At 34.1% G+C, this 72,089-nt stretch overlaps 5 protein-coding genes across 5 annotated transcripts; 4 read left to right on the forward strand and 1 right to left on the reverse strand.

Annotated features, from left to right (window-relative positions):
• Positions 1 to 21,641: 21,641 nt before the first annotated feature.
• Positions 21,642 to 24,492, forward strand: LOC127091239 (beta-fructofuranosidase, insoluble isoenzyme CWINV1). The gene is made up of 7 exons (XM_051029819.1): positions 21,642 to 21,885; positions 22,002 to 22,010; positions 22,249 to 23,114; positions 23,243 to 23,401; positions 23,511 to 23,749; positions 23,986 to 24,076; positions 24,170 to 24,492. Exons 1-7 carry the CDS (start codon positions 21,783 to 21,785, stop codon positions 24,362 to 24,364), a joined length of 1,662 nt encoding a protein of 553 aa, XP_050885776.1. The 5' UTR covers positions 21,642 to 21,782; the 3' UTR covers positions 24,365 to 24,492.
• Positions 24,493 to 43,046: 18,554 nt separating this feature from the next.
• Positions 43,047 to 44,473, forward strand: LOC127091240 (uncharacterized). The gene has a single exon (XM_051029820.1). It carries the CDS (start codon positions 43,112 to 43,114, stop codon positions 44,276 to 44,278), a length of 1,167 nt encoding a protein of 388 aa, XP_050885777.1. The 5' UTR covers positions 43,047 to 43,111; the 3' UTR covers positions 44,279 to 44,473.
• Positions 44,474 to 47,691: 3,218 nt separating this feature from the next.
• LOC127091241 (beta-fructofuranosidase, insoluble isoenzyme CWINV3) lies at positions 47,692 to 51,504 on the forward strand. The gene is made up of 7 exons (XM_051029821.1): positions 47,692 to 48,145; positions 48,266 to 48,308; positions 49,117 to 49,976; positions 50,102 to 50,260; positions 50,358 to 50,599; positions 50,856 to 50,946; positions 51,019 to 51,504. The coding sequence occupies exons 3-7, from the start codon at positions 49,122 to 49,124 to the stop codon at positions 51,220 to 51,222; spliced, it is 1,551 nt and encodes a 516-aa protein (XP_050885778.1). The 5' UTR covers positions 47,692 to 48,145; positions 48,266 to 48,308; positions 49,117 to 49,121; the 3' UTR covers positions 51,223 to 51,504.
• A 7,464-nt stretch (positions 51,505 to 58,968) lies between these two features.
• On the reverse strand, positions 58,969 to 59,640 carry LOC127096905 (glutaredoxin-C6). Its single transcript, XM_051035437.1, has one exon. It carries the CDS (start codon positions 59,551 to 59,553, stop codon positions 59,101 to 59,103), a length of 453 nt encoding a protein of 150 aa, XP_050891394.1. The 5' UTR covers positions 59,554 to 59,640; the 3' UTR covers positions 58,969 to 59,100.
• A 4,652-nt stretch (positions 59,641 to 64,292) lies between these two features.
• On the forward strand, positions 64,293 to 65,114 carry LOC127093749 (phosphopantothenoylcysteine decarboxylase subunit VHS3). The gene is made up of 3 exons (XM_051032655.1): positions 64,293 to 64,490; positions 64,710 to 64,712; positions 64,917 to 65,114. The coding sequence occupies exons 1-3, from the start codon at positions 64,293 to 64,295 to the stop codon at positions 65,112 to 65,114; spliced, it is 399 nt and encodes a 132-aa protein (XP_050888612.1).
• The last annotated feature ends 6,975 nt before the right edge of the window (positions 65,115 to 72,089 follow it).

Below are 72,089 nucleotides of genomic sequence, written 5' to 3' on the forward strand. Positions count from 1 at the left end.
AGAAAAAATTACAACATGTTGAAATTTCCAAACTTCCACCTCAAAATTCACCATGATCAAAAATCTAAATGGAAAAGTGTTAAACATCAAACTTGTTCCCATTGATCTAATATTTCCAAAGAACCCAAGTTCATGCATTTTGGATGAAGTTTGCTAGGTCTGCGCATGGCTTTAATAGAGCTGCATCATTGGAGAAAATCAAATGTCCAAAACTCAACATATCATTGCCTTGCCACTCAAGCCTCATTTGAACTTCAGAATAGTTGGATATGGATCAAATTGAATTGCTTCATGGGCCTGTACACGCCCATGCAAGCTTGTGCATGAAGTGACCAAATTTAGCAATTTTTCAAGTGTGCAATTATAAATCCCAAATGCTATAAATACAAGGCCTCTGAGCTCAATTCAAACACACCTTGCGCGCCAGCTTTTCCCCCCAATTGAAACCCTCACATTTCAAAGGAAAACCTGAGAATTATCAACTTGAAAATTGAGTTTGAATCTCACTATTTGGAGATTTAAGAATTCAAGGATCCAAAGCTTTGTACCATTGCTAAACCTCTCCTGCAAGCTTCTGAAGTGTGATCAGATCAAGGTTGAAGCAAGCAACATCAAGTTTTGCACAACATTGAAGGTAAATTTCAGAAAACTTTATCTCTTTGATTCTCACTTAATTCTACTCAATTCTCTTGGATCTTTGGTTGTCTGAAGTCTTACCAATGTAGGCAAGAAGATTGAGTTGCTTAGAGGTTAAATCGAAGTAACTCAGTTGACACACCTCAAAATTCAACTCCTCATATATTTTTATATATTTGGAGTTAGTTGAAGTTGAGGTCAGATTCGTGCTCTACGCCATTTATTCTTTCAGATCATTTCCTCCTTTTTCATTTTGGTGATGGTTGAGGGTGGACCAGTCCGGTGAGATCCACCGGAGAAGAAGACCGGAGCTCTGGCTCCGGCGGTGTGTTGGCACATATCCCAGCCATAGGATCCATTCAAAATGTTTTAATCCTGAGCGTACATGTTGATTACCACACGTGTGATCAGTTGACTTAAGTGTATGGTGGATTGCATGCGCTCAGCCACTTGATCTGCCACCTCAATTAATGAGGGAGATCAAGTGGCTCACGTTTTTTCTGATTATTTGAATTTCATTTAATTTGTTTTATTTTCATTAATTCATATTAATTTTAATATTGATCCAAAAAATATGAGAGTTTCACCAAGTTTTTAAAAATAAATTCCTCTTTCATATCCTGAATTAAAATTATATTTTGGATCATTATTAACACTTTTCATGATTTAATTGATTTTGTGATTATTTTTAATTGTTTAAAAATATTTTTAAGTCTTTAAAAATTTTGAAATTTTTTCTCCAAGGTCCTTTGACCTTGTTTGACCTATGATAAATCTCATTGCCATTTCTTTGGTGTTTTGATGAGGTTTTAGGAATTTGGCATACCATATTTAATTTAAATGCCTTATTTTAGTATTTTTAATTTGAATAAATGTCAAATAATTGTGTTGACCTCTTGTGATGGTTTGTGTAAGTTTGACTTGTGTTGTTGGGTCTTGGTCAAGGTTGATTTGACTTTGTTAAGTTAATATCATTGGATTTAGGGGATTGATGGAATGTACTTTCCATATCCCAAAATGAATGAATGATATTAATTTGGTAAAAGTCCTCCTTTGACCAATTTGAGTTTTGTTCCATTCCCCTCCCTCTTCATCTATTTCCCATTCTTTATGCATTCATCTCATTTGGCCTATCATATCTCCAAGTCCTAAGGCTAGTTGATTGCAAAATCAACATAAGTATGGATGAGATTAGGCCACCTCATTTGCATATTCTTTTTGTGTGTGGTATGTTTCATGAGCATAGTCCATTACACTATGTCTCTAACATACATTAACACCAAAATTCTATTGCCCAACCTCAAATAGTTGTGACTTCTACATAAGTCCAATTACGATTGCTTAACATAGCGCTAAATTTTTGACACAAAAGGAATAACATTCTAGTTAGTGAGATTGTAAGTCTCCCCTCTTTCATGGTATTGTGTGGAAACTTGGCGTTTTTTTCCTTCCTTTGGGAGATGTCTTGGCTCAAGGATCCATGCTTGTGATAAGTGGGTTGAGTGTTCTCCAAAGAATGACTTAAAATGAAAAGCAAAAGCAAGACAATACTAACTTCTAACTCATTAACAACTAACATTTAATTTCAAGTCCTTTATTTTAATACACTTTAATTATTAAGTTCTATTCATTTGCCATTATTCAGACCATGCTAATTTTTTATGTTAATGCAATTTTCACTTTTGTCCATTTGGACCATATTGTGTGATATATCTTGTTTGTGTATATTTTGTTTGTTTGTATGGTCTTGGACCATTAATGTACATAATAAAAACAAAAACCCTAAAAAACTTTTGTGTGGATTGTTGACTTGATCTTGGACAAATTGGACTTAGAAGTTAGGCAACATTCCTATGCTAAAGGACTTGGCCAATGCCAACATTTGTGTAACCAAGTGCTTGCAATTTGAAACTTCATCTAATACATCTTTGAAGATCCCTTTGAGTTCGCCTGCAACATGATCATTGTGAAGCTGTTATTTTGAACCTGTGACTTGAGAAATTCATCTTCTACATGGGCTATTTTGAAGAAGATCATGGAGTGACTAAGCTTGGATGTGGCTATCTTTATTTGATGCCTTGCTCTTCAAGATTGATATAATTGTGCATTGTATGTTGCTTGATTCAAAATGTCCAAGGGAATTTGGGTTTCTATAAGACATTCTTGTCTAGTGGATTGCTACCCATTGGTCAGATCTTTTCAACTCTTAACTGTTAATTTTGTGCATAGGATTAGTCTCTTCATCTCCTCCCCATCTCTTTAATTTCAAAATCTCTCCCTCCTTTTAAAAAAAAATCTTTGTTTGAACTAGTTTTGTTCTAAACTTTGACCACTTTACAAAAATTAGAAACTTTGGCCTTATGCCATTGCATTTTCAAACTTCTTTTCTTAATCAAACTTGTAAATAAACTTAACTATACTTGACTTAAAATTTTCAAAAAAAAGCCAAAAATAACTAACTCATTCAAACCATTTTCTAGGCCCTTGTGCCTTTCAAACTTAATTTTTGATTAAAAGCACTGCATCCACTTTGAAATTTGTATCACGAACTACGAGGTTTTGATCCCTCATTTTTATGTTGGTAGGTAAGCACAAGTCCGAACGTCTTGTCAAACACAAAAATTTAATTAATAAATTCTTTTCTCATCCCCCCATTCTATTTATTTGTAAACATCACTTTGTCCAAAATACATATGCATACAAAAAAGGGCTCCCTAGGAGTACCTATGACACTTTGGGTGCTAACACCTTCCCTCTGTGTAACCAACCCCCTTACCTGTAATCTCTGACATTTTATTAGTTTTGATTTGAAAACTTCTTACTTTTTGGGTTTTGTTCGTACTTTTTCCCCTTTCCCTTGGAAACAACAAAAGCGTGGTGGCAACTCTTGTTATTTGATGTCTAGCTTACCCATAACTTGATGATCATGAATTTACCGCTACAAATGTTTTCTGTCGATTGACACAAAATAGCTTTCTCTAAAATCGACCAATAAAAATATATTTTTTCTATCCATAACTACGTATGCCTTGAGTTTTCCATCACACTCGGAGATACGTAGGAGCGAGACCCGCAATCTCTTCAGGCACATTATTAAAAAAAATTGCGACCCCTTTTATTTTCTATTTTATCTTTTAATAGTTCGAAGAAAATCAATGACATAAGCTAACTTTCAAATCACATTTTTAACTAAAAGGTTCCCGTTGAGTACAATGGACGTGAGGGGTGCTAATACTTTCCCCTTGTGTAATCGAATCCCGAACCCAAATATGATTGCGAAGACCATATTCTTTTCAAAGGTTTTATAGATATTTTCCTATTCCTTCATTGGGATAAATAAAGTTCGGTAGTGACTCTATTCGAACATTTTTCTACGAGCGTGCAATGCGCTTCACAAAGGATCGTATTTTTCGAGGTACGACAGGTAGAGTTCCCCCAAACTTTGTTATGGTTTCACTGAACTGGGTTACCAATTTCTTGTGTTCTCTTTATTCCTTTTCTGCTTCACTATCTTGTATAAGTAAATATATTATACACTATTGTCATACTGATATATCATGTTGGACGAGTTGTCCCAACATTGTGTCTGATATCTATCCCCTCAAGAACAAAATTTCAGTACCAAACATCCTTATATTTAAATTGGATAAGTTCTTATTGCATAGCAAGTAACCATCTCTCATCAAGTAAAGAACCGAATATCAATTTAGGTTTAATATGAGAAATGAAAGCATAATACTTACATAAATTATTAACTTGTGACCTAATACTTACACCTCTTTTGATGTCTCCTTAATATTTGATCTAACAAATAATGTTTTCGATTGTCAAATCATGAGGTAGCTTGTTTGAAGTATCTTGTTTTTCATCCTCTTTTAAGCTTTCCTCTTTATCTTCCTTAATATCCTCATCTTTTGGTGAAGGAGGAAGATCCTCTTTGGAACTTTCGTCGTTGATCAACTTCTTTGTTATCACACCTGAAACATCAGAACAAATACCCTTCCCTGTCTTTGGGGTGATGACTAATCAAATTCAACATGAATAGATACTTCTAATGCAAAAAAAACTTAATGGGAAAAATGTTTAATGCAAGATAAATTTAATGAAAAAGATTTTAATGCAACTAAAACATTTCTTTAATGCAGATGAAAAGTAGTCTTGATGCAAAGGAGAAATAATATTTGATGCATATGAAAAATGGTTGAATGATCATGATGTAATGAAAATCATTAGAATAAAATAAGATAAATAAAGTGAAACTACACAAAGATAAAGGAGAATGAAATGATCATACAAATTACGATGATCTGGGACTAAACTTTCTGCACAAGTAATGTTAGCAAATAACAACACTAATACAGCAAAAAGAATATAATATGATAAAAAATATGATTGGATACATCTTCCTTCACTTTTCTATAGAATCCATACATATTCCTAGATATTATTACACAAAACAACAATAAATAGAACTAGGTACCCAATTTTAGTTGGAGAACATGTCATTTTTCCATTAGTAACTTGAATGTTCCTAATATAACAAAGATGGCTAACATGATCCTTATCTCCACAATAATTAGATGAAATGCTTTTTCCTATTTCTTCTAGTGGCATGATGATTTTTCTTGAAAATCGCCCCTCTATCACTTGAAAAACTAGAACAAGTACAAGATAGTGAAGTAACACAAGTTAGTTGTCCTTTGATAATTTCAATTTCAAGTTTTAAAGTTGGACACATAACACATTCTACTTTTTCTATACTTTTAACTAAAGTATCAGAAATGTTATATCGCTCATCAACTAGAGATGTATGCGCTTCCTTAAGAGATTCTAAAGCATGATTAGGATGATTTATCTCCTCTTCAAGTTTTAAAATCATTTATTTTTGGATATAAATTTTCTTAAAAGATTTTATAGAATCCACATACATATCATTGAACGCTTTCGATAGTTAACTATATGAATATTCATTATCGATATCATAAGTATATACCTTTTAAGTTTCACCTTTCTTACGTGCCATCAAACATAATTTGACACACTCATCAATTGAACTTGAGAAAGAATCAGAGTACGAGCTCTTATCCCTTTATTCCAACATGATATAGGCTCTACGACCTTTTAAGCTTTTTCCTTTCGTCTTGTAGATTTCCTTATCTTTCTTTCTATGATTTTTGGTGAGACTTGGACAAGTGGTTCTAAAATGTTCTGGCTTTCCACACTTGTAACATGTGATAACATCATACTTTTTCTTGTGTTCTTTCTTAGACGAAGGAGTATTTCTGAAAGTTACTAGTCCTTTGTCATTACTCTTAAGCTTGTTTCTCTTTAAGTATCTATTGTAGCACCTGACGAATAAACCCATCACCTCTTGTTTAGAAGCTTATTCGTTAGAGTTATCACTTTCTTACTTTGACTTCTTCCCTTTAGATGATGGAGATTTCAAAGAAATATTATATTTCTCTTCTTTATCTTTCTCTTTATTTTTTGACTTTACTTCGCTATCAGAGAGTCATTTCAGTTTATTTTAATGCTCGACTAACTTTCCATACAATATTGTAATATCTAAAGTACTAAGATCATTAGATTCTTTTATAGTGATAACCTTTGGTTTCCACTCCTTGCATTTTGATCTCAATATTTTGTTAGTACAATATTTGTTAGAAAAGCTTTACCCAAGTTGTTTAGTTTGTTGATTAAGTGGAGGAATCTAGTTTACATGGAATCCACGGATTCTCTGGGTTCCATATAAAATAGTTCAAGCTCCTCTATAAACATGTTGATTTTAGAATCATTGACATCATTTGTTCCCTCGTAGAGAGTTTGCAGAGTGTATCACATACCTTTAACACTCATATGATGTGAAATTGAGTAGAATACTTTCACTCTGAAAGTGAAGATAAGTATGTTCCTTGCTTCCAATTCATATGAAGACTCTTTGGTCACTTCATCCATCTAATCATTAGGATGTTTAATAACATAATCATCACCCATAGAGATAAATGTTCCCTCGGTGATGAAACACCATAGGTTTTTTTCAACTAATAGTAAGTGTACGCACATGTCCATTTTCCAATAAATATAATTTTTTCATTTGAAAGAAGATGCTCTACTATACAAATACTTAGGATCGTCATCGTCCTCGATATTCACAACTTTTGGATGTCGATTAGACATAATCAAAGGGTTAGCTCTTGATGAAAATTGTTGGGTGAGAGTATGGAAGTAGACAAGCAGTCTAGAGGGGGGGTGAATAGACCCTTATTAAAAATTCAACCGATTTTCCAAAAATAGAATATCAGAGGTTTATGAAAAGTGTGTGCAGAAGGTTTGAAACAAGAATATGAAGATTATACTTTTATTAGAACTTGATCACGTTAACGCTTATTCAATTTAGAAATACCAATTGATGGTTTTATGATGATACACAAAAGTATTCAATTGATTCGATTGTATATTCCACAATGTGTATTTATACAATGATTCAATATCAATGAATTCTAACCTAGATTGTTTCTTAGAAATTAATCACCAATGAAGGTCGATTAGGCACCAATTCTAACAAAACCTAACCTTACGTAATAAATTGCGATCAATGAATAAATGATAAGCTACACTAGAATTCAAATACCTAAGCATGCAAAATCCTATGAAAACTAAATGCAAGAGTAAGGGAGAGAGAGTGCATCAGGATTTATAGTGCCTCGGCGTTCTTCCTTGCTTTTCCTACATGCATTCTTCAATGGTTTTCCATTGGAACCTGCATTGTTCCTTTTTATTTTGACAAATATTGCAAGAGTTCTTACAATAAATAATCCAAAATAATGCTGAGAAAAATAAATCTCATATATGGATCTTGAGTTGTATACAACTTAATACCAAACTCTTCTGTGTAATCTTTACTCGATTGACGCTTCTTGAATCTTACAATATCACCAATCTGCTCCAAGCATTCGTGTGTAGTAATCTCCCCTAGATCCTACCAATTCCTTGAGTGATGAATTGTCTAAAGATTTGAGAAGAACTCTGCCTTTTTCATAGCTTTCTACACATTCACTACCAAGGAAATATGGAAAGAAGAACCTCCTCCTTTTCACTGGGATTTGTCAGCACCAATGACAACAACCCGAATCTTGCAAGCTACCTAAAAATCTCAACCAAATCTTCAAGAATGATTAGTTTCAAGACATCGTCTCCCTCAATCAATTACAAATCCCTCATGACCAAGATCTGAAATTAAACTTGAGGTTGAAGATGCAAGAATTTTGTTGCAAGAGTTTGTTTCTTAGAAATTAATCACCAATGAAGCTCGATTAGGCACCAATTCTAACAAAACCTAACCTTACGTAATAAATTACGATCAATGAATAAATGATATGCTATACTAGAATTAAAATACCTAAGCATGCAAAATCCTACGAAAACTAAATGCAAGAGTAAGGGAGAGAGGGTGCATCGGGATTTATAGTGCCTCGACATGCTTCCTTGCTTTTCCTACATGCATTTTTCAATGGTTCCCTATTGGAACCTGCATTGTTCCTTTTTATTTTGAAAAATATTGCAAGAGTTCGTACAATCAATAATCCAAAATAATGTTGAAAAAAATAAATCTCATGTATGGATCTTGAGTTGTATACATCTTAATGCCAAACTCTTATGTGTAATCTTTACTCAATTGACGCTTCTTGAATCTTCCAATATCATCAATCTGCTCCAAGCATTCGTGTGTAGCAATATCCTCGTGATCCTACCAATTCCTTGAGCGATGAATTGTCTGAAGATTTGAGAAGAACTCTGCCTTGTCCTTAGCTTTCTACACATTCACTACCAAGGAAATATGGAGAGAAGAACCTCCTCCTTTTCACTAGAATTTGTCAGCACCAATGACAACAACCTCAATCTTGCAAGCTACCTAAAAATCTCAACCAAATCTTCAAGAATTATTAGTTTCAAGACATCGTCTCCCTCAATCAATTACAAATCCCTCATGACCAAGATTTGAAATTAAACTTGAGGTTGAAGATGCAAGAATTTCGTTGCAAGAGTTTTGAACTTTAAAAAATAGAGGATGTTGGTTTGACAGAAAATCACAATGTTGATTATGATATTCACTCATAAAAAATGATGACAAAAAGATTCTATATGTGCTTGAGATTAAGCATACAAATGAATGGAAAAAGTTAGTTAGATTCGAATCAAGAGAATTCCATGATTTGAGTCAAATGAGAAAGTGAAGGGGAATAAGAAGGAAAACTAATTTTGACCCATTTCTTAATTAATTTGAATTAAGTGTATTGTGCGATTTGAATCAAAAGGTCAGTGATTTGAATCAAGTGAAAAATCTAATTCAAATTAATTGAAATAGAGCCAAATGAGAAATAAGGAAAAACTTGTCTGATTCGAATAAGGTGCAAAGTCTTATTTAAATCAAATGAACCAGGGGTGATCCAGATCGATATGATTCGAATCAAGTGCAACAAGTGATTTGAATCACAAATCTTCCTGATTCGAATCAAGTTAAAAATTTGATTTGAGTCAGAAAGTTTGAAAAAAAATGAATTTGCCTTTGTTCAATTTGATTCGAGTCAGGATATGTACTTGATTCGAATCAAGTGCACAAAATCTCAATTTATCATGGTTTTCAAAATAATTTATGATTTTTCTTTCCATTGAACCAGAATCAATAGAACACATGGTTCTTATTCCAATGACTCATGCAATTGACTAAAAGTATCATAATCAGGTTCAAACATAACTATTGGTTTGTGCATGCTAAAAGCAAATCGTTTCAAAAACTTGATTCAGAGAGGATGTGCAATTATGAAGGAGACTCAATAAACAAAAGCAAATGAAAACGAACGCGATAAGATAAGCAACAAAACCTTTGTATTAAGGTGCTTCCCCTGAATGTGTTAGGGGCATGCAACTACAATGACATGGTTAGTCAATTCCATGACTTAAGAGATAAGTGCAAACTATCTCTATTATGCTACTACATAAGATCTTTGGGATATTGTCTCTCAGATGTACTCTGATTTTGACAAAAAATTCCGAATTTATGAATTAACTCCCATCTTGGAGAAATTCGACAAGTTGAAGATTTTCTCATAAAATACTTTAATTTTCTCAAGCATATTTGGCAAGAACTTGATCTGTTAAATGTATATGAGTGGAAGTCACCCAAGGAGTGCAATCATTACAAGAAATTGGTAGATGTTATTTGTGTCTTCAAGTTTCTTGCAGGTCTAAATATTGAGTTTGATGAGGTTCGTGGCCAGATTCTTGGCAGGAATCTTATCCCTCCAATTAGTGAAGTATTTGTTGAAGTGCATCGTGAAGAGAGTCGTAGGCAAGTGTTGCTTGGAAAAAAAGAAATCATTGTACCTCCACCAATTAAAGGATCTTCCTTGGTTATTCCTCAAGTGAAGTGCAAATCTTTCCCTAATCCATGAGGTGGTGACACGAACCATTTAGTTTGCGACTATTATGGTCAAAATCTTCACACTCGACGGGTTTGTTTCAAACTACATGGTAGACCAAACAATATAAAGGTTGGTAGGTTTGTTGACCACCCTACGTCTACAACCAATGAGGTTGACTCGCCTCCATTTACCAAGGAGCATATGGATCACCTTTTTAAAATTCTAAAGTTCAATTCATCACCTAATGTTCCTGTTGGAACTGTTGCACAAACAAGTAAGAATTATTGGGAACTATTTGTACAAAACCACTCAAACCCTTGGATAATAGATTCAGAGGCATATGAATATATGACTAATTGCTCTCATTTATTCAGTCCCTTTTCCCCTAGTTTCGGGTTTAAAAAAGTAAGGATGGATGATGGTAGTTATTCCAATATTACAGGCAAATGCAACATAAAATTCTATAGAAAATTCCATTGCAATATATTTTACATGTTCCTAAATTTGCTTGCAATCTTCTATTTGTTCATAAATTGTATAAGGATACCAATTATTATGTAATTTTTCGTTCTTCCACTTGTGTTTTTCAGAACTAGAACTCAGGGAAGATGATTAGAATTGCTAGAGAGATGGATTGTACTATTTTGATGAAACTCCTCATGGAAATATAATGGTTTCGGGTTTAAACAGTGCAAGTTCACCTCATGTTTCATATCAAGTCATGTAAGGCCTAAAAGAGTAGGTCATCCTAGTTTCCCTTATCTTAAGTATTTGTTTCCTAAATTTGCCAAAGAAATAAATTCCTTGCAATTTCATTGTGGAGCTTGCCACTTGGCTAAAGATCAGCGTGTGTCTTTTACTTCAAAAGTTAAAACTATGTCTAGAGAAAATGGTTTGTAACATTTATTTATGACCATACATGTGTGTGTTGGATTTATCTCTTGAAAAAAAATTGAAATGGAGCAAAGATATAAAGATTTTTTTCAAATGATTGAAAACCAATTTCAAACTAAGATTTTCATTCTATGGTCGGACAATGGCATTGAATATTTCAACAAATATCTAAGTACATTCCTAGTAACTAAGAGGATAATTCATCAATCAATTTGTCGTGATACTCCATAACAAAACGGTATTGCTGAAAGAAAAAATAGACATCTTCTCAGAGTTACTATAGCTATTGTGTTTTCTATTAATGTATCTAAACATCTTTGGGGAAATTCCTTATTAACTGCTTGTTACCTCATCAATAGAATGTCATCTCGTGTTTAAAAATATGAGACCATTGTGCAAGTTTTACAACATTATTTTCCCATGTTCCATAACATTGCAGATCTTCCCCTTAAAGTTTTTGGTTATGTCTGTTATGTCTACATCCCAAATATTTTCCATGCAAAATTGGATACTAGAGCTAAAAAATGTCTTTTTCTTGGATATGCTTCAAATAAAAAGGGTTACAAATGTTTTAACCCAATAACAAATAGTTTTTTTTTAAAGTATGGATGTCAATATTGAAAATCATCGTACTAAAAGAAGATAATTTTTGGGAAACCTTACATGCACTAGATGATATTGTGACTACAAATCATCTGGATACAAAGATAACCTAGAATGCTTAATCTTGAATTATCGGATAATATAGTGTATGAAATAGAGGGACAAACACTTATTGAGGATCATAATCCTCAACTTCAAGTGTATTATCGAAAAAGGTCTCACTAAGGTATTACAAATCCAATTGTCTCTCCCCGAAAAAGGTTTCACAGAGATATTACAGATTCAATCGACTCTCCGGAAAATCTGATTTACCAAGTGAAGGTCTTATTGAAATTTCGCCTTCTAGTCCTTCATCTGGCAATGCATCTTACCTTCCAATGATTTATCGAATTTGTCTTTTCCTAATATTAATCTTCCAATTTCTTTGAGAGAAAAATTACAGACCTTAATATCCCAATTGTTGATAGGAAACATACTCGAGCATGTACAAAACACCCCATGTCTAATTACTTGTCATATGACAAGTTATCACACACTCATTAGGCATATGTGTCTATGATTTTGAATTTGTTTATTCCCTTAACTATTCAAGAAGCATTAGGTGATCCGCGTTGGAAATTAGCAGAGAAATAAGAGATGGATGCTCTGAGGAAAAATAATACTTGGAGTATCACTGATCTACCTCATGATAAAAGGGAAGTTGGATGTAAATGGGTCATTACATTGAAATAAAGGCTGGTGGAAATGTGGAAATGTACAAATTAAGGCTAGTAACAAAATGTTTTACTCACACTCATGGTATAAGACTACCAAGAGACTTTTGCCCCGGTTGCTAAAATTAATTCCATCAGAATTCTTCTCTCTCTCTCTCTCTCTCTCTCTCTCTCTCTCTCTCCCTCTTGTAGTATATTTCAACTAGACACTACATCACCTTGATGTTAAAAATGATTTTTTGAATGGAGAATTATATGAAGAAGTATATATGAGTTTACCTTATGGATTTGAAGAAAATATTAGAAGAGGCAGAGTTTGCAGATTGAAAAAAAAATCCTTATATGGATTAAAACATCCACCAAGGACTTGGTTTGAAAGATTTGAAAGTGTTGTTAAGAAACATGGTTTCACCAAAAGTCAAGCAAATCACACATTATTCTTTAAACATTCACATGAAGGTAATATTTCTATTTTAATAGTGTATGTTGATGACATTATCATGATAGGATATGATGTTAACGAGATAAGTGATCTAAAGAGAAGACTTGAAGTTGAATTTGATATCAAGGACCTTGGAAAATTAAAGTATTTTCTTGGGATGAAGTTCGCAAGGTCTAAAGAGGGAATATTTCTCAACCAATGTAAATATATACTTGATTTACTCACATAAAGAGGGATGGCATGGTTTAAGGCAGTAGAAACACCAATGAATCCCAATGTAAAACTGAAGGAAACATCTGAAGATGAAGTGGTAGATAGAGAATGCTACCAACGACTTACCGGTACACTAATTTATTTGTCTCATATAAGGTCTGATATAGCCTTTGCAGTAAGTGTGATAAGTCAATTTATGCATGCATTATGACTTACTCACTTTGAAGCTATTTTCATAATATTTAGGTATTTGAAATGAACTCCAGGGAATGGGTTGTTGTTCAAAAGCATAGGGCATATACAAGTGGAAACTTACATAAGTAATGATTGGGCAGGTAATATAAATAATAGGAGGTTTACTTCAGGGTATTGTACCTTTGTAGTTGGAAACTTAGTTACATCGAAAGAAGAACCGTTGGAGAAATCTCCCTCATTCGGAGAGCCGTTTCTCGGAGTCAGAATCATCTGTTATAGATATGACCTTGTGGGATGACTGATCACCGACTAAGGGAGAACGGCTTGGACTTGAAGATACTCCTACTCTAACTAAGGGAGAAGAACTATCACTCCCATAATGATTAGGCAAGATTATAGAGGTATCATGCATGTTGGCTACGATAAAGGAAATACTAATGATATGGAAAAGTTTAAGGTAAATAGGGTACCTAGTAGAAGTAGAATCTGACGAGAATGGTGAAGTTCAAATGAGAGAGTAAAATCTTTGTTCAAAGAACAACAATCACTCTAAGAAATACTCTTGGAAAGAAGAAGGAAAAACATTCTCAATTAGAAACAAAATCTCTAGAGTAGTGAAAAGTTCCCTCAAAACTCAAAAACTCTTATATATAGACGAAGGCAACCAACAAAGCAAATTAGCGAGAGCGAGAGGATACAAGATCAACGATTGGATTTATCCTAGGAAATATAGACAAACTCAAGTGCACTATGAGGAAGTGCCATACCCTAAGCTGGTTACCTAAAGTCGTGCGTAGGGAAAAATTGGCGAAACGTTTCAATGATGAGAGAGTAGTTAATGCGCTTGTTTCCAACTAATTTTGTAACAAATCCAAAATGTTTCTAATTCATTCCAATTTTGTACATCATGCTCGAGGGTGGCCGTGACTTTAAAGACTTCCCCGAGTGGTTTTCATCCGGCAAAGCCTTGGGGCATCTGTTTTGGGCCAATCAAAGGTCCAAAGCAAATGTCCAATTATATGTAGCCCCAATCTAAATAATTCACCGTATAAAGTCAGCACACATGAGATTCAAGATATACTTTTTTTATCTCCTATTTTCACTATACTTATCTTGGACTCTGAATTGACTTGAACATTAAAGTGATAACCTTGCATGTCCATCTCGCGTCAGTGTATCAGAGATCCACACCATCAATTCAAAACTCTCAATCATCAATCAACATCAATTTTAATTCTAGAACGAAACACAAATAAATAGAACAAATATGAACTCCTTAATAAAGAAATGGCTAGACACAATTCATGAGTGAAAAAAAAGAAAAAGAGGTGAAGTGTTTGACATAAAACTTTTTTTCTCAAATTTTATTTTAAAACAAAAAAATGTACCTAACTTAATTGTTTCAAACTATTTGATTTTTCTAATAACTATATATATTTGATATTTTAAAAAATATATTATTTAAAATTATATAAACATTATTGAGATTAATTATTATACACTGTCAGTGTAAAAAGTTTTACACCGTCGGTTCATCACCATCACCCGTTTGTATTACTTTATAGATTTTTAAAATAAAAGTCAAACTTCTTTTAATATCCAACGTCTATAATTAAGTGATGGTGTAAAACCCTTTTACACTGACAGTGTATTTCAATTAATCTCAACATTATTTTATATAATTTTTCAGCTAATTATAAGTTAGTATAGTTTTGTCAACCAAAAAAACTAGCATATTTTTTGTAGAGTATAAAAGTAAACCATTTTAGATTTAGAAGTCCATCTTCTACGGATCAGCAATATTGAAGTTGCAAGTTGGGAGAATCAACTACAACATTTGTTAAAGAATGACCAAGACTTTTTAATAAATAATTATGCAAATAAGGCTTCAATTTCCCTTATTGTTTAGTAAAAGTCCGTTTACTTTTTGTTTAATTTATCAAATAGATAATCTCTCTTCCTATTCAACCGTCGTTTTCAAAACTTTTGCTTATTTTAAATCTTCTATAATTTCTTAAATATATTTATTAATGTTGTTTTGATAAATGAAAAAAAAATCATATATATATATATATATATATATATATATATATATATATATATATATATATATATATATATATATATATAGAGAGAGAGAGAGAGAGAGAGAGAGAGAGAGAGAGAGAGAGAGAGAGAGAGAGAGAGAGAGAGAGAGAGAGAGAGAGAGAGAGAGAGAGAGAGAGAGAGAGAGAGAGAGAGAGAGAGAGAGAGAGAGAGAGAGAGAGAGAGAGAGAGAGAGAGAGAGAGAGAGAGAGAGAGAGAGAGAGAGAGAGAGAGAGAGAGAGAGAGAGAGAGAGAGAGAGAGAACAAATTAGTTATTTGTTCGTTGTTCTTTGCGGATGACCGTTGGATGTGCTTTACAATTGGGATCTCTTGGGACCGTAAAAGTTACTCTATCCATTGATTAATAAGATTTTTGATGGAGTAGAACCTTTATTAGATTTCAGGTTGAGCCAGTATGACTGACTTAGGTCGATTGAGGTCATTCTGATCGGCCCATAACAAGATCCTTGAATTGAACAATAATTTAATTTCACCAATCTTCTTTAGAAATACAACTCAGAGTCGGTCCTTGTGGAAGATTATAGTTTATTTCTGTTATGGAGCTCAAGTGTGTGTTATCCATATGTGTGGTTGCATGGCTGGTTTTAGGAAGACTTCCTATTATTGGAGAGTGGTCTATCTTCAGGGCTCCACTTCTAATCGGTAGGTAGTCTGGTTTGGTTCTTCTTGTTCTAAAGTGGTTGGGTATGAGTTGAAAACCAGGTTTTGGCACGGTGTATGGGATGAGCATAGTCCATTGTGTGTTTCTTTTGAGAGGTTGTTCCTCATCTTAGAGCAAAAGACTCATTTGGAGGGTTTAATGGGAAATTGGGTATGTGATGTTTGGTGTTGGGATTTTAGGTAGAGGTGGTCTCTCTTTGTATGGGAGGAAGAGCTCTTGGTAGAATTTTTGAGTTTGTTAGAGGGGTGGTTAAGCAAGATCATCAGGATGCCTGGGTTTGGAACCCTGATTCCTCATAAGTTTTTTGGTGAGGTCTGCTTATGTTAGCCTTTCTTCTTTTGCAGTGGATAAGGAAAGTAGATTTAACCGGTTGATCCGTAGTTTGGCTAGAGTTTGGAAGCGTTACGAGCCTTCAAAAAAAGTGGTGGTCTATCCTTGGCAAATGTTATAAGATAAACTACCCACAATGTATAATTTTTTAATCGGAAAATTGTGTCCGATGGGATTGGAGAGTGGTGTGAGGTTTGTTTAGGTCATGTAGAATATGCGGTTCACTTGTTTGTTCATTGTGTTGTTTCCTGCCTACCCCGCTTCCGCACTCAATCTTTGAGGTTTTTTGAGGTTGTCATGATTTCAGTCAAGGTAAGAAGTCTCGTTTTGGTTAGGTTTTGATCTGGCATGCAATAGTCAAGACTATTTGGAAGATGCGTGATAAAGTTTTTTTTACCGGGAAAGAATGACAACAAATCATTAGATAACTTCGATTATTAGTTTGACTTGAAAGTTGGTTCATGCTCATGATTCACTTGCAAATTTTTCTCTGCTTGATTGGGATTGAGACCCGCTTTGGTGCCTTCATTTTAAAGGGTGTGTTGTGAGGCCAACTGTCATCTTATTTTTTTTCACGTGGTCATGCTTACCTCTCTTCAAGCGATTTTTTTGAAGTGAAGTGTCAGTGTCTTGATACAGTCTTCTCAAAGAGGATATTTTCTTAGGAAGATTCTCCACCCAAACAATATTATATTTTCATAAATTTCAGTTATCTTGAGATATTTCTACTATATTAATTTTTAATGATATTATTTTATTTATTAATATACTCATAATTATTTAACACTTTGTTGAAATTTGGAGGTTTAGGAAACATAAGAAAGGGGGATTGAATTGGGTTTTAAATATGACAATTTTTTGCAATTCAAAAACAATCACAACAATGATAAAAATGACAAGGTATTTTTATCCTGGTTCACTGTTACCTAGGTTAGTCCAGTCCACTCGTCAGAGTGATTTTGCCTTTTCAACTAGACTTAATCCAATAATCAAACTGATTACAATCTCAAAAACTACCCGTCAATGATTTCTCAAGGATTCTGACTAAACTTAGTCCCTTAAGGAATTATAAATTAAAGACTACACATCAATGACTTCTTGGGGCTTCTGACTAAAATCTAGTCCTTTAAGGAATTTAATAACTGGTAAATACAAGGTTTGTGTTTACAAAATTGCTTCTAAATAAGCAGATACACAAAGTGATAAACAAAATTTATACTTAAGAATATATGAAATAAAGTGCTAAGTGTTTCTCTATATTTTCTCTTTCTCGATATTGATTTTCTCTATTGAAATTCTTTCAGCGTGAAGTTCTTCGTGTGTTGATCGTTCTACTTTTTATTTTTATTCGTTATCTTTTAATAATTCCTTTGTCCACTTTATAGATGACGAATAATACCTTTGAAGAATAGAATTTGAAACTTCATCAGTTCCAGAGCTGTAATAGTGGTACGAGATTGAGCCGTAAATTATGGATAGTGGCGAGAAAATCTTTGGCAGTCGTTGGTAGTACAATATTTGAGAATATCAACGTATCTGTCTTTTTGATTTCGCCGCTCAAATTGTACTATCTTCTAGAATATTCATTCAGTCATTTTCTCTAAATCACTGGCTTCGTATTAGAGATGATTTGAAGCTTAATCAGAGTTTAGATCTTTGAAGATTAGACTTCAGAGTCTAGTGAATATGAGACTTGAGTTTATCAGAGTACACCTGAGTTGATTACTTCAGAAGTGTTAACTGGAATATCCAGAAGTTCACTTTAAGTTTAGCACTTCTTCATATTCTATCTTTGGTTTAGAATCTGATGGTGTTAAGAGTCCACAATCTCTATATCCAGGGTCTTTATATCCAGAGTCCATAGTCTCTCTCTATCCAGAGTTCAGATTCTCTCTATCCATAATCTAGAGTCTCTTTGCCCAGAGTCCATAGTCTTTCTATCTAGAGTCTAGAGTTTGTTTTGTTCAGCGCCTGACTTGTTCACAATCTACTTTATCCAGTATTTGGCTTGTTCATGTTCTACTTTATCCAACATCTGGTTTGTTCAGATTCTGCTTTATCCAACATCTGTCTTTTTCAAATTCTGCTTTATCCAGCATCTGGCTTGTTCAGATTCTGATTTATCTAGCATCTGCCTTATTTAGATTCTGCACACTCAACAAACTATTAGAGTATAAAATTATTCTTTATACTTTGTTATCATCAAAACTTAAGGATTGTAGATGTATAACCAAACGTGTTCCAACAGAATCAACAATAAATATTATGATAAAATATAAATTGTTTTTTAAAAGATAAATTTATAAAAATAATAAAAATAAAATAAATTAATTTAATATTATTACTAACTCATCTCTTAATCATTTATGATTTGGTCGTAGATGTCCTTTATTTTAAGATGGAGGTAGAATATATAATATTTAAGTGTACATAAATACTTCCCCTTTTACACTACTACAAAATAGATTTTTTGTAATATCATATTCCAACGACCGTCCTGTTAACGGTAGTAATAGCTCATTTTTTTTGCCTTTTTTATGCTATTTACTAAAAGATATTTCACTACGGTCAATGTTAACAACCATGTTGAAATGTATCTGGAGCGTAAGGATTCAAATCTCAGCACCAACAATTTTCTATTTTTTCGCTACAAAATGGATTTGTCCTTATATTTCATCACGGCTCATATTATCAACCATGATGAAAGGTATATTATATATATATATATATATATATATATATATATATATATATATATATATATATATATATATATATATATATATATATATATATATATATATATATATATATATATATATATATATATATATATATATATATATATATATATATATATTAACGAAGTTATCTCGCTTTATAATATATACCAATTGTCTCTCTAAAAAAAATCCTAACACTTCTCTTATATATCCTAATTTCTATTAATGTTTCGATTATCTTTTTTCACAAACATGCAAATTGGAAACACCAAACTCATGCAGTGAACTCGTCTTCTTTGAAGGGTTAGCTTTGTTGCGTCAAAGCTTACGAAATGTGATTTAACTTCATCAAATCTTAGGAAATGGCTACGTTACATGTTAGTCTTCACAATCTATAATATAACTTCTTTCATGGTTCAATATATAGTTTATGTTTCCAAATTTGTTTAACTTAAGAAGTGAATGTATAACCTAACTATGTGATTTTATTGATCAAATTTGTTTCAAAATCTTTTTTTTATGTTACCAAATTAGTTTAACTTAAGATGAGTGAATGTATAACCTAAGAAGTGAACATAAGAAGTGGATGTATAACCAAATATGTTTCCAAATTTGCGATTTCATAAACATGTATAATATGGCTTCTTTCATGTTGTTTGTAGGATAATATGACTTAAGACGTGAACTTAAGATGAGTATGATATCTTTAGAAGTTAACTTAATATGAGCGAATGTATAACCTAATAAATGTATTATGTTGTTTATATTTCAATAGCTTTTTTCATGTCGTTTGTAGGATAAAATGACATGTATAACTTAAGATGAGTGAACTTTCTGTTAGTTTATGGATTATAGAAGTGTATGGATTATAGAAGTGAGCTTTCTACATCTGTTATAATTACAATGTCATGCTAATATATTTTGACTTGTAGGGAAGATGAATGAAAAAAATATAAATGGTTTGTGTTGCTATGAAGAAAAAATACAAGGAGAGGATGAAGCGAAAGTGAAAGCTGCAAACTTGTGTGAAGGATGCAAAATAATATTCATTCAAATTTAGAACAAATTTGCAGCTTTCACTTCAAGTTCATCCTCCTTTGATTATGGATTCCATTCTGAGACAAGTAGATCGTTTCTTTGTCTTCATTCTCCACGAATCTTTCTTTTCAATTAAAGGTACGTTCGTGAAACATTTTATGAGTTGATATATTGTTGTTTTTTAAAATCTTTGCCTTGTTGATTTTTTTATTGATAAATGTTGTTGTTTGTGTTATTGTTAATGTCCTAGAATATGAGTTTATTATGTCCTAGAACAAACTTGTTTTGTGCAGCTAGATGTGAATTTATTATATCGTACGTTGATTACTTGTTTCACTAATCCCTCATTGAGCATGCATTCATTTGAATTGATTTAGAAAATAACAATCTAAAAATTAAGTTATATTTGAAAACCGACTTATATCAATCAATATTTTTTGAATTGCATGAATCTTATAATTCATCTCTCGCTCTTTAACATATAGAATTTGATTCAATGCCCCAATTTCTTCAAAGCAACTTTTCTTCTATTCTAATTTATTTTGCAAAGCATCAAGTTTATTGAGAAATTCTGATTCATCGTCATCACTATCATCATAATCATCATCATAATCATCATCATCATCATCCTTTAAGATAAGATGATGATAGTGATGACGATGAATCCTAATTAGTCAACAAATTATTGTTTTTCAAAATAAACTAAAAGAGAATGAACCGTTGCTTTGAAGAATTTAGGACATTGAACTAAATTCTATATGTTAATGAGTAGAGATGATTTACAAGATGTATGTAATTCGAAAAACTAATAATTTGAATGGTTGTATATGTTCATTGAGAGGTAAGGAAAAACAAACAATTCACATATTTTATAATAAACTCATGTATACATACCACCATGGTTGAAAATTATAACTGTGGTGAAATGTTAATTTTATAGACGCTTTAATTAAATAATTGTTGCTGAGTTTCGAACTCATGATATATATATATCATGAGTTCGAAACTCAGCAACAATTATTTAATTAAAGCGTCTATAAAATTAACATTTTACCACAGTTACAATCATATATATATATATATATATATATATATATATATATATATATATATATATATATATATATATATATATATATATATATATATATATATGATTGTTTAAGATAACAGTTGTGATCGATAGCACGCTATCTAGTCTATCAATACAGTTTTAAATCTGTGCTGAAAAACAATATACTTACAACCACATCCTACCTAATCACGATTGATCAACCGTGATGGTATACTTTTATCGACCGTAGTGAAATGGTCTTTGCATAGTGATGCTAATATTTTTTGATTGTAGAATATTTTTCTAAGACAAGTTAACTTATATATTTTATTATTTTTTAGTATTAATTCAGACCAATGACAAAAATTTTGTGATAAAATATTATACAAATGTTTTTATTTTTTATTATTATAAAATTTATTTTTTAATTAAAATGGGAAACGATTTAGCTCTTATATTTTTAAAACTATAAATTAAACTGACCCATGTGTTTATAATAAAGATTATGGAAGTCAAGTCTTTGATAAATATATAGTTTGCAATGGGGTCTGTATTCTAATAATTTATGCACTTGCCTCTACAAATTCACTATAAATATTGAATATGTTGTCATGATCTATTCACCAATTGGAAGACTAATTAAGTGCATTAAAATATTGCATATATTAGTCCTTAATTGATCAAACCAAACCATATTTGCAATCTTGTTCTTGTTGATATATGTTCCTTTGACCTTGGCTCTATCAATCATCATGGAAAATATTACAAAGGATGCTGCATCCTCAAACAGCATCAATTCAGAACAGCCATACAGAACTTGGTATCACTTTCAGCCCCCCAAAAATTGGATGAATGGTAAAAGCACTCATTTTTTCATTTACTTTTTTGAACATGTGTAATATGTTATATATCTAACTCTTTTTTGTATCATTTGACATGTTTTGTTGACCAAAATTCACTTCATCATGCAGATCCTAATGGTATGCTTCATTATCTCAGCTATTTATTTTTATCTATATATACATATTGTTTGGCTTTAAACAATATCGGTTTCTGCGAGTTAAGATAGGATTTGCAAACTCTCTCTTATCCTGTTTAGTAGCTTAAAATCGATATCATTTGCTAATACATTATTATACACCTTAACTAAATCAATGAAACCACTTGCAAAAGTGATTATCTAATGATTGTTAACTTAGTATTATTTTTCTGTGACAGGACCTATGTACTATAAAGGAGTTTACCATTTCTTCTACCAATATAACCCTGATGGAGCAACCTTTGGTAAAAATATGGTATGGGCTCATTCTGTATCAAAAGATCTCATAAATTGGATTCATCTCAATGATGCTATTACACCAACTTGTGCTGGTGACATCAACAGTTGCTTCTCAGGATCAGCCACTATACTCCCAGGTGAAAAACCTGTTATGTTATACACAGGAATTGATGAAAAAAGACACCAAGTTCAAAACTTAGCTACGCCGAAAAATCTATCTGATCCTTACTTAAGGGAATGGGAAAAACACCCTCAAAATCCTTTGATGACGGCACCTAATGAAGTCGAAGAGCGTGAATTCAGAGACCCTTCAACTGCATGGAAAGGAAAAGATGGAAAATGGAGGGTCATAATTGGTGCTCAAAATGGCGATGAAGGAAAAGTTATTCTTTACAAAAGTGATGATTTTGATACTTGGATAGTTGATCCTAATCCTTTTCTTGTAACAGAAGGTACTGGTGTTATTGAATGTCCAGATTTTTTTCCTGTGTATATCAATAGCACAAATGGGGTTGATACATCTATGGAAAATTCAAGTGTTAGACATGTCTTGAAGATAAGCTATCAACGAACGCATATCGATTACTACTTAATTGGGAAATATGTATCTGATTCTGATCAAGAAAAGTTCATTCCTGATGAAAAATATAGTGGAACTTGGAATGACTTGAGATTTGACTATGGTAAATTTTTTGCTTCAAAGTCATTTTTTGACTATGCTAAGAACAGAAGAATATTATGGGCATGGGTGAGAGAAACTGACTCTAGACAAGATGACATTGAAAAAGGATGGGCTGGTCTACAGGTATTCTATTTTAGTTTCATGATATTTAGAACTGATATTCGACTGCAACTGCAATTTAAAACTTTGCACTATCTTTTATATCACCATCTAGATAATAGTTATATGATTAGTGTTTCTCTACAATGTAGGCGATCCCTAGGAAGTTTTGGCTTGATAAAAGCGGGAAGCAATTAATGCAATGGCCGATTGAAGAGTTAGAAAAACTACGTGACAATCAAGTTAGTATCACGGGAGAGACACTCCTAACTAGATCAACTCTTGAAGTAAAAGGTATCACTGCATCTCAGGTACGTAGTTAACCTAATGTAACTATGTATGTCAGAGTCATGTCGAACACCAGACACACAATCGATCTGAAGTATTTATTGTGGCTACTTTTTAATTTTACTTTTCAAGGTTGATGTGGAAGTCTTGTTTGAGCTACCTGATCTAGAAAGTGCTGAGTTACTAGATCCAAGTGAAGTTGATCCACAAGTACTCTCTAGTGAACAATATGCATCAAGAAAAGGGGTGATAGGGCCATTTGGTTTGCAAGCTTTAGCATCAGAAGACCAGACGGAGAGGACTACGATATCGTTCAGAATATATAGAGTCGTCGATAGATATATATGCTTGATGTGCAGTGATATGAGCAGGTTTTTTTAACCTCTCCAAACTTATTACGCAGTAATTATATTTCATTTCATAATGACATTGATTGAACCACTCCTGTGAGGGATTTAGTTTTTTCACAGCCGCAATTTTGATCTCGATCATTGTATCAAATGATCGAGAACTTTAAATTGCATGTCTGCATTTTCTTTTAATGCAGAAAATTCGAGTATGCGTTTGAGACTATAGCTAATGAAATTAAGTTGTGTACACTTTACAGGTCTTCATTGAGACAAGGCCTCGATAAAACCATATATGCAACTATATTTGACATTGATCCCAGTATCAAAACAATTTCACTTAGAAGCTTGGTATGTTTATTTGTTATCATTTCTTCACAAGTGTTGTTCAATTTTTTATCAGGTGTTTCTAGTTTGATATATATGAGGTGTTAATGTATGCAGATTGATAGGTCCATTATTGAGAGTTTTGGAGATGGAGGGAGAGCTTGCATAACAAGTAGAGCTTATCCATTTTATGCTATAGACAGAGATGCTCATCTTTTTGTATTCAATGATGGAAGCCAAAGTGTGGTTATCTCACAACTTAATGCTTGGAGCATGAAGCAAGCAGAGTTTGGCACAGAAAGTATTATATAGCTACAATGAATTTGGAAAATAATACAACAGTTATTTAAGATCAATTGTATGTGTTGTATGCATAATATAATTTGTGATGTTTTTGTTTTAAAAAAATAATTTTATTGTGTCAGATATAGCATTAATAAGTCTAACTTCCATTAGAATTTTGGTGTTTTATTTCTTGCTAATTATTTAATGATTAGAATGGATAAGATCTCACGAGTTCGAACATGCACTACCTATATATGAATTTGTATGATTATCAACATAGCTAGTTTAATATTAGATACTTAAAGACTAAATATATAAATTAATTTAATTTTATGAATCAAATATCCTAACTATATAATCCGAATTATTTAGCTCCATTTGAATTTGTTTGAATGAGAATAACTCATGATGATAATGCAAGATCTTCTTGCTTGAGAATGTTATGATCATTATCAGTTATCATACATTGAGGAGTTCATGCTTGTGCTTATATACATTAGGATTTTCTCAAGTTACACTACCTACTAGATTAGTTACAATATTCAACTAACATAACTACCCTAACAACCTACAACTAACTTCACTAATTATACTCTAATACACCCCTCAAGCTCATGGTGATTTGAAGGAGGCAACTTGAGATTGTCATGAAAACTTGTGAAGAGATTAATTGATAGAGGTTTTATGAGGATGTCAGCTATTTGTGCATGAGTCGGTACGTGCTGAATGTGCATTCTTTGCACCACAACTCATTCACGAACAAAGTGAATATCCAACTCTATATATTTTGTGTGAGTATGTAAGATTGGGTTATGTGAATGTATTACTGTGCTGAGGTTATCACAAAGCAGTGTGGTCGGTATGTAACTGATCCTGAGTTTATTTAATAGAGATTTTATCCATAATACTTCAAATGTTGTATGCGTTAAGGCCTTGTACTCTGGCTCGGTGCTAGAGCGTGCAACACGATGTTCTTTCTTTGAGCTCTAAGAAATTAAATTTGGCCTAAAGTAGACACACGAGCCAGATGTAGAGCGCCTATCATCCAAATCACTAGACCAATCTGAATCACTATAAGCTCTTAGGGATAATTTCTACAGAGGTTTCACAGGAGCTAAGATGAGTCCATGAGTTACCGTACCACTTAAGTGTCAAAGCATGCATTTCACTACACTACAATCAAATTCCAACGAGTTATTCATATATCGGTATGATTTGGTGACACAAAACACAATGTATGTGTAAGGGCAAATTGCCATACAACATACGATCATAGGTTTCAATGATGACAAATGACCACCATGGATGAATCGGCATTGTCGATTCCACCTCTACAAAACAAATGCAACATATCACCTATCATATCCTTTTCTATGCTCATCTAAACTGCTATATTTCATACAACATATGTGGATAAAATGTGGTCATGACAAAATGCATGAAAACCACAAAAATATGAATTTTTGCAGATTTGCAGGGTTTGAGTCGACCGCAAGGGTCAGCGCATGAACCACGGGTCAGCGTATAACATAGTGCAGTTGGTCACGGGTCAGCACATGGAGGCTTGAGTCGACCACAGGTCGGCGCATAACATAGTGCAGTTGGTCACGGGTCAGCGCATGGAGACTTGAGTCGACCTAGGGTCGGCGCATGAAGCTTTCACTTTCCCACGGGTCAGCGCACGCCGACCTATGGTCGACGCATACTGATGCATTCTTCAGTCTGTCCAAAACTGCAGGCCATGCATCGACGCATAGACCTGCTATGGTCGACCGCTCGTGCGCAAATTCAGTTTTTGAGTACTTCCCACTCTGTTTGAAAAGCTGTTAAGTTTGGTTGGTAGGTTGGTTACTATATATAGAAGTTTAGTTACTTGTATCAACCAACATTTGTCAAATTGATTCAAGTGTTCAAAGAAACAAGAAAAAGTGAAATAGGTGTCCAAGATTCATCATCTTCATCTTCAACATCTCACAACACATCAACTACACACAACCATTTTTGAAGTGCTTTGTGATTGGTTAAAGGTGATAATGTTCGAAGCCGAGATTGGGGAATCCGGTTCGGGTTAAAGCTTGTGACAGGTTTTTTCTTGAATAAAACCGTTAGGGTTTTGTCCTCCAAGACTGGTTTGTGTTTGGGGGTTTTTGGACGAATTCTTCATCAATTTTCAGCTGAGCGAAGGTGATTGAGAAGAGGAAGTCTTCATCAATCTAGTAGCGGATTCAGTGATATTGAAGGGAAGATTTCGGGTTCGATTTGTTGTAGTTGAGATCAGCTGGGCCGAGGCTTTGAAGAACTGAGGGTTATTCAACAAAGGGGATGGAATCGGAGGTCTATCAACAACAATCGAAGGACTTGATTCACCTTGAATCAAGGAACAAGGAGTGAAAGCAACATTCAACGTCTTGAGAATTCTGTTGTATATTTGCTTTACAATCCTTGTATAAACGGTTATACTCAACAAGTGATATCTATTAAATCATCTCAATTCTAGTTTTAGAATTGAGGGCAGACGTACCCCGAAGCGAGGACGACGGGGGAACTGCCTCATCAAATCTTTGCCTTCTCTAATTTTCTACATATTTGTTTTTAGCTTAAAAATTAAGTGATTTTTGTGTAAGCACTTTTATCAAACCTTGATATTAATTGAGTAAGAAGTTAAAACTCTGTTTTTGAATCCAAAGTATAATAGGATATTGTGCTAGATTAATTAGAATCACTTACTCAACATAAATATCACTTGGAGTGTTTTTACACACCAAGTGTTTGATAATTTGCCTAAACCAAAATTATCTTAGTTGTGTATCTAGTTTGGTTTGCTCTTTGAATCATTGGAACTAGGAATCCTAGCTAGTGAAACAAATCTTTGATTGTGTGACGAGTGTAGTGATTCGTATTTTACATTATCACTAATCCATAGGCTTGACGCATATCCGGTTTTCCAATAACAGTTCGTTTTAGACTATATTTTCCTCGGCCGCTTCCGCACTTAAAACAAATTTTCAAAACCAATTTTTAAATTGGTAGCGCCGACTCAAATTTTAATCGGCGCATAACATAGTGCAGTTGGTCACGGGTCAGCGCATGGAGACTTGAGTCGACCTAGGGTCGGCGCATGAAGCTTTCACTTTCCCACGGGTCAGCGCACGCCGACCTATGGTCGACGCATACTGATGCATTCTTCAGTCTGTCCAAAACTGCAGGCCATGCATCGACGCATAGACCTGCTATGGTCGACCGCTCGTGCGCAAATTCAGTTTTTGAGTACTTCCCACTCTGTTTGAAAAGCTGTTAAGTTTGGTTGGTAGGTTGGTTACTATATATAGAAGTTTAGTTACTTGTATCAACCAACATTTGTCAAATTGATTCAAGTGTTCAAAGAAACAAGAAAAAGTGAAATAGGTGTCCAAGATTCATCATCTTCATCTTCAACATCTCACAACACATCAACTACACACAACCATTTTTGAAGTGCTTTGTGATTGGTTAAAGGTGATAATGTTCGAAGCCGAGATTGGGGAATCCGGTTCGGGTTGAAGCTTGTGACAGGTTTTTTCTTGAATAAAACCGTTAGGGTTTTGTCCTCCAAGACTGGTTTGTGTTTGGGGGTTTTTGGACGAATTCTTCATCAATTTTCAGCTGAGCGAAGGTGATTGAGAAGAGGAAGTCTTCATCAATCTAGTAGCGAATTCAGTGATATTGAAGGGAAGATTTCGGGTTCGATTTGTTGTAGTTGAGATCAGCTGGGCCGAGGGTTTGAAGAACTGAGGGTTATTCAACAAAGGGGCTGGAATCGGAGGTCTATCAACAACAATCGAAGGACTTGATTCACCTTGAATCAAGGAACAATGAGTGAAAGCAACATTCAACGTCTTGAGAATTCTGTTGTATATTTGCTTTGCAATCCTTGTATAAACGGTTATACTCAACAAGTGATATCTATTAAATCATCTCAATTCTAGTTTTAGAATTGAGGGCAGACGTACCCCGAAGCGAGGACGACGGGGGAACTGCCTCATCAAATCTTTGCCTTCTCTAATTTTCTGCATATTTGTTTTTAGCTTAAAAATTAAGTGATTTTTGTGTAAGCACTTTTATCAAACCTTGATATTAATTGAGTAAGAAGTTAAAACTCTGTTTTTGAATCCAAAGTACAATAGGATATTGTGCTAGATTAATTGGAATCACTTACTCAACATAAATATCACTTGGAGTGTTTTTACACACCAAGTGTTTGATAATTTGCCTAAACCAAAATTATCTTAGTTGTGTATCTAGTTTGGTTTGCTCTTTGAATCATTGGAACTAGGAATCCTAGCTAGTGAAACAAATCTTTGATTGTGTGACGAGTGTAGTGATTCGTATTTTACATTATCACTAATCCATAGGCTTGACGCATATCCGGTTTTCCAATAACAGTTCGTTTTAGACTATATTTTCCTCGGCCGCTTCCGCACTTAAAACAAATTTTCAAAACCAATTTTTAAATTGGTAGCGCCAACTCAAATTTTAATTGGGATCTATTCAACCCCCCCCCCCCCCCCCCCCTCTTCTAGATCAGTGCCATAGTCTAACAAGTGGTATCAGGAGCTCCGGTTCACTCCGTGCTTCAAAATATAACTTTGATAGAAAATGGCTAACGAACCTAAAGGGGCTTATAATAAAGCTCCCGTTTTCAATGGTGAAAATTATAGTTATTGGAAAGACTGTATGCGGGTGCACATAAATTCCATAGATAGAAAAATATGGAACGTTATTCTCAATGGTCCAATTGAAATAACCATGACCAATGAGAATAATGAATTAGTGCCTAAGCCCGAAGCACAATGGACCGATGATGATGAAAAGAAATACAATTATGATTGGAAAGCCAAAAATATCCTAATCTCCTCATTAGGTGTAGATGAATACTATCGTGTATCCCATTGTCCTACTGCTAAGGCCATGTGGGATTCACTACAAATCGCCCATGAGAGGACGAACGATGTTAAGTTGGCAAGAATCAACACACTAACACAAGAGTTTGATCTCTTTTTCATGGAGCAAGGGGAAACCATTGCTGACATGCAAAAGAGATTTACTCATCTTATCAATCGATTACATTCACTAGGTAGGCCGGTTTCCAATGATGTTGCTACTAATAAGATCTTGAGATGTCTTAACAGGGAATGGCAGCCGAAAGTGACCGCCATCAAAGAAGCGAATGATCTTACCATATTAGACTTAACAACATTGTTTGGCAAACTACAAGAGCACGAACAAGTACTCTTGAGCCTAGAACAACACGAAAAGAAAGAAAAGAAGGACAAAGCAAAGGTGAGTGAAAAGAAATCCATAGCTCTTAAGACTTCCTCCTCGAAGTCTCAAGCAAAAGAGCAAAGTGATTATTCCTCGAGCGACGAAGAAGAAGAGGACAAGAGCGAAGATATGGGGCTGTTCGTTAAACGTTACAATCGTTACGTGAGAAAGAACGACATCCAACATTCCGAGAAGAACTTGGTAAACTTCCGGAAACAATCAAGGTACTCTAAAAATGATGACTCAAAAGGTATAATGACTAGAGGGTCGTGCTACACTTGTGGGAAGCCCGATCATTACAAACCGGACTGTCCGATGAACAAAAAGACAAAGGAAAAGGAATCATCCAAATCACACAAGAGATCATCAAAGCCAAGGAGAGCATACATAGCTTGGGAAAGCGATAGCGACTCCTCCGATGATGAAAGTTCTAGTGATGAAGATGAAGCCGCAAACCTATGCCTATCTGCTCATCAAAAGAACAAAAAGAAACAAGTACGACATGCTAAATATGAAAAATCCTCTAGTATGTCTCATCATGAATTACAAGCTGCTTTTGATACTTTACACTGTGAAGCTAAAGAGGCCTTTAAAAGGCTTGCCTCAAATAACCAAATTTTTACCCATTTGGAACAAAAAATTCGAGAACCCGAAAGGAAACTTGAGGCACTCAAAGCTTCTATAGTAGAAAGCACAAAAACAGGTTGTGAGGACCTTAGAAGTAGGAAGATTAACTTTGGGTGTGATACTTGTTATATTTGGCAAGGTGAAGTAAGAAACCTAAAGGCCAAACTTGACAAGGCTCTTGAGCCCAAGATTACCTTTGCAATCGATAAATCAAACTTTCGAAAAAGTATGGTTAACCCATATCAAAAATATAAATATGTTATAAAGGATGAAGACGACAAAGGTAATCAAAATGTTAATGTCTCTTGTCTTTATTGTTGCAAGAAAGGCCACTCCATTGCTAAATGCAGATTTAGGAGATTCTTAGTTCCTAAAGGCATTTATCAATGGTTGCCTAAATGCAACCATTTCGTTACTCACCATTCAGGACCCAATAAGCCATTGGGTACCTTCTCGTGTTAATTGCATTTCCATAGGTACAATGCCTCGACCACCGAAAGAAGATGGGTTCTCGACAGTGGATGCTCAAGGCACATGTCAGGAGACATATCACTCTTCATTGACTTCGTGGCTAAGAAGAAAGGATATGTAACCTATGGTGACAACAACCGTGGAGCAATACTAGGTAAAGGTAGTGTAGGTAACCCTTCTTCCACTACTATTTTTGATGTATTGCTTGTCGAAGGTCTTAAACACAATCTACTTAGAATCAGTCAATTATGTGACAAAGGATACGATGTATCGTTTTCAAAAGATTGTTGCAAAATTGTACATAATGATGATAAGAAGAGTATGTTTAATGGCCTGCGAGTGAATAATGTCTATATGTTAGACTTGAACGAAGTATCGTTAACAAGTGACAAATGCCTTGTAACAATGAGTGAAGATTCATGGTTATGGCATAGGCGTTTAGCACATGTTAACTTTGACTTACTAAACAAAATAGTCTCAAAAGATCTAGTCTTAGGTCTCCCCAAAATAAAGTTCACCAAGGATCACCTTTGTGATGCTTGTCAAAAAGGGAAGCAAACGAGGATCTCATTTAAATCCAAAAATATCGTTTCAACAACGAGACCTCTTGAACTTCTTTATATGGACTTATTTGGGCCATCTAGGATTAAAAGTCTAGGAGGAAATTATTACGGTTTCGTAATAGTGGACGACTTTTCTAGATTTTGTTGGACTATCTTTTTAGTAAGCAAGAGTGATACGTTCGCCGCCTTTGAAAGGTTTGCTAAGATTTCCCAAAATAAATTAAATACAAACATTGTTTCAATTAGAAGCGACCATGGGGGTGAGTTCGAAAACCATTTATTTTAAGAATATTGCGGTAACCATGGTATCGATCATAACTTCTCCGCTCCACGTACTCCTCAACAAAATGGGGTTGTGGAGCGTAAAAATCGAATTTTGGAAGAATTGGGAAGAACAATGATTAACGAAAGTGGTTTACCGAAATATTTTTGGGCCGACGCCATTAGTACGGCGTGTTATGTTTTGAATAGGGTGCTCATTCGCCCCATTCTAAATAAAACACCGTATGAGCTTTTAAAAGGGCGAAAGCCAAATGTTTCTCACTTACATGTTTTCGGTTGCAAATGTTTTGTGTTAAATAATGGAAAGGAAAACTTGGGCAAATTCGATTCCAAGGCCGACGAAGGTATCTTCCTCGGATACTCTCAATCGAGTAAAGCATATAGAATATATAATAAACGATTACTTGCTGTGGAAGAGTCTGTACATGTCACTTTTGATGAATCCTATCCGAGAAACGTAGGAAAGGGTAGTGTTGTTCATGGTGCAGGTACATCTACGGAAGACATACTCAAAGGTGGCGAGCCGGGGATTGATCAACCCGACAAAGTCAAAGTTGAGGAGGATAAAGATGTACACCATGAGGAAACCAAGGTAGCTCATCCGCCTTCAAACGATTATCTCCCTCAAGCTTGGAAGTCTCCCAAAGACCATCCAATCAACAACATTCTCGGAGATATCTCAAAGGGTGTTACAACTCGATCGAAGCTAAGTAATTTCTGTTATCACTTCGCTTTCGTTTCGCAAATGGAACCTAAAAACCCTAAAGAAGCCCTACTCGATGAACACTGGTTTTTGTCAATGCAGGAGGAACTAAATCAGTTCACTAGAAATGAGGTTTGGGACCTTGTCCCTCCTCCGCGAGATCATCGAGTAATCGGCACCCGATGGGTGTTTAGGAACAAGCTGGACGAAAACGGGGTAATAACCCGTAGCAAGGCGCGTTTAGTCGCGCAAGGGTATAACCAAGAGGAAGGCATCGACTATGAGGAAACTTATGCGCCGGTTGCCCGACTCGAGGCTATACGCCTTTTCCTTGCCTTCGCTTGTGCGAAAGACTTTAAACTATTCCAAATGGATGTTAAGAGTGTGTTCCTTAACAGTCACATAAATGAAGAGGTCTACGTCGCACAACCTCCGGGTTTTGAATCTCATGAGTATCCTGATCATGTTTATAAACTAAAAAGGGCTTTATATGGTCTCAAACAAGCTCCTAGAGCTTGGTATGAGCGACTAAGTAAATTTTTACTCGATCAAGGTTACTCAAGAGGAAAGGTTGACACAACTCTCTTCATTAAACGTCAAGGAAAGCACTTGATATTAGTACAAATTTATGTAGACGATATTATATTTGGGTCTACTAACATGAATCTCGTGAGAGAGTTTTCGGATCTTATGCAGGGTGAATTCGAGATGAGTATGATGGGGGAGCTCACGTACTTTCTCGGTCTGCAAATTAAACAACTCAAAGAAGGAACATTCGTGAGTCAAACAAAGTACTGTTTGGACCTTATCAAGAGATTTGACATGGCAAAAGCCAAGGCCATTGACACCCCCATGCCAACATGTACAAACTTGAATAAAGATGAAAACGGTAAGAACGTAGAGGTAAAACGGTATAGAGGTATGATTGGATCACTTCTCTATCTTACTGCTTCTCGTCCCGACATTATGTTTAGCGTGTGTATGTGCGCAAGATATCAATCATATCCCAAGGAATCCCATCTAAAAGCTGTCAAACGAATACTTCGATACCTATCCGGTACTCCGAAGTATGGACTATGGTATTCTAAAGGTAATGATTGCTCATTGGTAGGTTTCTCCGATTCCGATTTTGCCGGTTGCAAATCGGATAGGAAAAGCACTAGTGGCACTTGTCACTTATTTTCAAATTCCTTGGTCAGTTGGCATAGCAAGAAACAAGTTTCAGTTGCCTTGTCAACCGCCGAAGCGGAATACGTTGCCGCCGGTAGTTGTTGTGCTCAAATCCTATGGATTAAGCAACAACTATTGAATTTTAACCTCAAACTCGAACATATTCCCATTTTCGGTGACAATACAAGTGCCATTAATCTTACCAAAAATCCTGTGTTGCATTCTCGCACCAAACATATCGAAATTCGACACCACTTTCTTCGGGATCATGTAGAGAAAGGTGATGTTGTATTTGAACATGTTAATACTGAAAATCAACTAGCGGACATTTTCACAAAGCCGCTAGCTACTGAGCCTTTCTTTCATATTCGCCGAGAACTTGGTATTCTCGACATTTCTGAACGGGCGTTATAAATTGATTGCTTTATCTTATTTCATTTAACACTATAACCTTGTACTTCTAACAAGTTAATGTTGTTGCAAGCACAATTATATAGTTCATCAAGTTATTCCGACATCGAGGTGATATTGTTCATTTACCCTTCTCTCTCTCCCAAACTTCATGGCTAAATAGTGGTATTACATGATAATATTGTACATATATATGTATCTTTTCTTATGCCATATCTGTCTGGATGTTTAAATGTTGTGTGGCATTCTATTTATGCATCAAACATGTGAGCATATGTGCATAATAGTGAAAATTGCAAATTTTGCCTGTATGAGTCGACCATAACAGGGCAATGGTCGACGCACACTTCAAAATTTTCTTTTTTTTAAAATTCAAACAGTATGCGTCGACGCATACATAGGGTATGGTCGACGCATCGCACGAAAACTCAGTTTTTCTCTGCATAAATCTTTCAAACTTCCCATGCATTTACATTCAAATTCTCATTAAGTGTGCATTTACATTTCAAACTTCCCACTACATTGTGAGTTGCATCTACCTAGTGCCTATTGTCTCTTGGCCTCTCCTCTTCCCAAAACCCTAAATCCTCATCTATAAAAAGGGAAAACCTCCTTCTTGCAAATCATTCTCAAAAACCTTCACCAAGCTTCACTCTCTACCCTCACACAAAGCTTCAAAATCATTATCAATGGCTTCCTCATCCCGCAGACCTATCGGTAAGAGATCACGGGAATTATCCTCTGCCTCTTTACCCATTACCGTTGTATCATTAGTTCCACCGGCTCTTGTCGACTCCTTCAACAAAGATATTGGTAAAAGAGGAGTTGTGAGGCAACATGCCTTATACAAACTCACCGCAGAACGCATGCATCTCGTAGAAATCATGTCTCTGCTACAGTATCACGGCATTGTCAAATTCCTGGAATGCAATGCCAAATATAGCGAAGACCTGGTCCGCGTGTTCTACGCCTGCCTTCATGACAAATTTCGTGGGCAAAAGTTTCACTCCAGGATCGGCACAAGGAAGGTATCGTTTAAGTCAAATGTTTGGAACAAATATTTTGATATGACATTGGGTGCTGATGAAAATCCTCTTGCTGAGGTAACTGACTCTCACCAAATAGAAGGTTATGAGTTTAAAAGCGCTTTGAACGCTATGCTGAAACGACCATACCTAGACAACATTGTGAACAGTGACGCGTTCCCACGAACTGTCACTGCCGGTAAGCTGAAGACAGGTGAGCGCATTCTCCAGTGGATTGTGTCACGCATCCTGCGGCCTAAGAAGGGTGGTCTTTCTCGAGTTGAACAAGCTGAGGTTCATCTCATATACATTCTGAAGAATCAACGCAAAATTAACTGGCCCTACTACATTGCTAGTAGAATGTTCGGTTTACGAGACTCCGGACGAGGAACGGCTCTTGCCTACGGATCTTTTATTCAAGAGGTTCTTACTGCAGCCGACGTGGATTATCCGTCCTTTCCGTATACTTCCATTTCCTCAGACAAAGAATTCAGCCCAAAAACTTTGTCTATGATGGGATATTTTTGGTGTGATGAGCGGAGAATATACAAATTTGTTCGCAGAGGGTATGTTCCTACGACTGTTGAAGAAGATGATGAAAGTGATGAAAGTGAAGAAGAAGACCAAGAGGAAAATGAAGAAGAGGGAGCAGGACAAGCATTTGAGCAACATGGTGGAGATGATAGTCCTTCACAAGTTGTCACTCACGACTACACAAACTCAACTTGGGTTCAGAACACCTATTCAACTGAAGAAGATGCCCCCAACCAGGGTGGCTGGGGTGAATGGCAACATACGGGCTGGTCAACACAACGCCAATTCTATCAGTCGTATCAATATGGTGATGAAGAATCTCCTCCGTCTCCTCCGCAGCACGCAAACTCTTCTGAACTCTTGGATATGATGCGAAATATGCAGCTGGCTCAACAATCCTTCATGCAAACTCAGGATGAGCGCTATGCTCATATTAGCAGCCAACTTCAAGCACAAAATAAGAGGCTCGATAACCTCTCTACAAGCATGAATGAACAGTATGCAGCATTTACCGAAACATTTGAACGCCAAGAGCGGTCGGTCGACGTGGGTCTCAAGTATCTAGGTGGTGTCTGACCAAATATCGTCTCTGGCAGACCCCTACAGAAACCCAAATATCTGTTACCATCGAGGAAGAGACCATTAGGACATAAAACTGCATATGCATTTGTAATTTTTTTTGTTGTTTGACTAAATTAATTTTCTGTTATGCTCGTTTGTGCAAATCCAATTTAATGTTATCTTCCTTTTAATTTGTTCAGTAATAATATTTGGTGTGATATTGTTATATGATTCCCTATCTCCTGTTGAACATTATGTTACGTTGAATAATCGTTCCTTTTCTCTTTTTGATGTTGTCAAAGGGGGAGAAGAGCATGTACCAAAGCCAAGCCAAAATATTCACAACAATTAACAGTTGGTTTTGCAGATAACCTTAGATTACAAAAGAAAGGGGGAGTGTGCATAATGTGTGTAAATATTGCATGTTGTTTTTCTCTTTGGTTTTACACAGGTTGTCATCATAAAAAAGGGGGAGTATGTAAGGGCAAATTGTCATACAACATACGATCATAGGTTTCGATGATGACAAATGACCACCATGGATGAATCAGCATTGTCGATTCCACCTCTACAAAACAAATGCAACATAACACCTATCATATCGTTTTCTATGCTCATCTAAACTGCTATATTTCATACAACATATGTGGATAAAATGTGGTCATGACAAAATGCATGAAAACCACAAAAATATGAATTTTTGCAGATTTGCAGGGTTTGAGTCGACCGCAAGGGTCAGCGCATGAACCACGGGTCAGCGCATAACATAGTGCAGTTGGTCACGGGTCAGCGCATGGAGGCTTGAGTCGACCACAGGTCGGCGCATAACATAGTGCAGTTGGTCACGGGTCAGCGCATGGAGACTTGAGTCGACCACAGGGTCGGCGCATGAAGCTTTCACTTTCCCACGGGTCAGCGCACGCCGACCTATGGTCGACGCATACTGATGCATTCTTCAGTCTGTCCAAAACTGCAGGCCATGCATCGACGCATAGACCTGCTATGGTCGACCGCTCGTGCGCAAATTCAGTTTTTGAGTACTTCCCACTCTGTTTGAAAAGCTGTTAAGTTTGGTCGGTAGGTTGGTTACTATATATAGAAGTTTAGTTACTTGTATCAACCAACATTTGTCAAATTGATTCAAGTGTTCAAAGAAACAAGAAAAAGTGAAATAGGTGTCCAAGATTCATCATCTTCATCTTCAACATCTCACAACACATCAACTACACACAACCATTTTTGAAGTGCTTTGTGATTGGTTAAAGGTGATAACGTTCGAATCCGAGATTGGGGAATCCGGTTCGGGTTGAAGCTTGTGACAGGTTTTTTCTTGAATAAAACCGTTAGGGTTTTGTCCTCCAAGACTGGTTTGTGTTTGGGGGTTTTTGGACGAATTCTTCATCAATTTTCAGCTGAGCGAAGGTGATTGAGAAGAGGAAGTCTTCATCAATCTAGTAGCGGATTCAGTGATATTGAAGGGAAGATTTCGGGTTCGATTTGTTGTAGTTGAGATCAGCCGGGCCGAGGGTTTGAAGAACTGAGGGTTATTCAACAAAGGGGATGGAATCGGAGGTCTATCAACAACAATCGAAGGACTTGATTCACCTTGAATCAAGGAACAAGGAGTGAAAGCAACATTCAACGTCTTGAGAATTCTGTTGTATATTTGCTTTGCAATCCTTGTATAAACGGTTATACTCAATAGGTGATATATATTAAATCATCTCAATTCTAGTTTTAGAATTGAGGGCAGACGTACCCTGAAGCGAGGACGACGGGGGAACTGCCTCATCAAATCTTTGCCTTCTCTAATTTTCTGCATATTTAGTTTTAGCTTAAAAATTAAGTGATTTTTGTATAAGCACTTTTATCAAACCTTGATATTAATTGAGTAAGAAGTTAAAACTCTGTTTTTGAATCCAAAGTACAATAGGATATTGTGCTAGATTAATTGGAATCACTTACTCAACATAAATATCACTTGGAGTGTTTTTACACACCAAGTGTTTGGTAATTTGCCTAAACCAAAATTATCTTAGTTGTGTATCTAGTTTGGTTTGCTCTTTGAATCATTGGAACTAGGAATCCTAGCTAGTGAAACAAATCTTTGATTGTGTGACGAGTGTAGTGATTCGTATTTTACATTATCACTAATCCATAGGCTTGACGCATATCCGGTTTTCCAATAACAGTTCGTTTTAGACTATATTTTCCTCGGCCGCTTCCGCACTTAAAACAAATTTTCAAAACCAATTTTTAAATTGGTAGCGCCGACTCAAATTTTAATTGGGACCTATTCAACCCCCCCCCCCCCCCCCCCCCCCCCTTCTAGATCAGTGCCATAGTCTAACAGTATGGTCGTGTGAGAGTAAAATATTATAATGTTTCTACTGTGAACCTATAGAGAAAAGGATATGAGATTTTATCTTTACCATGCTTTCTTAGTTTGCACGAGCTCAACGTAAGAGTGCTCACTCCATTTGCTTCAACCATATTAACTTTAGAGAAGAGGTCCTTGATGTATTTGGATTGAGTGAGCACCATAGAGTCATTTTCTTGATAATGAACTCCATTGCATAAGAAGTACTGGGGAATGCCAAGCTTCTCGAGTGCAAATTTGTCATGCAACGTGGAAATCAGATTATAAAGCAATATAGACGAGGATCTCATGATGAGTATGTCATCAACATACACTAGAGTATACAAAGTCACATTATTATGATTATAGATGAAAAACGAGCGGTCACACTTTCTTGAAGTGAAACCAAAGCGAATCAAAGCCTGATGAATCCACTCATACCAGGCTCGTGGAACCTGTTTCATCCATATATGGCTTTCTGCAGTTTGCACGCGATGTTAGTAATAGAGTTGGAAAAACTTGGTAGTTGTTGCATATAAACCTCTTTTTGTAGATTATCGTTTAAGAATGCATTATTGATATCAGTTTGTTGAACTTTCCACTTGTGTGTATGTGTGTGTGTGCGCGCGCGTGTGCTATAGTCAAAATGATGCGAATTGTTGGCTTCATCGCAAGATAAAATGTCTCATGAAAGCCAAAACCATGTTGTTGATGAAATTCCTTTACCACGAGCCTTGTCTTATACATGTCGATGCTGCCATATTAAACACCCACTTGCATCCTATGGTTTGCTTGTGTGGTGGTAAAGATATGAGGATCCAAGTACCAATTTTTATTAGGGAATCATACTCGGCTTTCATGGCCTTAACAATTCAGGTTGAATAGTTGTGGGTTCAGAGTACACTAGAAAAACCTTAGGTTTAGACCTCCTTCTCTTAGATCTTGTAAGCATATAGTGACTATTGACTACAAGAGGATCAAGAATTTTTTGAGTGTGAAATGATGGTGAGATTGACTCAATGGAGATGTCAAATTTGTTGGAGGATACAATGATGATGTAATGTATTATGGTGCGTTAGAGTTTAAGCTACCTACAGAATCAAATGAGATAAGTGGAGATGGTGACATATTAGGAGGTACAAGTGTGGATTAGTTAGATTGGAAAGTATTTGGGACAAAATTTGACACACTTACATCTCATTGGGTAATGATTGTGTACATTGGTGTAGTTCACCAGGTAGTGTATGACTACTAATTATGTTGGATATATTAGTTGGTACCACTTGCTCTATGTAATGATAGGTTATAGGAACACTAGATTTTATGCCCAATTGATTAGAGTTTTTTGACAGTTGGTTAGGTAAGACTAAAATTGAGCTAGTGTTAAGTTGAGTGCAATCTTGTTGTGTAGATTTCAAGCTCCATGGAAATTCAATTTCACTGAATGTAACGTCTTTTTTTTTTTTCATCTCCAGTATCCGACCCACTGAACCGACTAATCCGGTTTAGGGGTTATTTTTGGCAGCAAGTGGTTCCACCTCCTCCCAATTGTAGTTGCGAGAGATCAAACCGATGTCCTCCCTACCAAGTCAAGTGTCAATCACCACTAGATCAACTAACGTTTGGTTTGAATGTAACATCTTTTGATATGAAGATTTTGCCTTATGGACTGAGACATTTCTGACCTTTGTGAGTTGGTGACACTCCTAAGTATGTGCATTATGTTCTTCTAAACTCTAGCTTGTGGTGATTTTATGGCCTGAGATGTGAGAAACACGCACTTTCAAAGACTTTAATTATAACATAATCAAAATTCTTATTATACAGTGTCAGACATAGTTAAATGTAGTTTGGTAGAGCACTAGTATGAAGTCTGTTGATCAAATACACTACAGTTGTGAAACTATCATCCTAGTTCTTGGTTGGCATTGAGGCAAGTGCAAACAAGGTGAGTCTTATCTCTATAATTTATCTATGCTCAGTCTCCACAGTTCCATTATGATGAGAAGTGTGAGGACAAGTTTGCCTATGCAGTATTCCTTACTTATTAAGAAACCTTGTGAAGGGCCTGAATTCTCCTCCAAAGTCTGACTACACTGATTTGCTCTTGACAATGAATTGTATAGTCACATAGCTCTAAAATAGCTTGAATGCCGCAACCACATCACTCTTATGCTTGAGCATATATATCCATGTGTACCTGAAAAAGGCATATACAAATGCAATGTAGTAAGAGTATCCATTGCTAGATGGAGCAGTAGAGGGTCCCCATAAGTCATTATATACAAGTTCAAAAAAAGTAGTATATTTGGTAGTCGACAATGGTGCAAATAGCCTATGTAATTTTCCAAGACAACATGAATTACAAAAATTAGGTGACTCTTTATTATTAAATGAAATATAACACATTTGAAGGATCATATGTATGGCCTAGGATTTACATGACCTAGTCTAGTATGCCAAATAAACATTTTATTTGCAAGTAAGGAATTAGAATTGACACTTTTTGGTGTCTTATTCGATACAACTATATTATGAACAAATGGAAGCAAAGCCTCTAGATTGCGACTCAAGTTATTTCTTGAAGATTCCATGGGCAGATTGTTGAAGCAATATAGCCCAATCTCATGTAGGAACCTTTCAAGTAGCACCCGATTAGATGCTCAAGATTTAACAAAACAATTGTTAGAATGAAATTCGAAATAACCCCGATTATCCTTAGTTAACTTAGACATGTATATGAGATTCATGGTGATGTTAGGGACATGTAATAAATTAGGAAGTGTAAGTATAAAACTTGATACAAGATTGGAATGAAATTATGAATGTCCAATTATCTTAACTTCTAGACCATGTCCATTACCTATAATTACTTTATTTGGCCCTACATATGACTTGATGCACTACAAGTTAGAAGGATTAAAAGTGATATGGTGAGATGCACCTGAGTCTGTAAACTAGGCTTGAGACTTAAGTCCTGGAGAAATTTGCAGGTGATCTTGGTGTGTTAGGTATGATGTTACTGGTGCATACATGGCCTCTTAATTATTGACTTCATATTGTGTAGTGCTTGTGTTATTTACTGGTGTTGTTGTTTGATGTAGACTACATATTGGTTCTAATCCAGTTGCCTGAGTTGTCTGCACTTGACTAGTCCCTTGACTTACTTGATCTTGAGCCTGAGCCTACATTGCCTTAGCTGGTGGTCGAAACTTAAAAGTTGACTTGTTATGACTACTTTTTTGCACTTACTGCACCTAAAATGTAATCATGTCCTCCTTATTTTACGACCAGGTATCAATTTCACCTTGCTCAAGATTCCTTTTCTTTTTTGGTTTTCCCATCATCTTTCGGAAGAATGGTGGTTGTACATTAGAGTAGATTGTCTTGACCCATATATTAGATCCATTAACAGAGAAAAATTACAAGGTTGTAGACTACTTGATACTTAGACGTTTTGCATGTACTCTTATACCTTGTAGTTTCCATCCTTCATGGAAGCAACTGCATGAACACATGGAAAACCCGTGAGCTTCTATTTCCTGCCGTGACATATATGTTCTTGCAAGTTGGCTGAAAATCTGTCTCCAAAATTTCCAATGTGTCTTAACATGAAAAATATGTTTGGTTGGCACCCTACAACATGAAGTACATTATGTGTCAAACATCAAAAAACACATTATGTGTCTAACATAAAAAAGCATTATGTTATTTTCAATACCCTACTTCCGAACTTCCGTGATGAAAACAAAATCATCCATTCTATAACCTAAAACAAAACAATACTACTTACTACATAAGTATATTAACAACAAACCTAATCTAAAAAAAAATCTAAAATCTAACATTAAGATTAAAACCTGAAGATTCAACCTGAAGAGAAATCTTATACGACCAAAAAGGTGCAAAAACAACCCAACAAACCCTAAATTAGTAAGAGGAAAAAAATGAAACTTACCATGGTATCTTTCTCATTTCTTTTTAGAAAATTTGTTTTCCTCATTTCGTTCCGACAAACAATAAAATAAGCATGTTTGTCTTATTTGTTCTCAGTAACTTTTCTTCTTTGATCACCATTCCTAATAAACCTCCTCGTTTTTCTTCTTTCAGTGACTTAACTTTTCAAAAAAAAATCTTAAGATTTGAAAAGCCTAACACATATTTAACTAATATATGAATCAACAAAGAATTAAAATTATATTAACTAAATATTATTTTTCACTTAACATTTTTTCTTCTACATTAGCATCAAATTGGCTTAATGCAAGTAGATTCGAAGAATTGACCAAGATAGACATTTTAAATATTATGAAACTAAATTGAACTAGTATTGAAAAAAAATGATGAAGATTTCTCTTAAAAATAACTACTTCTATCTCACAATATGTGTCATCTTTTTTATTTTTATTTGTCTCAAATTATTTATTCTTTTAGAATATACCAACATGATATTTATTATTATTTTTATTGATTTATTCTTATTTATTATATTTTAAACAATGTAACTACTCTACTTTTTATTATTAATAAGATTATCTTAATAATTGACATTTATTTTATAATTGAAATCAATTCCATTAAACATTATTTAAAAAAATATTAAAATCTCACCTAGAACACCTATTGTAAGATGAAGAGAGTAATTTGAGTTGAGATTAACCATGCTTTTTAATCCAAAATTCATTTTTTAGGGGCTTAAACCATGACCATCCATAACATTATCTACTAAAATCACTTCCACAAGGAACCAATGTGAGGAACCAAACCATGAACTCTCTCTCCCTCCACAACGCTAATGCAACCACAACACACACACTCCACTTCCACTCTCACCACACCTTCATCCACTCCAAACCCACCCCTTCCTTCCTCTTCCTCAAATCAAAACCCCCAACCCATACACAATGCTGCATCAACAACAACAACAGCAACAACATTATCGACATCGACATGGTAAAAACCAAACAAGGAACCTACGTACCAAAACAGAACAAAGTCGTTGTTCTCTGGGACCTCGACAACAAACCCCCACGCGGTCCACCTTACGACGCCGCACTCTCTCTCAAAACCCTAGCCGAACGCTTCGGCGAACTCACTGACATCTCCGCTTACGCCAACCGTCACGCCTTCATTCATCTCCCTCAATGGGTCCGCGACGAACGCCGTCAACGCAAAAACCTCGACGTCCTCGAACGCAAAGGAATTGTCAATCCCTCCGAGCCCTACCTATGCTCCGTCTGCGGTCGGAAATGCAAAACCAACGTGGATCTCAAGAAACACTTCAAACAGCTTCACCAGCGAGAACGGCAGAAGAAGCTTAACCGTTTGAATTCGCTGAAGGGGAAGAAGAGACAGAAGTATAAGGAAAGGTTTGTTAGTGGGGACCAGAAGTATAATGATGCGGTTAGAGAGATTGTTACGCCGAGAGTTGGGTATGGTCTTGATTCCGAGTTGCGACGGGCTGGGGTTTTCGTGAAGACTGTGGAGGATAAGCCTCAGGCTGCTGATTGGGCTCTGAAGAAACAGATGATGCATTCTATGAGTAGAGGGATTGATTGGTTGCTTTTGGTTTCGGATGATTCGGATTTTAGCGAGATGTTGAGGAAGGCTAGAGAGGCGAATTTAGGGACTGTTGTTGTTGGGGATGTTGATAGAGCTTTGGGGAGACATGCTGATTTGTGGGTTCCTTGGAATGCTGTTGAGAATGGTGAGGTTGTGGATATGGATTTGGTGACAAAGAGTAGAGATAGGAGAAGAAGATCGGATAGAACGACGTCGACAGTGGATGATTTTGGTGATGTGTTGTTTTTCCAAGAGGATGAGGAAATGGAAATGGGAGAAGATTTTATGTTGGAGTATAGCCAAGACGAGGATTCGGATGAATACACAACTGATGATGAAGAAGATGATGATGATGGGTTTTATATTTATTGATTCTTTTGTAAATGAAGTCGTGTTTGACACATAATTGACGTTTGAGAATCAATTATGCGATGCTAAATTGAGCAATGTAACACTCACGATTCAAATTGAAGGCAGGTCTCTTGTTTGACACCTATGCGTTCGATTACATTTAATCACTTGTATATTTTCAAATTATTACCAATGATTACATGTAAGTTTCAGTGAGTGTTGTGTTGTGTTTGGTATCTATGTCTTTGTCCGTGCTTCATAGAAATTGAGAGATAGTGCTACACTGCAATGTTGTCTGTCATATATATGAACCATATTCTACTTTTGAGGATTGAAGTAAATTTTTTTAAATTATTTTATGATACTTGCAGTTTTCTTCATCCTATTAAAGCTTGTACTACTGCTTGAGATTTAGGCGTAAGTGGTACATTTCCGCTATGAATTATTTCATTGGTTTAGCCATTGTTGTTTCAAATTTTAAGTGGTTCTTCACAGGGATATGCAGCACCTACACAATGAATTTTAGTAGAGTTGGTCAATGAAACTATACTGAGTGAATTGCTTTTTTAGTTCTAGCTTGATTTTGGTTATATTTTAAATGATTGATTCAGGAATACTTAAAAAATGTAGATTGAATAGAAAAAATCATTATAATCAGAGCAGAATTGAAATGGAATATTCACATAAATATAACAAGTAATTTTCTCTTGATTTTTCTGAAGAATGACACGATGCTATAATATGAAATCTGAGAATTGACATAGGTGTAGCTTCCAGGATGGGAAGGGTTTCTAGATTACTGAAATACGGGTTAGTATTTTGCTAGTTATGAATACTGAATTTTAAGGAACCCACAAATCATAGTCGGTCCTAAGCCCGGATAATAATAGAGGGTTGTGTTAGGTAGTCGACAACCAATTTAAAATTTTGTCGAATATCTGTAATGTTGGGTGATTAAGAATCAACAATAAGTGTAGTAGAAATGAGGATGTTGCGATGGATACGTGGTAAGATTAGATGAGATAAGATTATATTAGAGAGTATCGGGGTAGCACTTATAATAGAGAAGATGGTGAAAAATAGACTTAAATAGTTTGGACATGTAGAGAGAAGACCTATAGATTCTGTTGTTAGGAGTGTAGACTAGATAGAGAAGAGTTAAACAACTAGAGGTAGAGGAAAAACTAGAAAAACTATTAAGAAAAATCTTGAGATTAACGAATTGGATTGAAAAATAATCTTGGATAGAACATTAAGGCGAAATTTAATCCATGTATCCGATTCCATTTATTGGGATAAGGTTTGGTTGTTCTTGTAGTTGATCTAAATTTTTTTTACTACGCCAATAACAGGAGAATATTTAGGGCATGGACGAACATATCTGATAACTAATAAGATGAAATCGAAAAAAGATGGACCGGTGCACATCTCAACAACTCTTTCTTTTAGTTATAATTATAATTTTATAGGTATCTTCCTATAACAACGCGATCTAGTGTTATGATATGGGAAAATTTTCCTGGTGAATACGCTCTTTTTTTGAAAATGTAGTCAATTTAAAGGCAAGTCTGGCTTCATAAAAATGGAAGCAATTGATCCCGTGGCCAATTGGAAAGGTAAAAGAACTTCGTGGCGAGCAAATCAGTATGACAGAAGAGATACTTAGTAGGTGGATCAGTTCTTGAAGTCACTGGTATCATCACTGCATCACAGGTATGTAAACTGGATATGAAGCCTTAGTCTATCCCTTATACCTTCCTGTTATAACATGATCTAGACTATAGTTATTGGATTTGATGAATGATTAGTTTTTCTCTGCAATGTAGACAATTCCAAGGAAGTTTTGGCTTGATAAAAGTGGGAAGCATTTAATGCGTGGCCAATTGAAGAGTTAGAAATATTATGAATTGTTGAGTTGCTAGATCCAAGTGAAGTTGATCCCGAATTACTCTGCCGTGAAGAATATGCATCAAGAAAAGGAATGATAGGGCCATTTGGTTTGTTAGCTTTAGCATCAAAAGATCAAACAGAGAGGACTGTAATATCTCTCTACGTATATATAGTCGTCGATAGCTATAAATGCTTAATGATCAGTGGTCAGACCTGCTTATTTCTTACACGCTATTTTGCAGTGCATACATTTCCATTTTTCAATGACTTTGAAACCTCTTGCCGAGGGATTCAAATTCTCTACAGTGATGATATTACAATTTTAGAAGGAAGACATGGAAGGAAAACTGTAGAAATTGTTTTGATAATGAGTATGTTGATTATAAAGCCTAGCTGGTGATAGAAACTGTAACCTTTTACATATGTAGTAGACCTCGACTTAGATAAAGATTACAACGATAACTAAGCCTTATCTCACTAAATGGAGTTGGCTACATGGATCAATTTTCGCCATAATGTTCTACTTAGGATCATGCTTCTATTCAAATTGTTAATTTCGAGGTCTTTTTGAATAATTTCTTTCAGAGTTTTTCTAGATATTTCTCTACCTCTGGTTGTTTGATTTCTCTCCATCTGATCTACTCTCCATTAGATAAAGATTGAACGACTTAAATCTCATCAAATAATCAAGACCTTTAAAATGCATGTTTTTTTTACTGCAGAAAATCGAATCTCGTGAAATTAAGTTGTGGGACACTTTACAGGTCTAATCTCCAAACGATTTCACTAAGAAGCTTTTTATGTTTATTAGTCATAGTAAGTGTTCATTTTTGTTCTATCATAATGTACATGCTAATTTGATATATATCTGTTATTATGCAGATTGATAGGTCCACTATTGAGAGTTTTGGAGATGGAGGAAGAGCTTGCATAACAAGTAGAGTTTATCCCTTGTATGCTATAGGGAAAGAAGCCAATCTTTATGTATTCAACAATGGAACTCAAAGTGTGGTTATCCCTTGTGGAGCATGAAGAAAGCAGAGTTTAGCCATATGGAAAGCATAATATAGCTAAAACGAATCTTGAAAATCATACATTTATTTAGATAATTTGTATGTATTGTGTGGAGGAAGTAATTTGGTTGTTTTGTTTTTTCTCCTTTTACTAAAGAAATAATCTTATTATGTCAATTTGTCAATTATTAGATTAATCAATTCCATTATCTAATTTTTTTCTCATGTATGGATATTGAACTTACTTTTTGCAGCAAGTTGGAAGAATCAGTTGCATTTTTACAAGACTTAAAGATGATTAATTAGAAGACTAAAAGTTGATGAAAAGCAAGTATTAGGATCTTCATTATTAAAGTCATCTTTCACATGAGAGACTGATGAAATCAACTGTGAAACATTTGTTTAACAAGGAAGATCAAGATCTTTCCTTGTAAACAAATAAAATATAGGACAATATAATAGTGACAGCCTAGCTACAGTTACTATAATAAGAACTAACTGTTGCAGAAAGCAATACAATTTTTATAATTGTATACTACTTGAGTACCTTTGAAGGTTTAATCAGTCTTTTTGATACTGATACAAATTAATTCTAGATTATGTTATTTAAAAACAGAATATATATATATATCTAATTTCTGACTTATAAACTTTTTAATATAATTTCTATTTGGAATTATCCTATTGGTGTTACATAACTGAAATCTAATTGGTTCTAAATTTGGCTTCACTCTTCAGGAATCATTGTTCCTATCAAAAGCCATCTTGCTTTTGTTGACCTTGATGAAAAAATTTGCAGCACCACTATTACTTATGATGATTTCTCTGCTTGTTTTTGTAATGGTTTCTTTTCTGTTAAACAGTAGAAATGGAATTGAAGCATCAGCAGATAGTAACAATATTGATCATGTCAGGTTCAAGGTAACTGATGAACAACCTTACAGAACTTCTTATCATTTTCAGCCTCCGCAAAATTGGATGAACGGTATTATCTCCACCAACCTATGTTAAATAACTTTTATTTAGCAATATTTTTTTGGGTGCTTTTTGTTATAATCCATTGATATGGCTGATTGTTTTCTCTGTTTACATGTTTTTGTTGAAGAAAATTGATAGTGAATGTCTTCTTCATTCTGCAGATCCAAATGGTAAGCCGGTTTTTTTATTTGACTTTCCTTTTGCATTAGAATTTGGATAAACAACTTAATTAAGTGCTTATGTATATAGGACTTTTCGTAGTTTGGTTCAGCAAGAAAACTGAACTGAACAGTTAACTGTTCGTCCCAAACTATCTGGTATAAAGGTTCGGTGCACCGGTTATGTGGTTCTGGACTGGAACTACCTTTACAGAAAACCGAATAGTATTTTTTTCTAACCGATTCTTTGTGAACCAGATTGCACCAAACTGATAATATTAACCGATAATTATGACTCCTAGGAAAAAAAAAAATGGAACCAAATCGAATATTATGAATGTTTAAAAAATCGAAACCAAACTGTTAAACTGAGCAAGCCACGCTGAAAAAAACTGAACTGTAGTAAGTAGTTCACGAACAGGCCCGAACTTGTTCAATTCAATTCGTGAACTCTCAGTTCGTTTTTTTCAGTGCCACTTGGTTTTTGGTTTTATTGAACAGTCCTACTTATGGAAAATAAAGTAAAACTGTTTCTATATTAGTTATAAGCTACTTTCATTAGTTATATCATATGGAAGAGCTTTTGAAAATAAGTTGAAAACAGCTTATGAATATGTCATAAAATCTTCCAAAGAGTCTCAAAAGTTTATACAAATAGATAAGCACAAGAAAGTCACTTCAAACAGAAATCAAATGGTCTATTCAAGCAATTAGGCATTCATTCTTTGTGTATATCATGTTATCCAAATAAATATGATTAAAGTTTATAATCAAAATTATCCAAATGGCTAGTGTTGATTTATAATTTACCTCTTTGCAGCTCCTATGTACTACAAAGGTGTTTATCACTTTTTCTACCAACATAATCCATATGCAGCAACATTTGGCGATAAGATCATATGGGCTCATTCAGTATCCTCTGATCTCATCAATTGGATTCATCTCAATAATGCTCTTGAACCAAGTGAGCCTTATGACATCAACAGTTGTTGGTCAGGTTCAGCCACTATACTCCCGGGTGAAAAACCTGTTATTCTTTACACAGGAATCGATCACAATAAACATCAAGTTCAAAACTTAGCTACGCCAAAGAATCTATCAGATCCTTTCTTAAGAGAATGGACAAAACACCCTCAAAATCCTTTGATCACTCCACCTAATGAGGTCGAAGAGGATGAGTTCAGAGACCCTACAACTGCTTGGCATGGAAAAGATGGAAAATGGAGAGTAATCATCGGTGCTCAAAAGGGCGATGAAGGAAAAGTTATTCTTTACCAAAGTGAGGATTTTGTTAATTGGACAGTGAGTCCAAAACCTTTTTTTGCAACAGATAATACTCGAGTTATTGAATGTCCGGATTTTTTTCCCGTGTATATCAATAGCACAAATGGGGTTGATACATCTGTGGAAAATTCAAGTGTTAGACATGTTTTGAAGATAAGCTATCAAAGCAAACAACATGACTATTACTTTCTCGGTAAATACGTATCTGATAAGGAAAACTTTGTTCCCGATGAAAAATTTACAGGAACTAGTAAAGATTTAAGGTTTGACTATGGTAAATTTTACGCTTCAAAGTCATTTTTTGACTATGCTAAGAATAGAAGAATACTATGGGGATGGGTCAATGAGTCTGACACTACACAAGATGATATTGAGAAAGGATGGGCAGGTTTACAGGTAATTTTAAGGTTAAGTTAATGTAATTGCTCATGTTATCATTATTCGAAAATAATCCGTAGGATTGCAGAATGTTAATCAAGTTCATCAATCTGTTGAATGAGTAATCTCGTTTCGTAATGTAGACAATTCCAAGGAAAGTTTGGCTTGATAAAAGTGGAAAGAGATTAATGCAGTGGCCGATTGAAGAGGTAGAAAATTTAAGAGGCTCGAAAATCAGTATTACTGGAAAGAAACTTGAGGGTGGATCAACTCTTGAAGTCTCGGGCATCACTGCGTCACAGGTTAGTACGTAAATTACTGCAACATATATGCAAATCTTTATCGATATGTTTTATGAGAAAATACAACATCAATGATAATCATGTTTTGAACTTTAAGGCCGATGTAGAAGTGTTGTTTGAGCTCCCTGATCTAGAAAGTGGCGAGTTGTTAGAAGATCCGAGTGAAGTTGATCCTCAACTATTATGTAGCAAACCATATGCATCAAGAAATGGACAAATAGGGCCATTTGGTTTGTTAGCTTTAGCTTCAAAGGATCTCACAGAGCAAACTGCAGTGTTTTTCCAAATATATAAAACTCCAAATAGACATTTATGTCTGATGTGCAGTGACCATAGCAGGTTATTACTAACATTCTCTAAACTTATATGCTTACAGCGAGTGATTCTGATTCTCTAAAAGCTCGTAATTAGGAATCTCGATCATTTGATATTGATGAGACAATTTGTATTCTAAACTAATTTATTAGTCAAAAGACGAATTGTTGGATCTTCGTCCAATGGTCGAGATCCCTTTAATACATGAATGCATGTTTTCCCAAACCGCATGAAATCTCAGTCCGACAGCTCATGATATTAAGTTGTATATACGTTACAGGTCTTCATTGCGACAAGATCTTGATAAAACCACATATGGAACATTCTTTGACATAGATCCCAATCTCAAAGAGATTTCACTTAGAAGCTTGGTATGTTTATTAGATCATCATAATAAGTATTGTTCATTTTTCGTTGTATCATAATGAGGTGTTAATGTTCAGATTGACAAGTCCATTATTGAGAGTTTTGGAGATGGAGGAAGAGCTAGCATAACAAGTAGAGTTTATCCATTATTGGCTATAAAGAGAGATGCACATCTTTATGTATTCAACAATGGAAGCCAAAGTGTGATTATTTCAAAACTTAATGCTTGGAGCATGAAGCAAGCAGAGATAGGCCTCGAGGGAAGTATAAGATGTGCCTAAGAAGGAAGTGAAGATCTATAAGATGTGCCATAGAAGGAAGTGAAGATATATGAAGCATACACATCTCTATCTTGGAGTAGACATATCATGTTGTCCAACACGTCAGGGTCACTGACCGACACATGTAAGACACGTGTTCGAAAAATCAGACAAATATCTTTAAATAAATTTCTTTTTTATTTTGATGTTTTTTAAATTAGTGTCCGACATCCTTATGATATTCATACAACACATACACATGTAAGATAACTTAGACTATGTATTTCAAAAAGAATTTGTTTTTTTCTTTTCTTCAAACAGTTTTTTTTTGTTAATCATATATTAAAGCATGTTATTAATAAAAATTAAAGACATTAATTCTAATTAGAATATTTTTAATTAGATGAATAAATAAAATTTAAATATTATATATATAATAGTATCAATGTCTTATATTTTTTGATGTCGGAGTATCTACATTGTGTTCTAGTTTCTGTGTCGGAGAAGATACTCCTCCTGCTTCATAAAGGATAAGATTACATTTATTTATCCTTAGTGTGTGTGATTTTGCAAAGAGATTTTCTTTCTATTTTTGGATAAATTTGACTTACCAAGTAGCATTATTAGCCCACTATGTTATTTTAAATGAAAACTACCCCACTATGTTGATAAAAATGATAGTCAATTATTCACACACAAAAAATGATAGTCAATTAATGAAATACTTAAATATTGTCTTTGAACACTAAATATACCTAAATCTAAATCTAAGGATCGAACCTTACAATTTACAACAAGAACTCATTCATATACTTGTGTTGTGTGTGGAAAGGGAATCATTAGAAGATTCTTGTTAAGTTAGGCTGTAAGATTCTAAAATGGGACCCACCAATAATGTTAATCAATGTATCATGACATGCATGCCAGGTCTGATCTTGAATTAAATATTTGGAAAATGAAATGGCCACTCACTTAAAATTTTACACTTTTTATGATATGGCCATAGTTAATTTGTAGTGGTTGATATTGTTGAATGTCGTCACCCCTTGCCATCTTTTCCCAACCTAAAGGAAAAATAATTGGGTCCATCTTCTTAGGAAGTGGAGTTAGGACTTTGGGACCCTTTGCCCTTAATTATCATATTACTCATGCTTCACTCCTTTTTCTTAATTGGGAAAACACTTTTTAAATATTGCTTTTCACTATTTAGTTAGGGTGCGAGGGTGGCTTAACTAAATTAAATTATTTGAGTTAAGAGTTAAAAGAATTTGGAGAACCTTTTGATTTAGTGATCAAAATGAATAATAATGTTAAGTAGATTCTTATTTGAATAATAAATCATTTATTATTTAATCAAAAGTATCAATTAAAGAAGAATTATAAGGGAACAAGTATTCAACACTCTTCGTCTCTATGTCTATTTCAAAATTACTATGGATTTAAGGATTCTTTGATTTCTGTCTTTTGTTATAGATTCTGAACTCATTCTTTGATTTTTTTTCTTTCGTTCAATTATAAATCAAGACTGTCAAATTAAATCATGATGATGAATATTATGGTTGATATAATGGATTAGGGAAACAACGTCCTGGGACCTTCTGAAATTTTCGTAATATATAATGTCGGGTAAACCCAACATAAATGAAGTTGCATAACAAAGAAATCTAACACTTAAGGATATGGTAAGGAGTATGATTAGTCATTCTTTTCTACTATAGTGATTTTGGGAGAGGCATATAAAGAACACGATTTATATTCTTAATAAAAATATTTAGTAAAGTAGTAGCTAAACCCCTATGAGTCATGAACTAGGAAAAATCATATCATTAGACACTTACACATTTGATGATATCGAGCTGGAGTGAAATTCTATAGGCCTTATGAGAGTAAGCTCGAGGCAAAGATTATTAGTTTCTATTTTGTTGGATATGCTAAATGCATTCGTCACTAGATTAATTTTTTAAATGGAGGGAAGAGGAACCATATTGAGTGTTATTTTTTATGAAGAAAATGTTATTATTCAGTTGAGGAACCATAAATGGATGCAATTGGAACACTGATGATCTTGAATGGTGACTTCAATTTTCTTTACGGGGGTGCGGGATGGGCCTGCATGGTTAACACTCTAACACCCAAGTCAGTTCAAGATTCAAGGTGAGTGTAGTGAAAAATGGAGATTAGAGAACTCATATTTCTCTTAGTGTGTGAACTAATTTTATACCTTGGATCAAGTGGAATAGATTTGATATGGATATGTTACTAAGTATGATCAAGTCTTTTTACCTGTCATTCTACCAATAATAGATCTAGAGACACATCGATATGTTATTTCTAACGTTCCTCAAGATTAAGATAACACTGAGTTTCTTCCTTAAGCACCACTTATAGTTCAAACTCAACAATCTTGAGAGTAACTATTATTAAAAAGGTTCATTAGAAGTGAGGTAAAATGACAGTTTAGATGATTATGTTGTATTTCTTTAGAAACACGAGAATGTCATTGGCTTGATCGAGAAAGATCCTATCAACTTTTTCATCAAGCTAGCTATGTAGAGTCCTAACTCTTTAAAGTGGATTGATTCCATGAAATATGAGATGAAATCAATGATGGACAATGAGGTTTGGGATATCGATAAATTACATGTAGAAAAAAAACCCATTGGTCGTAAATGGATATTTAAAATCAAAAGGGATTCGAAGGGTAATGTTGAAAGATTTAAAGCTCGTCTTATCACCAAAGGTTTTATTCAAAAGGAAGACATTGATTATAAATATATTTTCCCTCCAGTTTTATCTAAAGACTCTTCAGGATCATAATGATCTTAGTGGCTCATTTTGGCTTGGAGTTGCATCAAATGGATGTAAAGACTCTCTTTATAGATGAAAACATTGAAGAAATGATATATATGGTGTAACTAGAAAATTTTGTGTCGGGAGACACAAAATATATGGTTTGTAAACTTAAGATATTCATATATAGCCTTAAGCATGCTTTTCGTCAATGGTATTTCAAATTTCATCAAATCATTTTAGGGTTTTGAGGCTAATCTAGTCTACGATAGTGTATACCATAAGTCATGTGGGAGTAAATTTATTTTCTTGATATTATATGTATAAGATATTCTTTTTTAAAGAAATAATATATGCTCATTGCATGAAATTGAGACATTTCTCATAAAGAATTTTGATTTGAAAGATCCGAGGGACGACTCATTTTTCTTAGGAATCCAAATACTTATAGACCTATCTTGAGGTAACCTAGAGTTATCATATATTGATATGATTTTGGATTGATTCTCCTCAAAAATAGGAGACACGACTATTGTTAGAGGAGATAAATTTAGTCTCAAACAATTTCTCGTTACGAATCTTGAAAAGAAAGAAATGCATAAGATTTATTACGCTCCAGTTATAAGGAGTATCATGTGTGCTCAAGTTTGTACTCGTTCTGACTTAACTATATTGTAGGAGTTCTTGACAAATATTTGAGTAACCCTGGTAATCAGCACTTGACAATAATCATGCATGTTTTAAGTTATCTAAAGAGATTTATAGACCTCGTGCTCACTTATGACAAGTCAGATAGTTTGGAGATCATTGGATATTATGACTCTAATTTTACAGGATGTCCAAACAACAAACGGTCCACATTTGATTATATCTTCCTCTTGGATGAAGAAAACGTCTCCCAGAAGTTTGCAAAAGAAACTTTAGTGATTTCTTCCACCATGGCAGGAGAGTTTATGGCTCACATTTTGGATACAAATCATGCAACTTGGATATAAAGCTTTGTCACATGCCTACACGTCATTAAGAGCATCCAAAAGCGTTTGAAGACTTGACAATAATGCAGTTGTACTTTACTCAAACAACATGAGTGCTACAAAGTCAAAAATGATTAATATCAAATATCTTGTTGTAAAAGAAAAAGTCTAAAAGAAACAAACTTTAATAGAACGTATAAAGACATACTTAATGCTAGCTAATTCACTTACCAAAGCCCTAACGCATACGACTTTTCATAGACATGTTGCCCACATGAGTCATAGTTTTAAGATCAACATAAATTAATGGGAGTCTTGCCTCTTTTTCGGAACAAACTTTGTATTATTTGAATTTCTACAAAAATAAATGTTAAGATTCTTTATTGTTATAACATAATGTTTTTCGTTTGTTTATGCAAATATTTTATTTTGAATTGAATTTAAGAAACTTCAATTTTGATTTCACTAAAGACTTTAGTTAGACCCATTTGAAATCGACATAATATAGATGTCACATTGCAAGAAAGTTCCATGACAATCATCTATATCGAACTATTTCACCAAATGTATTAATATGGTGGTCTTTGAGGTTTTGTCACGTTATGCAATATTTACAATAGTCATAGTGGTTCCATTGTTGATGTGTTATGCAATATTTACAATAGGCATAGTGGTTCCATTGTTGATGTATAAGGTAAACCGAATTGTAAAAGAGAAATTCAAAGATAAATAATAGTGAATGCCTACAGAATTATGATATGAATATTATGATATATTACTAATTGTTGGAATACTTTATTAAATATTTTATTTAATAAAATATTATATATTAAAATTAATTATATTAACTATTTATAATAGAGATACTTGATTAATTTAGTAATAAAACTGTGTAGTGAGATTAATTAAATTTCTCTTTTGATAATTTATTTATTTAGTTAATTAATATGTGACAAAATATGGTTGGATGTTTGATGGCCAATTTCAGAATAATTGAAATTCTAATTAATCATGACCTATAGACAATCGACTATTTTTTCATCTAAAGAGTTCATGATATCAAATCTCAAAACATCCCTGCCATTTAAAAATTGTCTTAAACATAACAATTTGTTTTTTGGTACCTTTTGTTGCAACAAACATAGTCATGTTGGATTAACAAATAGAAAGCACCAAGATGCTCTAGTGGCTGTAATCTATTTCTAAGATGCTTTGCTTATCAATGAATCAGCACCAAAGTGCCTTTTGTTTATACTGTTTAAGCAAGGAGAAAGCAGTGGCATTGTTGCTTAGTGCTAAACCTTTTTTATTTTTGTTTCTATTTGAGATTATGTTTGTGGGGTAACCAAAAGTTGATATTTTGTATTCTTTCATTCCATATGTTGATGCTAGTCTTAATATTATGTGGCTAATAATTTTGTCTATGTTTATTCTTTTGTTTGCACTATACGTGTATAATTGATTTTAACATGTTTTAGTGTTTTAGATTAAAATTGATTTTGTTATAATATTGATCTTAATAGAAATTGTAATATAATATATCATTTTTTTTTTACTATGTGTGATTTTTTATATTTATATTTATTGTTCAAATTTTTTTTACATGAATATTTATTGTAAGAATCAAATAAGTATATATAATTGAGATTGAAGGTGAGGTTTATGAAGATGAAGTCATGCATGTCATCATGCACTAGCCCATATTGTCTGTTAGCATGATGACAGAGCAATTTAAGCTTTGTCCTTGCAACCTGTTTTAGCTTTGAATCTACCTGGGCTTTTACCTTTTGTGAAAGCTAGATTCAATAAAAATTATTTAAATATCTCCAACAGTGTCCACTATAATATATATTATATCATATTTCACAACTTGGAAAATGTAACCTTAAAAATTTAATGAAGCAACAACTTTTTATATGATGGATGGTGGTGAATACCTTAAGAGAGGTTGTGGTTAAAGTGAAAAAAATGAAGGTCACTATCTATCATTTTTAGGAGAAGTAAAAAGCAATTATATTCTGGTGATTATAGTCAACAGAAGAATATGAGAAGGAGGAGTTGGAATTGCAAGACCAACATTCCAACTCCTTTTATGAAAATGATTCTTGTTTGAAAAGAACAGCTCGATTAAGTCATGATCTGTGCCTAAAGTTGTTAAGTTAATTCCTTTTTAGAGGTATATAACAAATGGGATTTGATTCCATGGATGTTTACGAATGTCCAAAAGAAAATAAAATAGAATAGAGCCGTGACAGTTTTAACATGCATTTGTTTTGCAATAATTGAAGATAATAGACCCTATAGTAATTTGGTCAATATTTATGGTCTAGGCCAGCCATATTTATGTCGGAGAGTTTAAGAGAGTTAGGAGTACCAATGAATTTAATGCTTTAGAATTATAAAAGAGATATCATATCTCAATCCAAAATTTTAAGGTGTTTGGTAAATAAGTCATCTCTTTTATAAATCTAATATTTCATTTATTCATAGGCGATGTGGGACATTAATCACTCACACTTGCATCCAACATTCTTCCATAAGTGTGAGTACCCCACATACTATAACAGGATCCAACTTTGGATCCAGCTCCGCTCTCCCATCAAGCAGAACCACAATTCTGATATCACTGTTGGGGAGTCGAAGAAAATCAGGAGCACCAATGAGACTAATGTTTCAGGATCACAAGAGAGGGAGACACCACATCTCAATCCAAAATCTTAATAAATCCCTCAAGCCCAGAACTATTGAGTTTGATGCGTAAATATAAACAATGGATGATCCAAATTATTAATATATAAGACTTGGTTTTTCCAATACACCCTCCTGCATACATCACCTTTTTTTTTTGGTTTGATGCATGATTGGTAACTCGAATCGATAGATTCGTGACGAATTTAACTTAACTCATCCTTACATAATCGATTTTAAAATCAATTTGTAAGGTGATGAGTATCACTTTATATATAAACTTTTGTAAGTTTTATCTTTAACTAATATAGAATTTAAATTTTTTAATAATGCATCGTCAGACAAAAGTCTATCATACTTTACTCCATTATTTCCTCTAACACTTTAAAATCAAATATTATCAACATGCCACTAAAGATCTTTTTAAAAAGGTTGAGTCTAATGCATTATAAGAGTATAATTCAAAACCCGAACTTGTAATTAAGTTGAATGTCAAATGTTTATTTTTACTATCATCTTGAGGCATATCATCATGTTTTTCAAAGTACTAGTACTTTGATAGAAGTCTGTTTGTGGCTAAACCCCAACAGGGAACAAGAAGTCAATAACTAGAAACAAAGAAGCTACTGCCTCATTTGGACGTTCATGATTGTCCCTATCATTGCTACCTTGTGAAGCAATGGACACATGCACCCAATCAAGGCCAAGCCTCATACCAAGGATTTAAAAAATGGTCCCAATCGCATCAGGGCCACATAAGTATTTTCGTTTTTTGATTGCAGTCGTTGCGATTTGATGTGTATTAAATATTAACTACAATTTTTTTTAATTGTATCACTGTCAATATCAACGTCTTCCGATACCGTTTTGTCGCTGTGAATTTTATTATAAAAAACTAAGTATCATTTATTATAAAAAAGTAAGTATCATTTTCTCTTGTTATTATCACACGTATGCTTATGATGATCGATGCAGTGCACATAAATGAATATTTATGAAAAATAAAAAACTTATGATATTGGATGATTGAAAAGAAAAGTGTCAAAACTTGGGGTCCAATAGGAAAATAATTGAGAAAATGGGACCCAATGGAAAATAGGAAGAGAAAACGAAGTAATGAACCCACACGAGAACGAACAACAGAGCACATGCTAAAACCCCCCAAGCCACTGATCACAGATGCTCTCTCCCAACACGTGTCCTCTCCATAAACGGCAACTCAGTATCATTTCTCACACACACCCAAATCACCTTCGATTCCCCTTTGACCACAAACACTCACACTCCAACAACAACAACAACAACACAAAAAAAATTAAAATGAGATTGCAATTTCATTTCACATAAACACTACCAGAAATTATACAATTACTTATACAGTTTTTTAAGATTCAATAATAATAATAATAATAGTAATAATAATAAACATAAATTGAAAGTGATATTGTTATACATAGAGAGCACCGATTTGAACAAGTTTGGGGACGAGATGACCGCTGACGTGAAGAGCAACAAGCGACTCAAGTCCGCCGACGCAGGCGCCACCGATGAAGACAGCAGGAGAGCGGTTACGAAGAGCGGAAGCAAAAGCAAGGTGATCGTCATCATGAGGGAGAGAAGCGATCTCGTTGTCGTCTAATTCGATGACGGTTGGATTAACACCGATGGTGGAGAGAAGCTTCTTCATGACGTGGCACATGCAGCAAGAAGATCGAGTGAAGATGATGACGGGATGCTCTGATATGAGACGTTGGATTTTCGTTTCGGCGGATTCGTCGATGTCCATGGATAAGGAAGAGGAGGAGGAGGAAGAGGTTGTGGTGGTGATCATGGTGGTGGTTGTGGTGGTGCCGAGGTCGAGATGAACGGTGTCGTTTGAGTAACGGCGTAGGTCTTGCATATTATGTATGGTTTGTGATTTGAGGAGGAGAGGAGATGATGAATTGTTGGGATGGAGAGAGTGTTGGTATTGTGGGAGATTTTATTTATAAAAATCTAAAGAAGACGACTTCGTGCTTGCTTACATCACTAAACTAGTGTTTCTTTTTTTCTTTCTATTACTTCCCCACGCGCGGTTATGCAGTTTCTCTCTCTACGTCATGTTTTTGTTTTTATGAAATGATAAAAAATAAAATTATTATTGTTATTATGTATTTAATTTAATGTGTGTTAGTCAAACTTTACATTCTTTAATGAATTTTACTTTTTTTTTTACTTTTAAATTTTTATTTTATAAATCAATTAAAAAAAGAAAAAGAAAAAGACAATATTTTTGTTAATTTTATTTTTCAAAACTATTTAGAAATGAGAAAAAAAAAGTTGTTTGGAAGATTTATTTTTACAATATATTTTGAAAGTTAAAAAAGAGAAAACTTGATTTTTATATATTTTGTTTTTGAAAAAAAAATATGCATTAACGATATAAAATATTTTTATACTGTCAATCAATTACGGATGTGTATTCCGTCAAATCACATATTTAATTTTAAAATACTGATATGATATAACAAAACTTTATAATTATATTGAATGATGGTGTAAAACTAATTTATATCGATAATTCTTTATCTTTAATCTCTTTATTTTTTTAATAATAGTTTTGTTTTAATATTTTTAATTTAATTGAAATTTAGTTTAAAATATTTAGAAATATTTTTAATATTTTTAAATCAATTATATTTATATATGTAGAGTAGTCTCACAATCCATTTATGGGAGGTCCCGTACAAAACCATAACAAAATTATGTATATCGTAAATAAAATTCAAACATGAGATATTGAGTGGAGCATGCTCTCAAAACCAAGCATTATGCCAACTCCTAGGTTACTCATATGCATATCTAATATGCACTATTTTACATAATTATCTTTATTTTTATCCGTGGTATAGATATTATAAGTTATAGTTATTTTTGGGAGGTTTATTTGTACATATTAAATACGTGCAATTGTTCACTATTTTGGAAATGTTTCATGTGTATAATATTTGAAATGTGACATGCATAAATTTTTAGGTTAAACTTTTTTACAATTATTTTCTTTAAGTAAATATGGATTGATCAACTGACTTAGGATCATTAATTCATGAATATGCATTATGTATTATGCATATATTTGAGTGATGTCTCAGACTCATTACTTTATGACGTTGAATATGACTCAATCATCGAGGAGGAACAACTATCTAGGAAGTTGATGCAAGTTGTTGGCATAAAATTATTCATATCTCTTGAGTTTTGATGATAACAAAGTACTCAAAGAAGAAATGGGTATACTAGCATATGTTCAAGTATGCAAGATCATAAGTTTAAAATTCAACTCATAATTGACCATGTTGAAAGCATATGTAGAGAAGCTAAAAGACTCGGATTCTGATGATTCTAAATGTGGTATCTCAGCTTTTGAAGGATCAGAATCTGAACGAGGTATCTCAGATTCTGAAGACCTCAGCTAAAGGCAAGCCATACTTATGGAAAAAGTCAACTAGAATTTCTTAGTGCAAGGCTTAAGAAAAGTTGATGTGATCTCATAAGTCTGCTCTAACATCTTGGTTGTTACCTAGTATGAGAAAGACGTTGTGGACAAAGTCTTTACACAATGGATGAAGATCTTTATCAAATTCATCTTTCGACGTCTCTCTCTTTGATCTGCTGTTTTTCAAAGACCACTTATGCAAGCTACTTTCTAACAACTCTTTTTCCGCCTCTATATAAAGGGAATTGAAGATTTGAAGGAAGTAAAAACCACTCACGAACAATATAACAAGAATAACTTTGAGCTGAAGTATTCATCTGTTTATTATACAAGCTCTTAAGATTTCTTATATTTGTATGTCTTAGAAATATTAAGTGTTAAGAATATTTGTGGTTGTTATAACACTTATATACTTCTGAGTATAATTGTTATCTATCATTTTGTGCTTGCTAGTAAAGCAAATGGTTCAAACCAAACAAAACTTATGACTACATAGTCGAAGGTTCTAAAAGAATCAGAACCTGAAACATCTAAGTTAAAGGTTCTGAAGAAGCTAGAACCTAAGACATCAGGTTACAGGGTTCTGAAAGGACAATAACCTAAGACTATAAATCATTTAAGACAACATACTTCAAAAACTAAAGTCTTGAATGATCCAAAGGCTTATTACAAAGCTAAGGCCCAAAATGAGAGAAGGCCTATCAGAACTAACACTAAAGGACCCACAAAAGTATGGGTACCAAAAAATGAAATTATTTTTGTTGCAGATATGTTGAATAGCAAAGCAACAATCTCATTTCCAGGGTAGTAGCTGCTTATAACTTACAACAAGAAAAAAAGCCTATATTCCACATCCTAAATCTGAAAGAGGAAGGAAATGTGGAATCTGGAAGAAACCAGTAAGGCAAGATTACTTTTATTGGGAAGACTGATGTTGTCATATAAAGTGTTAGTGCTTCAGACTCTAAATAATCTTTGAAGTATATCAAGTTATTTTGGAATATGAAGAGACTCCTGATGATTTTCTAAAGAGTGTTGTTAGAACAAGGTAGTTACTCAAGAGCAATCTCAATAGAATATCAAAAGCTACACAAAGAAAGGTAAGGTTATCTTTGTGTTTTTATGCAACAATTTCTAATCCTATCATTTTAAATATCTGTCAGAAGAGCTTCTTATTTATGAAATAAGAATTACACTTCACTGTGATAATTTTACTTCTATCATAAGGGCAAAGAATCTTATTCTATATAAGAGTCAAACATCTTAATCTTTTAAAATATGTGCTTACATCTGATTGGAGAAGTAGAGTCTGATGATGTCCAGAAGCTACTATGATCAGAAGCTCTGAACTAGATTTTGATGAATAATAGCCTCTAAAGCATCTCAGCCTTTGAAACCCCAGAATAAGGTTAACTGCCTCTAATATCTACACAAGTGGACAAAACTCTTTTTCTGCCTCTAGCACCTATGCACTTACGTGTCATAAATCTAAAATGTCTATTGACATGTGGGTTATATTTGTTGGGTAAAAACACCTCTGATCTTGATGATTTGTCTTAGTTACTTTGCTTCACGCCTCTTTTATCTATGTTCTATTTTGATCAAAATTATTTTTCACTTAAAACACTCTTATGAGATATTGGATCTAACTCTAGTATGGTTGAAGGGTAGTTTCTTGGTTCGACAATTCGACAGGACCTTAGCATGTCATCAAAGTCTATTCACATGTTGTAGTCGAAATATGCTAGGATTGGTAGCATGTCGAATTGGGCATGTTTGTTATGTTCAGTTGTTTAAGTTAGACTGTTCTATAAGTTAGTTTGTGTAATGAGTCTGTGTGTAAAATCTCATTAGTTTAGTGTGTTAGTTTTCTTATAAATAACATATTAGTATCTCATCATTGTATAATGCAAATCCTAATTAGGATGAAAGAGGTTATTTACTACTCTATAACACTTATAATCTTATTCCCAAGAGAAAGTAAATAATAGTAGTTTATAACAAATTTCATTGTGTTCTTCTTGTTTCCCTCTTTTCTACCCTTGTGGGTTTCTTCCGATCAAGGAGTCGATTATACGTTGTTATTCTGGCACCATTTTTAATAACAAATTGGTGCGGTGAGCATGGAGAAGATGTTGTCAACAAAGTATGAGATTGAAAAGTTCACTGGAGTGAACGATTTTTATTTGTGGCGCTTGAAAATGAGAGCCCTATTAGTTCAACATGGTTGTTTAGAAGCGTTGAAGGGAGCCGAAGCCATGGACGTTACGTTATCCGATAAAGGAAAAACGATATGGTAGAGAAAGACCACAATTCCATCTTATTGAGCCTTGGTGATAAGGTTCTTCGACAGGTTTCGAAAGAGACAACGATGTCGGAGTTATGGGTGAAACTCGAAAGTTTGCACATGACCAAATTGTTGGTCAATCGCCTCTGCCTGAAGCAAGTTATGCATTCATTCAAGATGAGTGAAGACAAAGTTCTGGCTGAGCAGTTGGATATGTTCAATAAGATGATTCTTGATCTTTGAAAATATTAATCTCAAGATCGAGGATGAAGATCAAGCACTCTTATTGTTGTGTGCTTTTCCTAAATCATATGCTCACTTCAAAGAAACTCTCTTGTATGGAAGAGAGTCTCTGACCTTTGAAGAAGTCCAATCAGTCTTGTATTCTAAGGTTTTAAACAAATGAAAGGAGCACAAGCCATTTTCGAGTGGTGAAGGTCTGTCGGTTAAGGCGAAATTCACAAAGGGAGATGGAAAGTTCGACAAGAAGAAGGGTAAACCTAGAGCTTTGAGATGCATTTTCATGGGATACCCTGAATGAGTCAAAGCTTATAGGATATGGTTCCTAGAGCTAGGTCACAAGAGGTGTATCACCAATCAAGATGTAGTTTTCAATGAAGTTGAGATGACTTTCAAGAAAACTAAAGATGCTAGTCGAAATGCATAAATATTTGAAGAAGAGGTGGAAAATAAAGAGATTCTTGTTGAGGCGGAGCATGTAGATGCTGAATTATGTATCCTAAATCAAGTCGAAGAAGAAGCACAAGATGCTGAAGATACTGAGGAAGTTGAAGAAAATCCCGGTAGAGTGAAATGTTATGGAAGAACTGTCACACCATAATTGTTGAAAAAAAATGAAGAAATTTCTTTAATGAAAATGCAATATGATGGTAAGATTTCTGACATGGCGCAAAAGATGGGAGCAATGGAGACACTTTTGAAAAACATGTATATGCAACAAAATCCACATTTAAGTGAAGAGGAAGTAGATGATAAGATGAGAGAAGCTTTGCACAATGATAATATTCCAACACCACGCTCATCGACATCAACATATGCTCCTACTCATCAAAAGGTACTATACTTGACATTAATAAAAATCAACATTTATTTTATTAAGTGTTGAGTTGTTATTTTATAGTTGTTTAATTTTTTAAATATGCGGTGTTAGTTTTATAAGTTACTCATTAAGTTAGTATATATTCATGCTAGCTAGGTTGAACATTGTGAACATATGTTACCATGCACATTTTCATTATGTTTTTTTAAAAATTATCATTGTATATTGGTTTAGATGGTAAGATTCATGTATAAATTTCATAGGTTCGAGTTTGAATTCTAAGCGTGCAAACTTCGTTAGTGAGTAATATATAACTATCAATTATTTGAATTGAATCATTATTGCATGGATGTTGAGTCATTTGAAGTCTTGCATATGCCGCTTTGATTATTGTAACTTTGTTATTGAATAATATATAAAAGAAATTCTTCATATTTATAGGATAGAAATAAAGATGATCCTCAAGATGAACAAGATGATGATCTTCAATATGATCAAGATGATGATGATCTTCAATATGATCAAGATGATAATGATCTTCAATATGATCAAGATGATAATGATCTTCAATATGATAATTTTCAAGATGATGATTCTCATGAACCTCAACACAATGAATATGATAAAGACCTCCATTGATTTAAATATTGACGATTATGTTTTGTTTTATGGAGTTACATAAGCCAACTAGCTATAACTTATATTGCTTGGATTTATTTTGAAAATATTTGTATTTTTTGCATTTCAAAGAGTTGATTACACTTCATCTTATTAATACTTCATATTTATATATGTTTTCAATTTATAAATGTGCTTCTAATAATATTGAAAAATAATCTATTAGAATAATGTGAAGGTATATGATCACAAATGTATCACCATATAAATGAACAGGAAAATTCTATACTAATTATATCTTTCAAAGTCTAAAGTGCACAACAGGAAAATTCTATACTAATTATATCTTTTAAAGTCTAACGTTATATATAAATGTGATTTGTTTTTCAATCTATAGACAACGCTTTTTATGCGTTGCTTATCAAAAACCGTAGTATATTCCTTTGTTTTAGGCGCGGTTATGTGTGTTGTGTAAATGAAATTATAGATTAAGCTACGGTTTACATTTGTTGGTTATTAATAACCGTTGCCTTTTCACATGTTTTGGGGACAGTTATTTTACGTTGCTACTTGAAAACAGCAGCTTAAAAGTTCACCTAAAACCGTGGACTTTGATATTTTAGGCGATGGCGTTCAGAATCCGTGGGTAGAAATCAAAAAACCGCGCTCTAATGGAATAAGCAACGGCTGTTTATTCCACGCTTGATAAACCGTCCCCTAAAGCATTAAGCAACGGTTTATACCTTTAAGGGGCGGTTTTTCGTTGTTGCCTAAACCCATTTTTGTTGTAGTGGGAAGAATAGATATATATATATAATATCTAGAGAGAACAATGCTCAATGAGACTAATATTCCTAAATACTTTTGGGTTGACTTTGTAAGCACTGTTTGCTATGTAATGATACATGTATTGATAAGACCAACTCTAAAGTTGACACCCTATGATTTGTATAAAGGAAGGAAGCCAGATATTTCTCATTTACATATCTTTAGATGAAAATGATTTTTTCTTAATAACGGAAATGATAATCTTGGAAAATTTGACGCAAAAGTTGATGAAGGCGCATTCCTAGGATATTCCACTTTTAACAAAGATTTTAGAGTTTTTAATATATAGGTAGAAGTTGTTGGTTGTGTATGGAAAATGATGATCAAGATAAAGATTAAGATCAAGGTAAAAAGGAAGATCAAAGTCTAAGTGAAAAGACTCAAGCTGAAGAACAAAACTTAGAAAATACAGATCTACCCAAAAAAATGGAGGACTACTAAGGACATCCAATTCATAATGTTATTGGAGATACTTATTAGGGAGTTATGACTAGATACTCCCTTAGCAAGGTAAGCAATCATATGACTTTTGTTTCCCAAATTGAGTCAAAGGAAGTTGACGAGGCCCTCATCGACGGACATTGGTCTCTTTCTATGAAAGAAGAGTTAAATAAATTTTAAATAAATAATGTTTGGGTACTTGTTCTGAAAGCTTCTGTTAATTAAGTGATTGGGACCTACCAGGTCTTTCGTAACAAGCTTGATGAGGATCGAAAAGTTTTGAGAAATAAAGCGAGACTTGTTGTGAAAGAATATAATCAACACGAAGGCATACATTTCAATGACACATATGCTTCTATAGCTCGATTAGAAGCCATAAGGATGCCTCAATATTTTTTTTTGCATCATTGATTTTAAACTCTCCAAATTGGATGTAAAAAGTTCATTCTTGAACAGATACATCCTGGAGAAATTGTTTGTTGATCAACCTCCAGGTTTTTTAACTCCTATTTCCCAAGTCATGTTTTTCAAGTTAAAAACGGCTATGTACGACCTGAAACAAGCTCCAAGAGATCGATATGATCGTCTGAGCAATTTTCCCCTTGAAAATAATTTTCAAATAGGAAAATTTAATAAAACCATTTTTATAAAAAAATATTTGAGCATGATTGAATATTGTTAGTTCAAATTTACATAAATTATATTATTTTCGATGCTACTAACAAATCTTTGTGCATAGTATTGTCTACGATGATGCAAAATGAGTTCAGATGTCAATGATGGGAGAGCTTTGATATTTCATTGGTCTTAAAATTCATCAATCAAGAGAATTATTGCAAATAATTACTTAAAATATTTAGCTAGGACAAAGCTAAATAAATCTCCACTCCGATGGGTACTTCTTGCGATTTGGATAAGGATTAAAAAGGAAGGCCAATTGAAGAAAATAGATATCAAAGTATGATCCCTTATATCCATTATATCATTGTATCTCTTCCTAATATCATGTTTGTTGTGTGTCTTTGTGTCTGTTTTCAAAAATCCACAAAAGAATCACATATCTATGCGGTAAAACTCATTATGAGATATCTCATTGTCACACCACTAATGGGTTTATGGTACCCCAAAGGGACATATTGTGTCTTAATTGGATAATGTGACTATGACTTTATCGGGTGCAAGTTAGATCGAAGTGATTACAAAGTTAAGGGTAGTTGTTGCATACAAATTATGTGGATAGAACATCAACTAAGTGATTACAAAGTTAATCCTGGGATTTTCCTGATAAAATACAATAGTACTAGTGCCATAAACCTCACAAAAAAATTGACACTTCACTCTTAGACTAACAACATTAAGGTCGACACTGTTTCATGATATCATGTCAAAAAAGAGGATTGTGTAATTGAGAATATGTCTTCATTTAATCAACTCTCAAATAGTTTTACTAAGCCTTTTCCTAAAGAAAATTTACTTTTCATGAGAACTAAATTAGGAATGTTGAATCAATTATGCATGGATTAATATTTGTTAAATGACTATTCTCCTTCTTCTTCTTCTTCTTTTTCTTCTTCTCTTTCTCTTCTTATTCTTATTCTTCTTCTTCTTCTCTTTCTCTTTCTCTATGTGCTATACACGATATATGTGCATGCTTTGTGTTTCTTTTTACCTTTTTTATAATGCTAAAGGAGAGAAGTATACTCTAAGGGGAGTAAGGAATACCCTCTATATTTATCAGGGGAGTTTAACAACTCTAAGCTGTTACCATTATTTTCTTGTTTGTTTAAAAAATCATAAAGGGGGAGAATATGGAGCTATGTGCTTACAAGAATAGTTATCTGCAAGATGATATATGATGGTTTTGATACTGACAACACCTGATGTCAAGCAGAATTCAGTGAAGTCCTTAAGGATCTATGATCAAGAAATCTACCATGATGGAATCTATCGAAGAGGTCATATCAAGCATGTCGAGTAGAAGAAGTCAAGTCACATATGAAGTGTTGAATCCGTGATGAATCTAGCAAGGGATTTTAAGGCTTCGAGGTTGTGAAAGAGAGAAAGTGTGAAAGCTCCATTGGTCGTGTGTGTGAGTGATCAGTGTATTGTAAAAGTATAAGAGTATCCCTATGATAATAAGGCAACTCTCACACTAAATTGTTTTTTAAGCCTGTATACTTTTATAAAATCACCAAAAAATCTTTTACGCAAGTAACTAATTGGTTACTAGCTTGAATAATCTTTTAGGAGTGTGATTTACATTAGATAAATGATTATCACATTAGAATTAATCGATTATATTATTTATAAAGCCTCTTAATCAATTAATAAAATTTCTAATCGATTACTAACAACGAATTTATATACCTTCAATATTTATCCTACATAATCGATTATACCTAGCACCTAATTGATTATGAGCATTAAAAAGCTCGTGATTTGTTTTCCTTTTTGAGATATATTTTTTCCTATATAAAATATGGTTTTCCTCATTTCAAATTAATCCATAATTTGGATTTATACTATCCTTTTTTTATTTCCTCTCTTTTCTCCTTTTATATTCTTTTACTAAAGTTGCCTTAGTGTCTTTGGAGTGAAAAATACTTTAGAGAGTGTTTGGTTTTATTGGTGTTTTTTGTTGGACTTGAGACTTCACACACAATAGGGGTGTGAATTGTGTTGTTTGGAAAAAATTGATTTAAAAAAATTTTTGGGAAATAATATCAGAGTTAAAAAGCATTTTGAAAAACTTCGCAGCGGAAAAATAAAAGGCAGAAAATAAATTACAAAAATTAAAAGAGTTTAAAGGAAAAGAAGGACACCAATAATTATAGAGGTTTGGTCAAAACAAATGGACATACTCCTCTATCCAAGAATTGATCTTGAGATTTGCCAATAATACTTTAAGAGCTTTTAATAGGAAAAACTCGTGAATCCCCTTATACAAGGAATGTTGGTTGAACTTCAACTAAAATATACAAGATTGTGAATGTGTGCATTTGCGTCTTTTCTTAATAATAGGTTTGAGAGTGAAGAGGCCAATCTTCCTTCCGAAATGGATGATTGAATAAATTAGTCTTATTTCCATAAATAAGGACCTTGGAGCGGTTAGTCTTCAAGTTCCAACACCTTTGAGCTTAATTCCTTGGTTTTACACTGGCTAACCAAAAACCTGAGAGATTTAACACGAGGTTGATCTCGAACCTGTGAAACTTTTAGTATCGGGATGAGCTTTAACTATCTTGGTTTTAACACCGGGTCGACCAAGAACCTAGGAGATTTTATACAGGATGATCTCCAACCTAAACTAGGATTGAAATACTCAATCCCTAACAAAATGTTTTTACGGGTTTAGCTTTAACTCAAACAAATCCCTCATTAGACAATATTCAACTAAGGTATACACAAAATTTTCCCTTGGTGATTTTACAGTTCTACCAATTCCAAAATTACAAAAATGATCTCACCCACAAAAGAATTTTTGTCATAAAATCACCTAGGTTAAAAATATTGTGAGATAAAATTAAATAAATATTAAGAGAGAGAGAGAGAGAGAGAGAGAGAGAGTGTAAGAGATGATTTGAAATGGGAAATGGAGCCTCTATTTATAGGCCCGAGGTTGGATCAAAAATGAAATTTCAATAAAACCATTTTTATAACAATCTAATATATTTAACACATATTCCTAATCGATTCGAAGATAGAAAGAATCGTTTGTAAGTTCTCAAAAAGGAAATTTAACATATCTAGGCATTATACAGAATCAAGGCGCCTTCGATATAGCTTGGGCCCTAAGTTTTCAAATTTATAATCGATTAGACAAAGGACCTAATCGATTAGATTAGTAAAAAATGTGTCTATAGCTATTTTGAATGCTCCTAATTCTTCTTACACAACTTCCAGATGTTTTTCAAAGTATTTTCTTTTGGTAAAGCATTTTGAAAATGGTTTTTTTGTGTGTGTGTGTGTGTGCGCGCGTGTGTGCTTTAGCCTTATACTTTTATGATAAAGTCCTTTTGCCTTTACAAACATTCAATCATTACTAAAATAGGAGATCACCGCATTGCTTCAAGACTTTGTCAAATGCTTTTATTTATGATGGCACATGCTTGAGTGGCTTTTAAACGAGGTTTTAGTTGTATTCTTTATTTGCGATCATCTGATAGTCAAGTCCATCAAATCTCAATGATATCGTTTTTTCATCTTTATCAGTTTAATTGTTCATGCTTAACTTATCATAATACTTTAGTTGTCATCATCAAAAGTTGAAGTCCTTGTTAAAATCATATCACCTACAAAACAAGGTTCCACATTCTTCCTCTTTTTCATGATGAAAACACATCTCTCTGGGGAGGCGGTAAAAGAAATAATATAGATATATTTGGAGTTATTAAACCCCCCTGAGTTAGATAGAGAATATACCCTACTCCCTCTAAGAGTGTACTTCTCCCTCTTTGTCAAAATCAAAAAGGCGGGTAAAGATGCATTACGAAAAATAGATATGCAAACAACGGAAAATTAGTTATTTTGAAAAGGGAAATACTCATATTATTACTATGAAATTTGAATTACAGGAACGGAAAATACATGAAGGAAATTTATGGAATTCAAAGATACATAATGAAAGTACTTAATTGAAATTTTGCAAGAAAACTGGAAATAGAAGAAAACAAATGAAAGCACGTAAGTGATACTATTTTATGCCATGATTTCCATTATTCCTTGATATAAAGTTCTTCATATCCTCATCTATAGTTTGGCAGAGCTTGAGGATTTTATCAGTCTTGGTGATTTCGTCCTTAGTTGGTTCATCATCTTTTTCTTCTTCAAAGGATGATTCTTCTTCTATTTTTATGTGCTTAATATGAACTCTTCTATTTTTTTAAGGCATTGTAGGAGATCTTATGGTGTGTAAGGTCCTCTACATCATCTATTGTATCAATATTGAAGGTGACTAGTAGTTTTGTGATAAGTTATCCATAGGGTAGCCGTGCAGACAGGTTTTTCTTATACCATATCATGTAGTTGATATCCCTTCTACCCAATTAGTTATAATTTCTTGGGTTATGAGCCATAAGGGAATTGTGTTTTCCCTGATCACATAACCATGGTTTATGAATTTAGGAAATATAATCCTAGTGAGAAGGTAGTGAAGGATTTTGATATTTGGTTTTAGGTGAGTGACTTTGAAAGGCACTCTCTTCTTCTCCATTGGGTTAATTACCATGTGGTTTATGGCGATAAAATGTTTAAAGTTCTTGAAGCATGTTGGTCTATCAAGAGTGAAGGTCACCCCTTCAAAGGAAAACTCAAAGATTCTCCAAAAGTGGTATTTGTGTATAATAATTTCAACTCATCTTACATATGATCTTAGATGTATTCCTACAAGTCTGAGGTTTGAGTAGAATTAATTTACTAAGCTTGGAAAGATCCTATCAGGTATATTTATGAATAGTTCTTTGATGGAATCCTGGAAAATTTGGTGGTAGGTCTTGTGGCTTTTTAGGAGTCTATGATCAAGGAACCAAAAGGTTGAATAACCATTTTTGATAGGATTATTAGTTTCTCTTCTTGTTTTCGGTTTATTATTCTAACAGCAAAGGGATTCATTTTGCTGGAGGAGGCCATGTTGAAAATTATTGCAAGAAGATGAGCTCATAAGAGAAAAGATACAAGAGAGCATGAGATGCAAGAGAAAGTGGGAAGATATTTACCTATTTATAACGT

This window comes from Lathyrus oleraceus, chromosome 6 (assembly GCF_024323335.1).
Source record: "Lathyrus oleraceus cultivar Zhongwan6 chromosome 6, CAAS_Psat_ZW6_1.0, whole genome shotgun sequence".
Classification (NCBI taxonomy): domain Eukaryota; kingdom Viridiplantae; phylum Streptophyta; class Magnoliopsida; order Fabales; family Fabaceae; genus Lathyrus; species Lathyrus oleraceus.

Coding starts and splice junctions, on each gene's coding strand:
- LOC127091239 (XM_051029819.1), top strand. CDS start 21,783: ATGGAAAATATTACAAAGGATGCTGCATCCTCAAACAGCATCAATTCA. Junction 23,115..23,242: donor AAGGATGGGCTGGTCTACAG/GTATTCTATTTT, acceptor TCTACAATGTAG/GCGATCCCTAGGAAGTTTTG. Junction 24,077..24,169: donor CAATTTCACTTAGAAGCTTG/GTATGTTTATTT, acceptor TAATGTATGCAG/ATTGATAGGTCCATTATTGA.
- LOC127091240 (XM_051029820.1), top strand. CDS start 43,112: ATGAACTCTCTCTCCCTCCACAACGCTAATGCAACCACAACACACACA.
- LOC127091241 (XM_051029821.1), top strand. CDS start 49,122: ATGTACTACAAAGGTGTTTATCACTTTTTCTACCAACATAATCCATAT. Junction 49,977..50,101: donor AAGGATGGGCAGGTTTACAG/GTAATTTTAAGG, acceptor TTCGTAATGTAG/ACAATTCCAAGGAAAGTTTG. Junction 50,947..51,018: donor AGATTTCACTTAGAAGCTTG/GTATGTTTATTA, acceptor GTTAATGTTCAG/ATTGACAAGTCCATTATTGA.
- LOC127096905 (XM_051035437.1), bottom strand. CDS start 59,553: ATGCAAGACCTACGCCGTTACTCAAACGACACCGTTCATCTCGACCTC.
- LOC127093749 (XM_051032655.1), top strand. CDS start 64,293: ATGCAATATGATGGTAAGATTTCTGACATGGCGCAAAAGATGGGAGCA.